Raw genomic sequence first — 72,089 nt, 5'->3', positions numbered from 1 at the left:
TTTAACACACAAAATTGCCTATACTGTATTCTGATAGTACCATTCTGGTGTACAGTTCTATGGCTAATTTGTTGGTGGTAATGCCTTAATAAATAAATAATAATAAAAATTTTATTTATATACCGCTTTTCTAAAAAATTAAAGCGGTTAACAACAAGTGCAATTCACAACAATAAAGCAACATCAAACATTAAAAACATCTACATCATCTCATAAGCAACAATAACATCAATAGCAATAAAAACCAAAACACATGACAGCTCAACAATGCTGTCTGGAGAAGAAGGGGAGCATCACAGGAGTCAGGAGTCAGGGTATGCCTGCTCAAAAAGGTGTGTTTTCAACCCCTTCTTGAAGCGGTCTAAGGAGGTGGCCGAGCGGAGCGCGTCGGGAAGCGAGTTCCAGAGTTTTGGGGCCGAGCTGGAGAAGGCCCTCTGGGTGGTGGTAGCCAATCTGACCTTAAAGTCAATTCCAGCAAATGGCCACCATGATATGGATAGATTTATTCAGAAGAGGTTCTTCTTAAGCTGAGAGAGTATGATTTGCTCAAGATCACCCAGTGGGCTTCCATGGCTCAGCAGGGATTTGAATTACCACACTCCTAGTTCAACTTGAACCACTACATCAACTTCTGTACAAAGAACTTATGGCAACTCTATCAAAGGTTTTTCTTGGCAGTATTTATTCAGAGGAGATTTGCCACTGCCTTCCTCTAAGGCTGAGAGAGTGTGACTTACCCAAGGGCAACCAGTGGATAACTGGCTGAGCATGAATTAAAATATTAGCAGCTGGAGTTCACTGACTTGGATGTAAGTCTCCGTGTGTTCAATGGGGCTTATTCCTGAGTATTTGTACAAAAGGATTGCTCTGTAATAGAGACGACCCCACTACTTGTATGTGCATTAAAGAGCTTTAAATGAGTATAATTTGTCCCTAAAAGAAATTGTATGAGTTTTTTGTATTTCATGGGTAAGGCTTAGTTTTGAAAGAGCATGAGGTTGAGTCCTATAAAACAATGACATGCCACCTCAGGGTGCAGAGTGTAGTATTCCACCCTAAATTATAAACAGAAGAGTGAATGGCAGCAGACCAACCAATTGCACTGAATTTATATATGTATTTAGGTTTAAATTTCATCAGTACGTGAAGAAGAGACTCGGACAATCTTTACTTGAATTTATCTTCTGTTAATTTAAAGGAATCCTTTCAAAATAAATGACTTTTCATAGTTGACACTTTGCCTAGTTGATAGTATTGCAGCACATTAAGCCAGTCCAGGCTGTGGTTTTGCTTATCTGATTGTCTCAAGTTCTACTGAGTAACACTTACTTTTTAAAAAAACCCAACAACACTTGTCTGTACTCATATGAGCACAACCTGTGATAGCATCTAATTCTTCCAGTTGTGTAAAGATGGGCTGGGTCTTTTTATGGCAGAAGTGTTTATTATTACTGTACTGTATAAAGCTTGCTGAATGTGCCAGTACCTATTCTGAATCTAGGGGAAGTATTGTCATCAAAGTTCATTGTATTGTTTTCTGTACTGACCCCTTCCCTAAAAAAAAAATGATCACACTTCTTTTGTATTCTTTAAACCTGTTAAAGTGCTATGGATAGTACAGAAGATGATGCTATCTTCGAAAACAAAGATGAATCAGCACTGCATAATGATTAAATAGATGGTGATAGTATAGACAATGTTTATGCGAATGATGTCATGAAATAACGGTTCCACCATCTATTTGAATATTCTGGCAACGAGGAATCAGTCTTTCAAGGTTTGGAATAAGACATCTGTGTATGTGAAGTTGAAGGCTTTCATGGCCGGCATCCATAGTTTTTTGTGGGTTTTTCGGGCTATGTGGTCATGTTCTAGAAGAGTTTCTTCCTGATGTTTCACCAGCATCTGTGGCTGGCATCTTCAGAGAATGCTTGCCTGGAAAAGAGTTGGGTATATATTTTGTGTGATCTGGAAAGGCAGGAATGATTTGCAGTGTCTCTCATGTTCCTTGATTCTTGTTTGCACACAGACTGGGCCAGCCAGAAATATCAGTAGTAGCAGAACATGCCACAAACCATCCTGGGCACAAAATACTGTTTGAAAACACTGAAATTCTGGACCAAGCCAACCACTACCATATCAGGTTGCACAGGGAAGTCATTGAAATCCACAAACACCTGGACAATTTCAACAGGAAAGAGTAAACCCTTAAAGTAAACAAGGTTTGGCTACTGGTCCTGAAAATAGCAAGAGGAAGACTCCACAAATGCAAATGAGAAATCTCTCAGCAGACAATGAGCACTATCAAGCAGACACTAATCCTCTTTTGCAGACCCTCCCACCCTGAGGCCAGAACAATCCACATGCAAATCATTCCTGCCTTTCCAGGTCACACAATATATATACCCAATTCCTTTCCAGGCAAGCATTCTCTGAAGATGTCAATCACAGATGGAACTAGAAGAAACCCTTCTAGAACATGGCCACATAGCCCAAAAAACCCACAAAAAACTATACATTTGTGTATGTTTGTCAGTTTTTTTTCAGGATCTAGGCAAATTTATCAAATAAAATTTGTAAAAGTTGGAATCACTGCTAACGTGGTTGCCATTTTCTTTGCTTTATGCTGTACATCGTTTGTTATATACACGCACAACATGTCCCATCCTGCATCCATGTGTTCTCAGCCCTGTGCCTGGTCACATACCACACACAGTGCACATCTGCAATTTAGTACTCTCTCCATCCATCCATCCATCCATCCTTTAGGGTAAACATGAATAGTTACACCACCCAGAATCTTGTAAGTTATTTGGTATTTTTTCCATTTGCTTTGTTCTTTACATCCTTTGTTACATGCTCCTAGATTTTTCCGCTGACTTAGCCACAGGTCATAGCAGGTGCCATAATTCTAGGCTCCAAACCTGCCCTCAACTTATCCATGATATTGACATATAGAAGCTTATAGCACACATCCCCCCCCCCCATTATGAGTACTGGAAGGGGATGCTCAGGGCTGTGCGCAACCGAGAAAAAACGGATTTTACCGCACAGCAAATCATCATCAAAATGGCCCTGTTCCATCCCATGGTGCCAAGCTGTCCCATTTCAGTGCTGAGGCGCATCATTTTGCTTGGCTGGAAGTCTTCCAACCCGAAAATTTGACGCACCTCAGCACTGAATGGGGACGGCTTGGCGCTGGGGGACGGAATGGGGCCATTTTGAAGATGATTTGCTGTGCTATACAATCTGGGGTTTTTTTGGTCACGCACAGCCCCAAACATCCCCTTCCAGTGCCCATAACAAGGGGAAAAATGTGTGCGATAAGCCTCATAGTCAAGTATATATGGTTGATCTGACCTAATGAATCCTGAAATTTTAAGTTTAGGGAGAGATCCACAATTATTTCTAATGAGCAATTCTTTCAAAATACTGCCAAAACTTCCCTTTTGTGCTAGCAAAAAGCAACAGCCATTTAATTATTTTTCAAATCACTATAGGTAGCTGATTTTAAGCCTAGCAACTGAAAGAAAAGGACAATCTTGTCTGACAAAGGCCAACTGATCAGGAAAAAAAAATTCTTGGTGTTAGACTATGCTTGGAGACCAGGATTTGAATCCCAGCTCAGCCATGTAAACCCACCTTGGGCAAGGAATGCTCTCTCAGGCTCAGAGGATAGCAATAGCAAATCCCCTGTGAAGAAACATACAAAGTGCACCCCATGTTAGGTTCACCATATATATGGTCACCATAAGTCAGAAACAACAACAATAGAAATCACCTAATTTCTAAATACCTTTAAAACAATACAAAGGGTAAAATGGGGCCTAAATACCCTATAGGCACCAGATCCCATCTTATTTTGAAAGCAAAGTAAGGTTAGCCCAGGTTAGTACTTTGATGGGAGACAGGCAAGGAATACCAGCTACTGTAGGCTATATTTCAAAGGAAGGAACTAGCAAATCTACCTCTGAGTATTCCTTGCCTAAGGAAACTCTGTGAAAAATTAATGGGGTTGCCATAAATAAACAGGCAGCTTGAAGGCACAAACACAGAGAGAAATCACCATAAAGAAATTTCTGGTAATATGAAAAAAGCACTGTGTTGGATCCACTCTTAGGTCCAATTGATTCTAATGGGTCTCTTCTAAATATAACTAAACCAGTTGCAGTCCATTATCACCTGCTTAAATCTGCAGATCAAATAAATTTTAATACAGTAATAGTAATCTACAAGCCAAAAAATTAGAAACCTAGTTCAAACTTTTCTGTCCAAGTTATAAAACAGATCAATTATAAAGCAGATATGTGAGGCTCTGGATGGAGAAATTAAACTACTTATATTGAAAACAATTTGCATAATTGCACCTGGAGAACACCTCTGTATTTTCTAGGATGTATTTCTGAAGCTTCATTTAAACACTGAGAGGAGGTTAGAAAGATGTTCAAGTGACTTGCAGAGAGACTTAGAAGCAAGCCCTACAAAGTATAATGTGATTTATTTTCAAGTGTGCATAGAATTGCATCTTTGCTTTATTAACTTTAGGCAGGTTCTTGAAGAATACATTTCAGTCTCTGATGAGCACAAAGTATTTAGCACAACTATCACCAACAGAACAGCCCCATACCACTTACATTATATTACACTAACTGGTGGAAGATAATTGCCAATGATTGATATCCCTGCAGCTGAACTACTCTCAGGCTGGCTCTTATATGTTACTGTCTCCAGTACTGAGTGTGTTTCCTACACAGAACTGAATACCCAGAGCTATGCATGTAAAATATGATGTAATGTGTTGAAGAACCACAAGAGTATCTGCTTTCAGGACACAAAACAGAGCTGATTAGGAGCAAGATAATACATCAGTGTGGTCATCTTCACATTTCATCATTAACATGCTTGTTCTCTTGTTCTGACAAGATATTAAAACTTCTGCCAGAAAAATTTCTGTCAGTATTGGGTTGTCAGGTTGCTACCCAGAAATATACCCAGTGCCTTTAAATCCCCTTATGCACTAGGAGATAAGACTAACCTAAGATATTTTGTTACTTGAGGCAAAGGATAAGATAGTGTCCTCACTATTCCATACACAGAAGCTAATTGGACTGGCAACCAGGCCAGCACTACTGATGGGACAGCATCCTCTGCTAGACCACAAGATTCCTTTTTAAAAGTTGTTACTGGGTGTCAGTTTTTCCTACTCAACAACTTAATACATGGAAATCTATACATACTATCCTAACATTTAAATTGTGTTGCAAGTGGGTTTTTAATGGAGGAAGTTAATACAGAACTTCAAATAAATTTGTACACATCAGTATCCTAGCAATTTTTATTTTCCTGCCCACCACCAGAAAATACCTGAATTAAAAAGAAGAAAAATTCCTAAAGCCTCATCAGCTCTTGAAAAATGGTTAAAAACTACAACTGATCTCAGATTGTGAAAGTTATATAGTTGGGAATAATGTTTATTCTTGGTATGCAGTAATTTGTAGAATTCATTGAATCAGGGATGGGAATAACTGATTAGATTAAATGAAATTAAATCATGATTCACTGACTAAATTGTATGAATCCATTTGTCTCCATTAGCTGTCCAAAAGCCAGGCCTGAATATTGATTTGAGCATACACTATTCATTTAAAAATACCCTAAAAGAGACTAGTTTATGGGGTGCAAGGCAGGTCACCCAGAACAAAAAACCCAGTCCTCACCGCTGTCTTTGTTCCAGTATCTGCTGCCTGAGGAAATCATCATACTGTGCCTAATGGGCCAGCCCTACAGTCATGACTTCTCCAGCTTGTTCATCCCCTCCAATTCTGTTCCTATCAGCTGTGGCTAGCTCAGTTCCAGGTGATGGAGAAATAGGAGTTAACTAGTGGAGGTTCAGGGAGAAGTATTTTTAATGGTTCAAGAAGGACTTGTAACTCAGCAGCAGAGCACATGCTTTGCACTAGGCATAGGTTCAGTCCCTATCATCTTCAGAAGAGCTAGGAGAGACGTACTATCTGAAATGCAGATGAAACCTCTGTTTTTGTAGTGTCTACTATTGGTGGGGAATGAATGTGTGGCCCTTCAAATGCTGCTGGACAGCAACTCCCACAATCCCTCACCAATGCCTGTAGTGGCTGTGGCTGATGTCAGCTGCAGTCCAACATCATGTGAAGGGCAGAGCAATACTGACCTAAAATGGGCAACTGTGATGGGCGTGAGGACCAATTTTCACCTTACTGTGGGTCACCACAGTAAGTGTCCAGATGTCTACTCCTGGCTGCAGTTTTGGCAAAGTTTGGCTTGGGGATTGCAAAGTGGCTGAGAATGTTTATTGCTCAATTGCTGTTCCTAGAGACTCCAGGAGGCAACTGACAGTTTTCAGCAGGTTTGTTTGTTTTTGCTTTGGCCAGGGGTTTGAAGTGAGCCAAGTAGCCACAAAAAGCCAAAGGGAACTGCATATGGCCCATAGGTTGCACCTTGTCCAGCCCTGATTGAGGTGGAACATTGATCTGAGTTGGTATAAGGCAATTGCTTATATTCTAAATTGCAGCTTGGTAGTCTGAATGTGACGTTATAAAAGCACTCATTATTTTGTTTGTGGTATTTATTGCATTCTCTCTGTAGATTGTACTCTTACGACTGTTAGTAATCTTTTCTTGTTATTGCCCACTCTGCTGAAAACCAGTGTTTGATTTATGTTAAGCATTACAACAAGCATTTTCAAGTCCCTTGTTACCATCAACTTCATGCTGAAGTGGCTCCCAGCCTTCATATTCCACAAGGCACAATTTAACTTTGCTCTGTCTACCGGAATGGGTGATTAATACCGTACCCAGGGTGTGTTGGAACACAACTATTCCTGCAAATTGATTATGCGCTCTTTTGTACTAAGTACTCATTAACGTGAATCGATACAAGTTTGCAGTTTCATGGGAACGGTGGCTCAGTCTAGCTAAGGCATTATTGTCATGCCAAAAGAGGGCAGTCCAAGAGGAGGAAAACAACGATAGTAGCCAATCTGAAGAAAATGGAGTTGGGAGAGGGCCTTCTGCAGGGGCACTGGGTTTCCCTACCTAGTCCATTATTCCAGTTGACAAACAAAGGCTTGCAAGGAGCAGAAAAACTGATATAGGAGAAAAGACTGAGTCAAGGGCACACGTCCAAAACCGAGAGCTCCAGCCTTCAGAAACACTGACAAAAACATGCTGCTTAAGTTGGCAGAGCAATATAGGCAGATGTGGTGCAATTGAAAAATAAAAAGGCAGCAGAATATAAGGGGAAAAAATCCACCCCAAAGAAAAACTGTAGCAGAGGATCTGTAGTCACAGAAGTTACAAAACAGCATTGGTAAGACAGAGGATGGTGGCACTCTGTGGAAAGTGGCCACATCCCCAGGGGGCCATTCTTTATATCTGAAAGCCAGTCCTCTCCTCCCCCTCTACCTTGGCCCAACTGTTAGCAGCCTGAGAGCTACTTCAGGCTGTACAGTTTTGTTATGATTGCCATCTCAGTTTCCAAGAACTGCAGCAAAAGCACTACCGCTGGTTTTAATGCATCTGAGGGACGTTTGGTTTTTAAAAGGGACCAACAAAGAAAGAACAGAGAAAGCATGTGAGAGAGAACAAAATGAAATGAAAAATCTGTTTAAGAAATTCTCTTCTCTGTGCCAGTGACTCTGGCAAATATGCTGATGAAAGAATTATGCTGTTGTCTCCCCCAACCAGCTATTCTTTGGATCTGGTTGACTACATTTTATCCTCAGCTGGCATGGCCACTGGACATGGTGACTTGGGATGATGGGAGTTGTTACTCACTATATCCATAGGGCAACAGAGTAGAGGACACTGGAATACAAAATGGAATGCTCTGAAGTTTTTTCTCATTTGTCATTTCATCCTAAAACTTGCTCAGGGTAGGGAGGAGATTGTTATTGGGTGCCTTCAAGTATTCCCAACTCAAGGTAACCCTATCAAGGTGTTTTCTGGAGCTGAGAGTATGTGGCTCCCCCATGCCTAAGTGGGGAATCAAACCCTGGTCTCCAGAGTCATTGTCCAATGCTCAAACCACTACACCACAAGATTGTTGTTGTTGTGTGCCTTCAAGTCATTTCCAACTTACAGCAACCCTAAGGCAACCCAAAGGGTTTTCTTGGCAAGTTTCTTCAGAGAGGGGTTGCCATTGCCATCCTCTGAGGCTGAGAGAGTTTGACTTGCCCAAGGTGAGTTTACATGGTAAAGTTGAGATTTGACACTTGGTCTGCAGAGTCATAGTCCAACATCCAAGCCACTACACTATGAGATACAAGTATATTAAAACAGCCATGGGTTTAAAAACTAAGAAAATAAGTAACCTATCATCTAAAGATATAAAGGAGGATAAGCCAGAGTCCTTTTTCCAAACAACCTAAAGGACATATTCCTCTGAAGCTACTCTCAGGGTCCTTTCACACTACACAATTAAAGGTTTGTTGTTTGTTGTTGTTAGCTGCCCTTGAGTGGGCCACACTCATGGTGGCCCTGCTAGTGAAATACTGTAGTGTTCCTAGGCATTATTTATTTATTTTAAAAAATTGGCACCAGTGTGGAAAAAATAGGGATAGGTTCCTACACCACAAAAAAGAACAGTCAACATGTTTCAGCAAACAATTTCTTAATATTGACAACATGCACTTGTGAAATGAACTATCCAGGTCAGGTAAGTCTTGCATAAGTAAATAAAAACATTTTGAACTTTCCAGGGATCATATGAAGGCTTCTTCCAAAATGCATTCAGGAATGACTTTTTTTCAACCCCCTGACCTTTTGGAAAGGATTTTCTTTTTGATGAATATTATTATAGGTCTAGAATTTTTTTAAACATACGGGGAACAGCTGGTGAGGCAGTCTTTATCTGTCCTTCCCTTTTCTTTCTATGTTACTCTTCATGCACAGACATTAAGGAATTCTGGAGGTAGCTGCAGTTTACTTAACTTGCCTGTTGTAGAAAGACAGACAAGGGTCCTGTACAGACCGACCTGAAAGGCTGGCCTGGGAACGGAGTTGGAGCATCACGTCCACATGACACATGCCCAACTCTGCCTGCAGGGCATCATGATGCCACATGCCGCTCCACATGGCACACGGTGTCACGGCGCTCCTCCAACGCTTTGTCCGTACGACACAGTGCTGAAGGAGTACCATATAGCCGTGCCATCGCGGCTATGGCACCCTCAAAAGGCTGGATCAGGGCTGTGGCATGTGGTTGCCGTGGCCCTGATCCAGCGCAAAAAAGGGTGGTTGCAGGCCGCCCCTTAGGGGCAGTCTGTAGAGCCCCACAGACAGCAACAGTAACTCAACTAGAGTAGAATCCCATTCTTTCCCAGATCAAGCTTTATTATATTTACTGCAAATACACTGCCACTGTCTGAAACAAAAACCTTGTGTTTTTCCAGCCCTCCTTCTCATCTTACCAATACTGATGCTGCTAAAAAAATTCAGCTAGCTAGAGAATGAGAAGGAAAAGAGGGGCGCTAAGTGTGGGTAAAAAGAAGCTTCATTATCAGAGGCTTTGTTAACTGAGCTATACCTATACACCACTGTGCTTCCACTAACTGCTTTGGCTGCACTCCTGGGAAATCTGGAGATTGTATTTCAGTGGGGCACAGGACTTCTCTGGTTGAGAACTCTACATAAATTTCCATAAAGTGCAAGTCTTAGGATTCCATGGAATGAAACTATGGCAATTAAAAGTGAAATCATAGTACTATAACAGTGTAGTGTGAAAGGGTCCTCCAATCTCTAGCAGATCTACTTTTTTTAAGAGTGTGAATGACTTCTTTCAGTGAAAGATCAAGAGTCCTAAAACACACTGACAGAGCACTGATATTTCCCAGATAAAAAGAAAAGTGTGTGTTATTGTTCTCTCAGCCCCAGAAAACAGCTCCAGAAAAGAACACTTTTCTGTGAGAGATCTGAATCTCCAAGATACCTTGGTGGCAGCAGTGAACATACCTAGAGGTTATGCACTGCCTGATGCCTTTGTTAATATGACGGTGGGGAGATGCTGGCCCTCCAGGTCTTGTTGGATTCCAATCCCCATCAGTCCCAGACAGCATGGGCAATTGTGGGCACAGTATAAGGTGTTGGTCATTACCTATAAAGCCCTACATGGCTTGGGTCCAGCTTACCTGAAGGAACGCCTCCTCCCATACAATCATTCCTGTACTTTCAGGTCCTCTGGGAAGAATCTCTTGCAGTCTAAGAAAACCAGACTGGTAACGACTTCCCAGAGGACATTTTCTGTTGCCGCTCCAAAAATCTGGAATGATCTGCCGGAGGAGATCCGCCATATAACATCTTTGGAGGCCTTTAAGAAGGCAATAAAAACGGATCTCTTCCGGCAGGCCTCCCCAAACTGACCTCCTTGGAATGTTCACTCTCCAGTTGCATAGTCATTCCCACCGGACTGTGATCATGATTGATTTTATTGACTATTTTATTGGGAGCATTTTACTGGGAATTGTTGTTTTAATGCTATTCTAGGGTGGGAGGGAGATAGGGAATTATGATTTGATATGTTCTGCCATGTTTTTACTTGTGGCTTGCTGTGTAGTAGTTTTATTGTTCCTTTGTTTGTTGTTACCCGTCTCGATCCAATACAAGGAGAGGCAGGATACAAATAAATATTATAATTATTATTATTTGTGGATAATGGATACTGTAATTTGACAAGACCCAGAAGATTCACCTCTCATGTACATACATAAAATTCAAAGATATAGCCATGTTAGTCTGTCAGCATGTAGAGAGATCTTGTAGCACCTTTGAGACTAACTGAAAGAAAGAAGTTGGCAGCATGAGCTTTCATATTCAGTCTACTTCTTCAGAAGCATTTGGATTGAAGTAATCTGAAGTCTATGAAAGCTCATGCTGCCAACTTCTTTTTTTCAGTTAGTCTCAAAGGTGCTGCAAGATATCTCTAAGTATGCATACATAGATACATAGATTCTTTCCGGACGCCCCTAACTCTAGTACGCGCTCTGCGCATAGAAAATGGTGACGGCCGTTCCACATGGCTGTTGCCATCACTACGTCACAACCACGCCGCCTCCAAACGTATTGGGGCCACTGCGCCACCAGGGCTCCAGATGTTGGAGCATGCAATCCAACAACCAGAGGTCCACAAGTTCCCCACCTGTTTTAAATAGATTTTTGCTCCTCTTTTCAAGGCAATGAAAAGCCAACATTTCTTGTAGGCTTCCTACACCTTCTTGCCCATACTTTTGAGGTAGGATGGAGCTATTTTGCCATACATTCTGTTCCCTTGCATAACCCCTCTGAAGGTTCTGTGCCATGAATTGCCTTACATTTACATTCATATGTATTTATGATTTTAAAATTTCAGTGTTCAGAGGCAGTGTTGGTAAATAATAATTTAAAACATCATTGGCTATTCAACAGTAATGAATATGTAACCATGGCCCAGGACAGATGGCCAGGAAACACCATCTTTGGGCCAATTCCAGGGTTCTGGAACGTGCGGCAACCACATGCTTCGGAACCCTAGAACATGCCGCTGCTGCCATCATGCCAGCCTCCCGTCCACATGGGGGATGCCATCTTGACGTAAGCGACGCACAGCACATAGACGTAGCTGTGCGTCGCTTATGTCACGAGTGTGCCAATGGCACACTTGTGAAGTGCGCGCGGCGTCTGAAAAAGAACTTGGTTTTTCCAGGTTCTATTTGGGCGGAGGGACGCCAGGCAGTTTGGCTGCTGCAGTGTCCCTCCACAGGAAAACCAGCCACCCCCAGCCCGCCCTTTTGGGGCAATCTGTTTCGCACCCATATTAGCCATGCTTTGAGTATTGTACTAGGATTCTGGGAGATCAGAATTTGAATCTCTACTACACCATGGAAACCCACTGGTGAGCTTGATCAGGTCCTGCTTGCTCTGTCTTAAAGGAAGGCAGTGGAAAACTTCCTTTGAATAAATTTTGCCACAAGTCAGCGTCAACTTGGAATCACATGACAACAGTTAACCCAAGGCATGCATCTCCTCCCTACTGCTCCAGCTATTTTATTTTTCCAGCTCATCCCAATATTTTGAACTATATGGATTCCAAACTGAAACATAGACCTGTAAAATATTTTCATTTTCCCTCCTGTCTGTGTTGCAGCTGTTTCCTGGATATATCACCTGCAGACCATCCAATCACAGGGAATTAAATCACACAAAGAGCCTACATGTCTAAAACAAATCCCAGGTTTCAGACCAGAGGAAGAACTCTAATGTGTGGGGCCTATAAGACCACAACAGAAAGGACAAAGCCAGCCAACATATCCTTCATCTCCTGTTACCACATGAGGGCTAAAATCTGTGAACAGGACAAACCAACAGATATTGACAAACTGGAGTGTGTCCAGAGAAAGGTGACCAAAAGGATAAAAAGGTCTAGAAGCCATGCCCTATGAGGAGTAGCTTAGGGGGCTGGGAATGTTTAGCCTGGGGAAGAGAAGGTTATGAGGTGACATGATAATCATATTTAAATATTTTAAGGGATGTCATATTGAGGATGGAGAATGCTTGTTTTCTACTGTTCCAGGTACCAGAACACAGAACAATGGATTCAAACTACAGGAAAAGAGATTCCACCTAAATATTAGGAAGACTTTCCTGAGGTGTTTGACAGTGAAAAACACTCCTTCAGAGAGTGGTGGAGTCTCCTTCTTTGGAGGTTTTTAAACAGAAGCTGGATAGCCATCTGTCAGGGTCCTTTCATTGTGTATTCCAGCATGGCAGGGGGTTGGACTGGATGGCCTTTGTGGTCTCTTCCAACACTATCATTCTATGGCATCTGTTAATCCAGGGGTAGGCAACCTTTTTGACCCGGGGGCCAGGTTGCTGTCCCTCAGACAACTGGGGGGCCGAAGCCAAAAAATAAATAATTAAATAATTACATATATATATATATATATAAACCGGGACAAATGTAGGGCAGAATTTTCAAATGGAGGACACTTCTTTTTAAAAAATGGAGGACACGTGAAAAAATTTGCTGATTTTTAAAAAATGTTAATATAAATGCATGTTTCTGAGGCTTCTATAGACAATTGCCCCCCGCTTGCTCCCCCTTGCCCACCGCTTGCCCCCCCTTGCCCCCCCTTGCCCGCCGCTTGCCCACTTCCTCCTGATAGGCCAAAGGCCCCGGTGGCAATCGGCGGCAGGACTGGGCTGGGGCCAGTCCCAAGGCCTCGCCGGGCCAGATCCGGCCCACGGGCCGTAGGTTGCCTACCCCTGTGTTAATCTATTAAGTCAAAGTTCATCCACACTGAGCACTAATATCGCTAACCAATGGAGACATAATGACTGGACTTAAATATCAATTACTTTTCTTCAACCCTTAGGTAAGGATTGCTTTTACTGATCTGAAACAGCAGCCGAAAATGAAAGTGATAAACAATTCTCTAAAAAAAACCCTCATAAAAATACTTAGGGTAACCCCCACCCACCCCCCAACATAGGTCAAGACAGATGTTGTATAATCTGCCCCAAGAACTAGTTTAGCCAGAGACACACTCTGAGAAAGGAGTGGTGTAAGTCACATTCTGTCGGCCTCAGTGGAAGGCATAACCAAACCCTCTCTAAACAAATCTTGCCAAGAAAGCCCCATAATAGGCTCAACTTGGGGTTGCCATAAGTCGGAAATGACTTGAAGGTAAACAACAACGAATGAATTGACATGGCTGAGGTACGAACGTGACCTTCCAAAGTTGGCTGGCCAATCTATCACTGCCAGGAGTTGTCCATTTTTTACTTCTGGATTGACAATTATAAACTCTCAGGTGTCTGGGTTTGGTGCAGGCATGGTTCTTTTCAAAAGGAAGTAAAAAGAGGCATGGATCCAGGATTTGTTTCTGCCAGTGAAAGCTCTCCATGAGCAGATTTCCACAATCTGGCAGGTAGAATCAGAGAGCAAAGCATTTTTGCCAATTATCCTCTTTCCTGGCAGCCTCCAGCATCACTTCCCACATTATTATATATAAAATGTATATCCCCAGAGCAGGTTTTCTAGTGGCATGGTGGGGCTGCATGGGGAGGAAGTAACTGGCACTGGGTCAGAAGCTTTCCATGGATGAAAGGAGCCCTTCCATTAATTGGATACAAATTCTGGAGTCAGCCCAGGGTTTAGAGCACTAAGCTCCCAACTCATCATGGAAAATGTGGAAAAATAATCTCATATCAAAAATTCTACCAAGTGCAGTTTCACAGGAGGAACAGGAAACTCTAGAGGAAAGACGTGAAGATTTTCAAGTGGAGATTGCAAAAGTAAAAGGAGAAACACACACACATACATTGTCCATCACCTTTCTGTCTTTTCAAACAAGATTGTTGAACATACAAATTTGGGAGGAAATGACTGTTCTGAAACATTTTGTGTTTCACAATTATGAATTAAAAGCAATGTTTAAAAAATAATACTTGCACAGTCACTTGATTGTGTTTTTATTTATTTTCTTAGATCCAAGATATAAAAGATAATAATTTAGTGCTGATATCATTGTTATTACTCTGGATTGGATTATCAAACAAAGGTCACTCCTAGGTGTTGGGGAAATTCTGTTAAATGTTGGAGAATAGGGAAAGTATTCAGGAGTTTGGTCAAGGAGTGTTGGTCCTGTAGCACCACGTCAAAGAATTTCCACAACACAGACCCTCTGACTCCCTTTGTTTGCTTCAAGGTTGGGAATTCAATAAACCCCAAATCCAAAGGATGCAGGGCTAGTTTCATATTTCTTTGGACTGAGGCCATTCTATCTAACACCAGATAATAACACTTTCTTCTTTAATACAACAGTTTCCATTGTCCACCATCAAAACTTTTTACCCTGCTCCCATTTTCTCTCACTGTCAAGACCTAAGATAGGTGCCTTGAGGAGCAGGAGCTTGCAGCTCCATCTCTTATGCTGAACATAGTTGTAAAGTGGTGTTTTGATTATACTTTACAATTCTACCACAATAGTACAATTGTATCTGCCAGGTTACACACAGTACAGTTCATGTTTGAGCACAGTAATTTTATGAAGGAAGAAGAGGGGGAAGATGGAGAAATGACTTTTCCAATGCCTTCGTTCTCTTAGGTGGAGTAGGAAGTTGGTGTGTGCACAGCTTTTCCCTTTGTATTTGGCCATTTTGTCTCTCTTTCTCTGAGAATCTTCACACTAGACACTTATAGAATTATGTTCCTCTTTAATTGCCACAGTAACATTTTATGGAGTTCTGGGGTTTGTAGTTTGGTGAGCACTTGAGCTATTTGGCTGAGAATTCCAAACGTCTCTCCCTAAAGTGATAATCCCAGGATTCTACAAGATGCTACCATGGCAATTTAAGTGGAATATAGTTCTCTAATTGTGTAGTGTGATAGGGCCCTCTAACTTTTTCTTTCTTTTCTTTTCTTTTCTTTTCTACTTCTATTTTATTTTATTTTCCAACTGTTACTGGCTCCAATGGGAGGGTAAAGAATGACCAAGTCCAGGGATGGCACACTTTGGTTGTTGATCCAGGGCCACATGGGAGATATGGAAGGGCTCTAAGGAACTTCCATACAATGCATGTACAACACCTCCTTTTTGTGATTTCCAATATTAAAGTTTTCACCAGAGAGAACTGGCTGTGAATCTTTCTGCAGCCACATGCAGAAGACGTGTGCATCTGGGTCTGTGTGTCCAACGGTGGATGTCTCATTCCATCCTCAGTAGCAGAGATATGAACACTCCTGTGGCCTATTATATTAAGTTTATGTATAACAATGAAGCATTATGTGGATTTCCATTTTCCACAAAATTCCTCTTTTTGTCCCCATTTTTGAAGATGGTGTCGGGGGAAAGGATATGTGTGAATGTGACCTAATTCCCCCCCCCCTCCCTTTCATGGCTCCATAAATTCCAGAGATTTTACTTAACTACTCAGGCCTTGCTCCCTTTTTACACCAGTGTCTGCAGTAATTAAAATGCAAAGATTCAATTACTGGCTGTCCAGCTGCAAATACATACTATATTTCATAATAGCTTCTGAACAGATTTTCCTCCAAGTTTTTCCTGTCAGGAAATTAATATGTCTCATTTGGGAGTCAGCCAAAATGCATTTCAACTTATCAGTCGTTGGATATAACCAGCAGCTAACATTACAAAATACAGCAAGGCCATTACGAGAGAAAACCAAAGCTCCCTATATGAGCTCTCCACTTGTTCAGATGAATCTTGTTTGTGTTGGAGAATTCTTCTTCCACAGTGTTGGACCCAAGCTCCCTATCTCAGAAGACAGCAAGCCATGAGGAGATACAGAGCAAGTCCTTCTAAAACAAGTCTTTGTACAACAAGAAGCATCCTTAGTATCATGGGAACCTCATGTTTCATCCAGCAGCATGCACATCTCTGCCCTGGACTGATCCAGTGTTCCCAATGGGCTGGAAGGGACCATGAAGAGGCAGGACAGGTCTCACCTCCGGCCTGCACGATGTCTGTTTGCCTCCATGTTCAAGGCCATGTTATGGAGGAAGAGGAGAATCTGCCACCAGACCTGATTTCTGTTCTGCTGGTGCTGTAGAAATGAAAAATGGTCTAAACAAGATTACTCATATAAAATTTTTTAAAACCACAACCCAAGAGCTTATCTTATCCCAATAAAAACTATGTTACATTTTCAAGAACAGACACTTTAATCCCTGCAGTACAACACGTTTAAAGGAGGGGGGAGAGAGGGAGGAAAATAGAGAGAGGTAGTTTCTCGAGGAATAATTCTGGCTCCAACATTATAAAAGAAAAAAGCAGACCCTTTATGTATTGTGCACAAAAGGATTAAGGTTCCCCTCCTTTTTTTTCCTTTTTTCTTTTTTTGCAGGATTCTGCAAAGTTTAGCCAAGTGCTGTTTTTAATCAGATTGGCTTCTGAGCCACTCAAAGCCCCAGCTGCAAGAACAAACAACTCCTTCCTCCCCTTTTTTTCTTAAGGAGATTGCCCCCCTCTACCCCAAAACATAGGAGAGAAGGAGGAGGGGGAAGAGAAGTGTAGCTGGTGATCCATCTGTAAGTGATTTGACACTGTGAAGGTCAAAGGGTTAATCTTCAATTTAAACCACACTGCTGAGACAGCAAAACTGATTTTATCCAGTACAAGAAAACACACTCCTATGCACACACACTCACCCCTCCCTCCCCACACTTTGCTTCCCAGCATCTCCGAGATAATACAGCCCTTTTTTATAGCTCCTTTTGACAGTAAGCCATAAATAATCAGTCCTGGAGCCCTTTTCTACTGACTGGAGCCAATTAAACCTTAAGCAAGAACACACTTGAAAACAAAAGCAACAAAAACCTAGGGGTTATTTCAGGTCCTATTATCAAGCAGCAAATTTAGAAACATTTGAGGGGGGGGGGGAGGGAACATAAAAACCTATTTGCTGCCTTTGGATAGGAGTACCGTCCACTAACGTCTTGTCAAATGTAACAATCTTTCTTTTGAAAGTTACTTGACTTTGGATATCAAATCACAGTTTCAAAAACTGGAGGGAGGTTGCATTTTAAAGACCTAGGGTAAATCTCCATGATGATTTATGGTCGCATAACCCTTTTAGGTCAGTACTTTGAGAAGATATATTTAAAGAGGTATCCAGTACCTCCTTATGCAAGACTTTTTTCCCTGGCTGTATATAGCAGCTGACAGTCACTGGCAGAAGTCCTATGGCCAATCAGTGGCTGTGTGTTTATGTAGGAATGGCCTTTGCCCTCACAGATCATCAGTGTAACTGCCCTGTCAGAGCCTTCAGCTCCGTCAGCATCAATAGTATTTTGTACATAACGCTGGACCCAGAGAACTTGTGCACAGAGTTTTGGCAGAGATGGTTTTCAATTATTCCTCTTTCTTCTTACCCCCCCCCCATGTTTTTATTTAATTTTTATTCATTTTATTTCTATTCCATCTTTCTTCTTCTCTGTTCCTCTCTTCTTTAGCCCCACAACAGTTCAATAGCAAGTACATTTCTACACCGCTTATCAGTGCACTTAAGCACTCCCTAAATGGTTTACAATGTGTAAGCTAATTGCTTCCAACAAGCTAAATACTCATTTTAGCGACCTCGGAAGGATGCAAGCCTGAATCTAGCATGAGCCCTTTGCTGGTATTGAACTCACAACCTTATGGTTTGAGAGTGAGTGGCTGCAGTACAGGCATTTAACCACTGTGCCACAAGAGTGCAGGCTGGGACCTCATGACTTGCTCAAGATCATCCTTGGAATTTCACAGCTCAGTTGTCTAGAATGTGGATCTCCCAAGTCTCCTTCACACTAGTTCTCATCTGTTGCAGAGGGTTGGAAGATCCTCCAAAACAGCATTGTTCTCTAACCCTTTTGTGAACACATGCTTCTTCTGGATTGTAAAAGGGCACCTTTGGAACCAAGCCACTGTGATTGTTCTCCAAGGTCGTATTTCCTTGAAATGTGGCACCTGACTTGTGTTTAACAGTGTGTAATGATCTAGAGGGACAGCCCCTTAAAAATATAAGGTCTCTGGCAACTCCACATTTGTTTCCATTTCATACTACCCAGCTGATGATTCTGATGCTCTTCAATCACTAGCCCTTTGTTAGTGTGCTTATTTTCAGCCATAATGTCCTCTTTGGTAATAGGTGACCTATTGTTTCCTCTATAATATTTCCAGCTGGCCAAGAATGGAAGGTAGTTTTTGGTGATCAACTTCCCACAATATTCAATTATCTGTACTATATGACTTTTGAGTAGCGATGGGAAACTGTGGCATCCAGACCATTTTAGACTGTAACTCTCCTAATTCCTCTTGTTGTTGTGTCTCTTCAAGTTGTTTCTGACTTATGGGCATGTTACAGACCGCCTAAAAGCGGCGGTCTGCCAGAGGGTGCCTGTTGCTGCATCCGGGAACCAAAATGGCGCTTTTTTCTGTGCCCTGGAAGTGGCACTGCGAGGCGCTAATCACGCACTCATGGCATCACTTCCGCCACATGACGTCCAGATGCTACGGGTCCACGACGTCAAAATGGCGCCCCCCGTGTGGACGGGCACCGCCATTTTTGTACACGCTCTGCGCGTACTAGGGTTGGGGGCCGTTAGGAAGGGACGACCCTTCCTAACCCTAGCATGCCCCTTTCTAACCCTAGTACGTTTCTGCATAATATATAACCATCAATATGGATGAAATCACAATGGAGAAATATGCTGGTGGTAGGTATGCACATGACCTCCAGCAAAACCTACTGGGATGAAGACAGCATGATGACTCCCCTTCCCTGCATCCTCCCCATCTATGGGTAGTGGAATGTGATAAGAAAGCTATATGAATGGGGAATAAGCCCAGATTTTGAAAGAAAGAGGCACAGAGAAACAGGCACTTTGGGGTGCAATGTGCCTCCCTCTACAAAAGGGAATGTAAGATGGCAACCTGGCACTTGATAGAACAGAACTCCTCCTCACACAAGCAACCTGATAACTCCAGTGTCTGTCATATTTACCTAGAAATCCAAGATTAATTATTCCACCAAGTCTTTTGCATTCAACAATTTTCTAAAATACTTACAGATTTTTTTTGGGGGGGGGGAGGGAGGAGAGATAAGAACAGAGGGTTCAGAAGGGAATGATAATGTTGGCTGGCACATCCACAAAATGTTTTTACCTAGGGAGTAATTTTCTGAACTATAAATGCATTTAAAAAACAACAAATCTAATGAAGTGTGCGCTGGAAAGCCTATGCCAAATAAAACCTTAAGGTGCCACAAGGCTCTTTATTGTTATTCCTTCTGGAGCAGACTAACATAGCTACCCCACTGGAAATTTCTAAGATCTGAACCCTATAGGGCCAAAACAATCATGCTGGATAGGCACAGGTGATTTCCTAAGCCACCCCTCCTGAGGACCAAAAGAGTCAGGCATTAAAGTACCGTGTGGCTCTTGAGAAGAAAAACAGCTTCATTGACAGAGGTGTATGTCACAAAATCTGGTGCAATACTGCTGGAAGAATACTCCACTCCACTAAAACAAAATAGAATCTTGGCCTAAATATGTGAGATGTAAGACAGTCTAGTTCTACCACACAATTTTGTTTTTGCTGTGTGCCTTCAAGTTGTTTCTGAATTATGGTGACCCTAAGGCAAACCTATCATGGGATTTTCTTGGCAAGTTTCTTCAGAGGGGGTTTGGTATTGCCATCATCTGAAGCTGAGTGTGTATGACTTTCCCAAGGTCACAAAGTGGGTTTCTGTAGCCGAGTGGAGATTCAAATCCTACTCTTCAGTGTCACAGTCCAATGCTAAAACCACTACCCCATGCTGGCCCCCACCACACAATTACCAGTTGGGATATTTGGTGCAATAAATTAGACATTTCATCAGCCTCAACATTTTATGCAAAGATGAACTTTTATTCATGACACAAATGTTGCAAATCAGTTTGGCCCATTTGTGGCCTTTAAAAGTCATGCTATAGCCACTTCCAAATTGACAGTCAAATTTACAAAAGTCCAAATTGAATTGCAGGCACAGTGGCTATGTTAGGAGTGGCCTTCCTCTGAATGAACCCCGAACAGACACCATAATATTGGGTGGAAGAAAGGCCCAAACTTTATTGGTTGAAGTGTTAGTAGCATGGCCTTTCATGGGTCTGGATCCTGACACTGAGGCAACATGGCCGTCAAACAATGGTCCAACTTACCCAGCTCACACTGGCCAATCAGACTGTCTTCTGACTGGCCAGTTTTCATCTCTATAAAACACACAGCCTTCCCAGATGAAGCTGCTGGCACCCCAGATAATGGTCATCCAGCTGTATGGACTGCAACAGCTGCCCAGGTAAGTGTGAAAGTATTCTTTCTCAAGAGCGGAACAGGAAATCAAGAGGACTCCAATAACCAGAAAACAAAGTAATAAGTGTAACATATTTTTTAAAAAGTATGGAATGCACAGCTGCCAGAAGCTGAGTCACTTGAACAGTTGTTTTCCCAGCCAGGTGGACCCATACTGTGCTGTCACCAAACAGATTAGACATTAGGTAAAACAAGGAAATGGCTTGTGTTCCCCAGGGCAAAGGAGGTGAAGAACATGTTCCAGCTGGAGAAGGAAGTTGGTGGTCAATGAGTGGAATGAGAGGGAAGCAGTATATGTCACAAAAGTGACCTATCAAGATCTGGGCAACAAGCACAGCTAATATACAACCCGCCTTTTCTAGTTATAGAAAGACAGGGAACTAGAAAGAATATTGGTTTGATAGCTAGATGAAAACATTTTGCTATGCTAAAAGTTCTCTAATTTTTATTTTTCAAACCAAACTTAAAAGGGTTGGTGCTTCAGATATTGTGGAACCAAGTATCTCCCACAGAAAAAATAAAACTGAGGAAGTAAGGGGGACAATGCAACCACCACATCAGTAATTAGAATAGAGATTTCTGTTTCAGTGGCAACTTGATTTGGAAGTCAGAAAGAGCAGCTGCAGACCAATATTTCTGCAGCCCCATAAAGTCTTGTCCCTTCTCATCTTGTGCAATTGAAATTCTTTAGTTCCTTGTCCCATTTGCAAAAACAAAAAAAGGAAGTATTTTTGTGTGGCCCTGTTGCAGACTGTTATCTACATCTCTAAACTCTCTTGTTTTGGAAGCAGAATTCTTTGATGGTCTAGGGTTAGGTTTTGAAAAATAGTGTTACAAATTGAGAAAACCTTTGTGCAACCCACCCAAACTGTTTAGGCAGGCAAGCAGATTTTTTTAAAAAAATTGGCTAGCAGTTATTTCTTTCTCTGTGTGTGTGTGCTTTAAGAGACCAAAACAAAAACTTTTAGAAAAACATAAAAACCCTATGAAATTCATTGAAATGCCACTGCAATGGCTTCCTCCTGAGTAGGGAGCCTGATGGCAGCAAAACCAAGAGGGGCATACCTACTCCTTCTCCTTTGCCGCCATGAGGCTTACTTCTGAGGAAGGAACCCAGTGGAGGTGAAGCCAGGTGGGGCACACTCACCCCTTATCCTTTGCTGCTGCCAGGCTTATCCTGAGGAGGGAGCCTGGTTGGGGCAATACCAGGAGGAGCGCATTCGCCCCTTCTCCCACTTCTTCTCTCACTTATCCCCACCCCTGCCACTCACTCAGGCTCAGAAAAGAATGCCAGGCAACAGCGACCTATGCTGCCCTCCCTCCATCCTCTCCTTCTGCTTCCCTCCCGTGCCCAGTTGTTGCCCACCCGGGACTACCCTGGGGTAGTGCAGGCAAGTGAGGCAGCATGAGGGAGTTCGAGGGCCGTGCGCTACTCCTCTTCCACTGCCTTGGTTTCCTCCTCACAGAGAGAGCCAGGGCAGTGGAGAAGAAGAAGCAGGATTAGTAGCAGCACCCCCACAATGGGAAGAGGGTCTGACCAAGTGTCACCCCTATTCTGAGGTGTCCCCCACCATGGGATGCACCCCCCTAGTGATGCCATTGAGTACTAGCAGCCACCTCTCTCAAATACTCTGATCCTCAGTATTTTCCCTTCTCAGTTTCTGTTCTGTGAAATGAGGTCTTTTGTTGTTGTTTGTTTGTTTTTTGGTGCCATGGAAGGAAGAATATGTGGCTTGATATTTGGGGCTGAAACCTACTGCTTCCTTTACTGAGTTTCTTAAGTGTGTTACACATTCTTTCTGATAAGGCAGGATGCCATTTTTGCTTTTTTGTTTTTTTAAGAATATGTTTGAGAGATCATAAAGCTGTATTAAAATAAAAAGGAGAAAAGAAAAAGAAAGAAACAAAACAAGACATAAAAGTAAAGATTAGGAAGCAAAGGAAAAGAAGAAGACTTCCACTTTTCCTTTCAGTGGTTATATAACAATATAATTGTTTCAAGCATCTCTAAATAAATATCCAACAGGACCCTTCTTTATATACCCTGTTTCATAATTCCTCAAAACCAAAAATATCTCCCTTCTTCCCAAGAATAGAATGGCCAATTTTAAAACATCACTCATTATCTTTCTGTAATCATATCAAACAATTAAGCCATTACATCAATGTTAAGTATATAATACTGATCCTTCTAATTGAAATTATAAATCTATTTCATATAATAAAATAACACTCTGTCCTGACCATCTTCTTCTACAATTCTGTCGAATTTCCTCCTCCCACCATTTTAAAACTATATCCACATCCAAATCTCAATACCATTTTATCCTGTAGCCAGATTTCTTAACACATTTCACCCAAAGACTATTCTTTAAATTTAATCTTAAATCTAACACAGGTATTCATCCTCAACCATACAAATTGTGATCTCACCTATCTTCAAGCTGCCCACCTCCCTTCCACAAACCTTGTTGTTATAGCCATGTAGTTTTCATCCCCTTGATAATAGTTGTTCTGAGGATCATGCAATTTAATTCCTCAGACCCACTTTCAAGCTCCTCTTTCTCAGTTTTACCATCTAATACCACCTCAGTTTTGCAGGCTAAACTTTCCAGTGGATCCATTTTGATTTGTTCTTCCCCACATATATCTTTCACAGACATCACTTCCAGATTAGCTTCATCTTTCTCTCCCTCTTGATCTGTCATTTCCATACTCAAATCCACTGTTTCCATTTCACCCTTCTCTGTGTACCCAGTTCTGTCATCAAATGTTTAGCTTCCATACTCTGTTTCAAAACTTTTGTCATATCTTGCTCATGGATCTAGCTTTCTATCAGAAGGAAGCCAAGGAATCATGTGAAAACCAACCTGAAGATATCATCTCATCCCAAAATTCTACTACACTTGCCATTACATTGGACACAATGCTTTCTGCAAAATTCAGTTCTGAGAATTGGTTCACAATTGGCTCTTGACATCACAGAAACAAGTCACAAAAGGAGACTAACAAACAAATAAAAAACATAATTTTACATAGCCTGTCATGAATTATTTTGCAACATATGCAAAAATAAATAAAATAGCTTGAAAATAATCAGAAGATACACGAATTCCAAAAAGCAAACCTGGATTTTGCCATTTTATATAAAGGGACATCACTTTGGTATGCCATTATATATAATGGGAATTGAGTATTCATGGATTTTGGTATCCGGGTTGGGGTGCTGGTCCTCGAACCAAACCCCAGCGCATATCAAGGGCCCACTGTAGTAGTTTAACTCTATTCTGCTTTGCTGGAGTACTATGACTAGTTCTAGGCATCAGAGCTCAGCAATAACATTAACAAGCTGGAACATTTCCAAGGAATAATGATCAAAGGTCTGACAACCAAAGTCTTATGGAATTGGGTATATTTAGCTTGAAGAAGAGAAGACTAATAGGTGACATGATAGCCACTTTTAAATATGTGATGGGATCTAACATAGGTGATGGAGTGAGCTTGTTTTCTGCAGCTTCAACGACTAAGATACAAACCAATGGATTCAAATAGCAAGAAAAGAGATCCCATCTAAACATTAGGAAGGACTTCTTGATTGTAAAGACTGTTCAAGAGTGAAATAGACTGCCTCAAAAGGTAGTGGACTCTTCTTAAGAGATCTTTAAACTGGAGTGCTTTCACTGTGTATTTCTGCATGACAAGGTGTTGGACTAGCTGGACTAAAACACACATACACACTCAGTCACAAGAAACCAAGATGCCCCTGAAAGGAGGGATTGGCATCTGCCATGTTACATAAAACTTAAAGACAAGTGGGACATTCAGATCTGGTGGTGGAAGCTATTTTTAAAAAACTCACTTTAGACAGTACACACCCCCACTCTGCTGAAAACACACAAAGGCCAGCAGTCAGGTGCAGCACCAAAGTCCCACCTCAATTCTGCCTCTTGTCAGCAGTTGTGATGACTCAGGCACTAAATATAGAAAGCAATTTAAACAGTGCTATCCTCAGAGCAAATGTTCTTCTATGTCTCTCATGCAGAGTCTGTCACATACACACTGGGAACACTTTTTTGCTTGCTATGTCTGGCTTTTTTAAAAACAAAAACAAATCTTCCAGAGGGACAGTTCAGGACTCAGGAGGTTTTTCCAGTGTGCCATCAGTGAGAAAAAGCTCCTTGTCATTGTCAGGGTTACAATGCAACACACAAGTCAAGCAGTGTTAATAAAAGGAACTTTTGTGTACAAGGCAAGCTACATTCTGCAAGACATTGCAGAAGCAGAAGGTAAAGGAAACAACTGCTTTTCTGAAAGGGGGGTAGGTAATGAAATTTCTACCTTGTCCCGTTTAGTAGTATTGACAAGTCCACCTACAGTATGAATGGATATGACATGTTTGCCTCCCCAGTGTAGCTTCTGCAGAAGCAGGGAGGAATTTAACAGCTTGTGTTCCTGCCCTTCTTGCCTCACTGCCATAAACTTTTATTGGTCAATATATATAGCTCTCAATTACAGTTCATTTTCAACATAAGTATCCCTGAAGCCCTGAAGCATTATCTCAGCAAGATCTAGAGGCCAAAACAGGGGACTGGAGTCAGGTCTCCTGGATTTTATTGACAATTATGCAGTTCTTGTAATTGTGAGAATAAGCTGCCTCCATTTCTTATAGACTCCTTGTTCATTAAGTAAGGTGATAGTAGCCATAATATAGTCAAAATGATAGGGGGACTGTTCACTTTTATTGTGGTTGTTATCCTAAAAGATAGAAAAATGCAGTTAACTAGAAACATTTGTTAGAATCTTCCCCCAAAGGCTACAGTTCCTTTCTAGGAATTAAGTCCCACTGAATTCAGCTGGACTTGGTTCTGACTTAAAACAATACATTCAGCATGTTGACCATCTTTAGGTCTTGATGACTTCTGTATGCACAGGATGTAGAAACTGCTCCACAGTGCCACAGTGTGCCATAGTGGTGGCTGATGGCTTCCATAACTGAGGGGTGCTGAATCTGCTATGGGTTTTAATCCAGATTTTAAACAAGCTATTTAGGGTCCTGAACCTTATGCACACCAAAATGGGTTCAGTAACTTGGATAGTTCCTTTGAAATTCAGAGTAAAATCCAATGCAGTTTCACCACTCCACTGACATGGAAGCCATTGGCTGTTCCCAGGATGTCACTATAGAAAGCCCAAGCCCCTGGTGATCAAGATGTATCAAGATCAATGAACTTGCTGATTAAAAATAAAACTTCTAATATGCTTTGACATCCTATGTGTGTATATATGTGTCTTCAAGTCACCTGTGAACTTACATAGACCCCAAGAATTCATATGGTTTTCTTAGGCAAGGAACACTCAGAGATGCCAATTCCTTTCTTCCTTTGAAATATAGCCTACAGCACCTGGTATTATTGGCAGTCTCCTATCCAAGTACTAACCAGGGCTGACCCTGCATAGTTTCCAAAATCAGGTGCCTTTAAGGTACAGGTATTTAGGCCCCTCTGACATTCTAAAAAAGTAACACAGAATTTCACTTTAATATCATAGAGGACCATTTACCTAGCATCCTAGAAGAGAAGTAGTAGAGGTTCAATGTCTCCTTAAAGAGAAGGCTTGTCTTCCCTAACATGACACTCACTAGATTCTTTCTACTATTATCCCATCATCCCTGAACCTTGGCTGTGCTGGCTGGGACTGGTAGGAGGTGTACTCCAACTGTATTGCCCAATTCAACAATCAGCCCAACAACATTGCAAATGACAAGCACAATCTCATAAGCAGTGTTCTCCTTTTCACAGACATAGGAACAAGTGCTTCTCCTTGAGATGATCCACAGTGGTGTATTATGTTATCTAAAAACAACACAGAAGGCATCTCACTTCAAAAATTGTTTATACCCATAAAATTAGTTGATAGTATCAAAACCCATAGGACTGGTCAAAAAATGTTCCTTTAATCAGTCTCCAGTCCTTTGTAGAACAATTTGGACCTAGGGAACCTATCAGAGGCAACCCAAGGAGAAGTCAGAGTTTTCCTGGCCGCAGATGATCTCTCAAATAACTCTTGGACAGCCGCCTGTTATCTTTGCCAACAACCAGAGGAGAAAATTGGCCAGGAGTGAGGCAGGGAAGGAAAAGGAGGTATTAGCTTAAGCGTAGCAATAAATAAAACTTTCAGTGGTCTCAAATTTAACTCCACGGAAAGATGAAGTCCTCACATACAGTATATGCCTATTAGGAAAAGGATCCCCTAAGCTTAGTTGCCAACATCAGTTCATAGCGGAGACCCATCGGCCATTTCCCAGCACACCAGGGTTTGTTTCTGTTTTCCTCTTTAAGAAAAGGAAAGGAAAAAAGATACAATCAACCAGCACTCTCTCCCTCTTTGCAACACACTGTTATTTCAGCTGAAGGAAGGGAATGAAAGTAAGAGGGAGCTCCTCCTCTCTTGGCCACATGCCTTGTTCGTAGTAAAAGAGGGATGCTTTTGTTTACTAACTCTCCCACATGCTTGGCTGAGACAGGAGTCTCCTGCATTACTTTTGCTCTTACTCTGCTTCCTCACTGGCTCACTGGAGCCATGGCAACACACACTTCTGGCCCAAAGGAAAGGGAGGGGAGAGGCCTGAGTGCCTTTTTTTGGTTACAGCTTATTTTTTTCCCCTTCCCCTGGGGCATTCTCGGACACATTTCCCAGACAAAGACATTGGAGAGCTACACTCCCCAGATGGAAAGGGTCAGATTACAACCAGTTCTACAGCTTCCCTTCAGGACTCCAAAACAAACCCCTGTTAACCTTTGCTACACTGGGCAAAGTAAGCTGTACCAGAAATGACCTAAGGGACAGATATATTGAAAGGAATCAAGAAGAAAAAGTTGAAGGCTTTCATGGCTGGCATCCATAGGTTTTTGTGGGTCTTTCAGGCTATGAGGCTGTGTTCTAGAAGACTTTATTCCTGATGTTTCACCAGAAGCTGTGGCATCTTCTAGATGCCAGCCACAGCTGCTGGTGAAACAGCAGGAATAAACTCTTCTAGAACACGGCCTCTAGTCCAAAAAACTCACAAAAACTACAATGTACAATGTCCAAAGGAGAAGGGGAGGAGGGCAAGAGATTTTTAAAATCCTCACCCATCAAACAGGTGAACATTTCACATTTGTGAAAAGCAACAAAGTGGAATGCCTGGAGACAAGTCTGATAAGCGAGCTTCAAATGCTCCAGTTAACTCTTTGCTCACATTGCCTTTGGCAAATCTGCTTCATGAGACCCCTTCCTCAACTCTGCTTAAGGGCAGCTCAAAATGGTAGTATCTCCCCCTCACAATGCCAAAAGGAAGTCTTGGAGGGATAAATATGATAAGGAACAAGCAATAATACATTGTGGTTTATTAGTTATATTTATATCCCACCTTTTCTTCAAGGAGCTCAAGGGAACTGTACATATTTCTCCTTTGCTGTTGCTGATAACAGCCTTCACATCAATCCCAACTCATGGCGGGATGAGACAGCTCCAAGACTCCCTATCCTCCACTGCTCTGCTTGTTGTTGTTGTTGTTAACCACCTTTGAGTCAATTCCAACTCATGGCAACCCTATGAATGAAACATCTCCAAGACCCCCTACCTCCCACTGCTCTGCTTAGGTCCTGTAAATTCATACCTGTGAGCTCCTTCATAGTGTCCATGCATCTAGCATGTGCCCTTCCTCTCTTTCCACATCCCTCCACCTTTCCTAGCATTATTGTCTTTTCCAGTGAATCGTGCCTTCTCATGATGTGGCCAAATTACGACAGCCTCAACTTAATCATCTTGGGAAATTTAAGGTTTGATCTGTTCAAGGACCCATTTTTTGTTGTTGTTGTTTTGTCTCTGCACTCTTCTCCAGCACCACATCTCAAAATAATTTATTTTCTTCTTATCCACTTTCTTCACTGTCCATTTCTCCTCCTCCTCATTTTATCCTCCCCAGAATAAACCTATGAAGTAAGTCATGCTCAGAGAGTGTGAACAGTCCTAGGCTACCCACTGAACTTCACAATTCAGTGGGGAATCAGACCTGAGAGAACCAGCATGGTGTAGTGGTTTGAGTGTTGGACTACAACTCCAGAGAGTAGGGTTTGATTCCCTGCTCAGCCTTGAAACCTGCTGGGTAATCTTGGGCAAGTCATGTGCTTCCAGCATCAGAGGATGGCAATGGCAAACCTCCTTTGAACAACTCTTGCAAACAAAACCCCATGATAGGGTTTCCATAAGTCGGAAATGATTTGAAAGCACACAACACCCACACACCCATTCACAGAATTATAGCAAATCTTGCTATGATTGGTTCATCATTCTTAAGAGTCACCATAAGTTAGAAATGACTCGAAGGCACACAACAGCAACTCCAGTTGAACTGCCATAGTCTTAGGAAACCTGGGATTTGTAGTTTGGTGGGGCACTAGCGCTCTCAGGGCTGAGAATTCTAAATGCCCCTCCCTAAACTGCCAATCCCAGGATTCTGTAAGATGGGATCGTGGCAGTTAAAGTGGCCCTTCTTATACACAGATTTTTTATACATTGATTCAAGCATCCACAGTTTGAAAATGTTCAAAAAAAGTATAAATTTCAAATATCAAACCTTGATTTTTCCATTTTTTTAATAAGGGACACCATTTTGTTATGTCATTATATTTAATGGGACTTGAGCATCCACGGATTTTGTTATACACAAGGGATCTTGGAAGCAAACCCCACCATATAACAAGGGTTCACTGTAATTCTGTAGTGTGAATGGCTCCCTAATTCTCCTAATTCCCAGTCCAACATTCTAACCACTATACTATACTGGTTCTCATTTTTATATCACTGATAGGCAATGGGACCACTGAAATCTGGACACTGGGTACCACATGGGATGACAACCACAGTCTTACTCTATGTTAATCCTACACAGAATCCTACACAGAATTAATACAGGAATCCCCAACAGCTGCAGAAAATCAAGTTCTATCACCCTGCAGCCACTGCCCAGTCACATTCCCCACATGACTCAAACCAGCAAGAGCTTCCTGAAAGAGCCATGTACTGTCACTACTGTTCAGTTGGAAATATTCACAGTGAGGCAATAGAACTTTTGTGGCTTGGTTTACTTCTATTAGAAGGGATCAAATGAATTTTTTATCTTGCAGAAATACATTCTTAGTCAGAAAAGCAATGGTTCCCTTTTGAGAAAGTCTGCTATGCTTGGTTACAGAACTCTCTAGCCCCTGACCAAACATTGGCCTTGGGACACACTATGTACACATCTTTCAAAGAGAGGCAAAAGCCACAGCAGTGATAAGCACTAGTGAGTAATTCTTCTTAGATGAAGTAGAAATGTTCTCAAAGCCTAGATAGGATCATTCTGAGTATATTAAAACTGGTTTTAATAGCGCTCCCCTAAGAACTGTTGGGAATTTTAAAACTTTGTTTGCAGCATCAAGATATGTGTTTCGGGATGTTCCACAAGGACAGAAGAAAACCTCACCAAAGCAGCAGTGAGAACACCCTGCACAAACAGTAATGGGACGGGTAAAAAAAGACACATCATACTATTCCAGAGATTACCTCACGCTGTACTATAAAGAAGAGACCTTCAGGAGTTTACAGTTTAGTCCTTAGAGAAACTGAAACAACTTTAGTTCTAACTAAAATCTGCCAACAAATATGGAAAACAAAACCATGGACCACAGACTGGAAATGATCAATACACATTGCTATCTCCAAAGAAGGAGGAACAAAAGACTGCAAGAGCTACAGGACCACTGCATTAATTTCCCATGCAAGCAAAGTCATGCTCAAAATTCTACAGCCAAGACTCTTGCCTTTGACCCCATACAGCGAGGCCAAAATAAAGCTCCTTTGGGTCACTTTGGAGGTCTGCTGTTTAAATGATGCATGCATCCTAAGAGTCTGGAAGCTTCTCTAAAGCTGCGCTCCAGTCCTCAGGACTAAATCGTGGCTGTGGTGCAGCTTCTGGACTCTTAGGACACATGCATCATTTAAACAGCATACCTCCAAAGTGACCCGAAGCAGCTTTATTTTGGCCTGTCTGTATGGAGCCATAATCATCTTCTGATTTCATCTGAGGTTGTCATAAATTAGGAATCACTTTAAGACACACAACAGGTGAAATGGAGGTGTGGGGGCAGTTTTATCTCTTCCCTTGGATAGCAAAATTTCTTGGGGTGACCCCAATCACCCTTCTACATTAGCCAATCTAAGAAATCTGTCCTTTACTCAAATGTTTTGCTTATTTTTTTGTTCCACACAAATTAGGGTGGAGCGATTGGGATTTACATGTAAGACCTCTCCTTTAGGCATCTCCAAACCAGTTTGCTTTGTCAATCGGGCTGCAATGAGACTAAATGAACACATGGGAATGGGAATAAAGGAAACTGGTCTTATATGTAAAGAACTAAATAATACAATTATCAACTCTGGGTTAGGGTGGGCTAAAGAATTAGCTTCCATGTCTGAAAATTCTTTACACTTGAAACCACATTTGGTTCATCAAAAAAACAATGTTTTGGGTATACTGAACACCATTATGCCTCTATAGGGGGAAAAATCCCTGTCTACCTCAACTAAATGTTGGTGATGTAATACAGGCACTGCTTCCCTGTGACATGCATGCTCAGTGGTCTTTCCTTTTTGGTTAGATGTACTAAAGCATTCCTGTTTTGTAACAGGAAAGTCAGTGGTGGTTTGAGTGCTGGACTACAGCTCTAGAAACAGACTTTGAATCCCTGCTCAGCCATAAAAACATATTAGATGACCCTGGGCAAGTCACAATCTTTCAGTCTCAGACGAAGGCAAGAACAAACCCACTCTGAACAAATCTTGCCAAGAAAACTCCGTGATAGGTTTGCCATAGCCTTAAGTCAGAAAGGATCTGAATGCACACAATAGAAAAAGCATTAGCATTTGTAGGTACATTGCTCTTTTAAATTATTTTCCTACAAAGTGGAATTTAACTAATGGTGTAAATACTCTAAGGGCACCAGATCCTGTCTGATCTTGGAAGTGAAGCAGGGTCAGCCTTGATTAGTAATTGGATGGGACACCACCAATGAATATCAGGTATTGTAAGCTATATTTCAGAGGGAAGAACTAGCAAAACTACTTGCTTAAGTACTCTTCCTTGCCTAAGCAAGCCTCTGAAATTCATCGGGTCACCACTGGTTGAGTAACATGAAAGCATATATACACATGCACAATGTGGTTGGACCTTGTGTGTCTTTACTGTAGCAAAAAGGCTTGTAGAAGCATAGTTAACATACAAAGAAGCTCCTTTTTAAAATGAAGTCTTTTTACACTCTTTCTTCCTCCTTGCCCTCTGTCTAACTTAGGTTGTTGTTAGTTTTTTAAGCATTATTAGTACAGGGGAAGATGGTGAAGGAGGGTTGGAAAAACTTTTGGTGTTCGGTTGCAGCAGTATGGCTGCAGTAAACAATGCAATAAAGCTTAAGTTGGGAACTAGCAGGAGTCCCACACTAACATCTTATTGTGGGTATGTGTGCCTACTTACAACAGGAAAGGTAACAACAATTGCCTTCCAAATCCCTTACTGAGCATGCATGAACAGCAAAACAGAGAGAAAGAGTGAGGGCAATATATACTGTATATAGTGTGATGGCAAACATTTTAGAGACATTGGCGGGATACATACCGCCATTTAGTACGTCTTCTATACGTACTAGGGTTAGGAAGGGGCGGTGCTTCCGCACCCCCCTAACCCTAGTACGTATAGAATACGTACAAGATGGCGGCGCCCCTTCCACATGGGCGCCGCCATCTTTGCGTATCGGACGCTGAGCGTCCGTACGCGTCGCGCCGCTTGTGACGTAGCGAGCGCGCCCCTGGCGCCTCGCTACGTCGCAAACGCGACGAAAAAAGAAGCTCCATTTTGGAGCTTCTTTTTCGGTCCGCGCGGGAGTCGGGCCGTGTGAAGGCTCCGGCTCCCCCGCGGACCTACTGGCGGCGGCGGCAGAGCGCCGCAAAGTGGCGGTATGTACCCCGCCTGAGTGCCCAAACTGCAACCCAAAACCCACTTATTTATCACAAAGTGCCATGTCCCTCTGACTTTCTAGTAACAAACTCTGGCAAACTCTGTGTTGAGATGATGGCATGTGTGCCCACACAGAGGGCTCTGAGTGCCACTTCTGACACTCGTGCCATAGGTTCGCCATCACTGGTATATACTCATATATATGTCTAGAAATTTTAATTAAAAATTGACCTCCAGAAAACTGAAACCACTTATCCATGATTCAATGTAAGTACTGTATTTTAACTCTTTTCAAAAAAAGGAACCATCCCCCTTCTCTAAGTAGTGTGGAGAAAGGCGAGGGCTTAGTCTGTCCCAGGAGCATCTAAAAGAAGCACCAAACGCCTCTACTCTCTCTATCATGGAACCACTGCTGACCTTTTTGAATACCTGGGTGGGAAATTGGTGGCAATGGCAGCTCATTGGCACTTCCCTTCAAAGCAGGGCTAAGAGGAAGATTTTGAATAAGAGATTTCTGTATAGTTTTTTTGTGAGTTTTTCGGCCTATGAGGCCAAGTTCTAGAAGAATTTAGTCCTGTCCAGACTGGCCTGAAAGGCCAGCCTGGGGGCAGAGTTGGGGCATAGCATCCTGACGACACACACACCTGACTCTGCCCCCCCGGGTGCCCTGATGCCAAGCGCTACTCCAGACGGTGCACGCCATCATGGTGTGCCTTCGTCACTACATCCACAAAAACTTATGCCTGTCCAAATTTTTTAAGTTCTTTGGCATCATTTTCTTTTATTTGTCCTTCACATCCTTTTTTACATTCCCCTAAGTTTTACACTCAACTTACCCATGGATCATATCAAAATCCATAATTTGGGCCCCAAAACCTGCCCTCAACTTATACAGGAGGTTGACTTATACTTGAGTATATTCAGTAAGCCTGCATTGCCAGCTACCCCAAAACATGTTAAAGAAGAACAAATCTTTAAGTTTAGCCACCAAAATGAAAACCATAAAAATGTGGAAAATGTAATCTCTTGGGGCACTTTGAAAGAAGCTTCCAAAGTGGTCTCTAGAAGGTTCAAAACGTTTTTGTTTATTTATGGAAGGCTTGGCTAACCTGATTGTTTCATTCCACATGTGTGTGTTGTTAGTTTTGGATAAAAAAGTTTGCTGACACACGCTGAACAGCTCTTCTTTTTAGTGGTGCAGGAAGCTATCACTATCCTTTTCATGTTTCTTCTGCCTCTGGTACCATTTTGTTGTTGTTGTTGAACAAGTAATGCCCAGTAGATGTGTTCTTCTACTTTGTTAACTAAGGTATACCAGTACTCCTGAGCTGGAAAGATAAAACATTCACCATCTATTGTTCAATAGTCAGAAGATTGCTCTTCTTTAGCTATTCGTGTGTGTGTTTTATAGATGTCAACTTCAAGAAAATCTGCTTTTGAAAATATAGTTCATTTATATTAATGTATATACCTAGCCCACATTCATATATTATGCAATTCCCCCTTCCCTCACTTTAAAATCCTCCCCCCAGTACTATGTAATCATAAGATAAACAAGAAAAATTAAACAGAATAAATTTAAAAAGATATCAATTTGTATCCCAGTTTTGACCCAATTGTATATTATCTGAATTAACATACAAAACAACACTACATAGGGTTAAAGGAAAAGATAAAACAGCAGATAAGGCAGTGCATTCAAGCCAATGAACTAACGTCCATACTCCACCCTCTTACCCACCCACCCCATTTCCCTAAATAAGCCTACCCTCTGGAGGTGAAGCCTGTGGAATTGGTCTGCAATGCACTGCAACTTCCGTGCTATCTGAACTTCAGTACGCAATTCCTGTGGACTTTCCTGAGGTTCCTCCTGGAAGTGTGGATTCAATGAAAAACCAATAGGATTGACGTGTAAACGGTACCCAGCATTCCCTGTCAAATACCACAGAAGAATCAGGGTCTTACAACCTCTTAGCATGAAATACACAATTTTTCTTCCATAAAAAACACACATCATAAGATAGAATCATAGAATCATAGATACTATAGTTTGTGTCAAAGTATCACAACCAACATAACCAGCCGTTGGTTCTTATCAACTTTATACCTCTGGGTTGGGGAAATAGTTGAATTAAACACAACAATGGTTACAGCTGATTTGCAATTATCTTTAAAAAGGTGATGCTATTATTTTCTTTTGTAAGTACTGATGGGTGATAACACTTCCTGAGAAGAGTCATTTAGCTGGGGATTTGAAAGAGGTCTTACTGTAGCATCCCCTTTTTGCAGCACAGATAAAAATATCAAACAACCTCCTTAAACCAAGTTTGTAGAACACACACCTCATAGGTTTCATGCAGCCCCTATCCCTTTTTGTGTCCCAATTTCCAGATGAAATTTAGTGATGTGGTGGGGAGGGGGAGAAGCCACATTTTTTTTTAAAGAAGGGAGCATATACCTTGCTTTAAGGCAAATCAATACTTCTGGAAGACTTCTGGAGGTATGGATGTGTTTCAAAACAGGATGTGCTTGCTGCTGCATACTTTACTTTAAAACAGAAAGTACCCCCCACACACACACACACACCTTTCTGGCACACAAGCATACCCTCTAACACTTCAGTGATGAAAACAGGGCCATATTCTCCAACATTTCACAGATAAAAACTGGCACATGTGTGGCCAAGCAACTTCAGAAGATGGTTAAAATGGCAGAAGTTACTAATGAGGCAGAACACTCAAGCTAGAAGTAGCTGCAGCAGTATGCTTTTGCTGCAGTATAATGGGAAGAGCAAGGTTGTGCCCCCTCCCCCTGTCAAGTTACTTGACTGCAAACTACTTTTGCACTTTTAGTTTGCAAAAATGGAAGTGAGTTGAGGACAAAGTGGGAAACTGGGATAAGCAGAGAGAAACTGGGACATTTAAAAACAGTTGAAAAAGTGGAATAACAGAGGACTGATTAACTGGAACTGTTCCTGCCAATTCAGGACATTTGGAGGGCATACACCACTGTATCTCCCCATAATGAAAATGGCTCTTAGATCCATGGATGTTGAATGCTCTTATCTTAAACCAACAAAAATGTACACTCCACAACATCTACATCATGGTTCTATAAAGAATCAAGAAATCATAATGAAAAAAAGTGCAGAAACTGGACTTTAAATTACTTCAGTAATAAGATTAGAATTAAATGTGCAACTTGATACTTGCTAATTGGATTGACTATATATAAGAACAAAGTCCATTTTAAAAACTTAATCAGTCATATGATTTTTTTTTTTTTAATTGACTAAATGGGCATACAAATACATTAATTGTGCTCATGTGAAAAGCATTCTCTATTTGTTTTTCTATAGTGAATCTGAATAGAAGCAATCTCTCCTCATTTCTCTCCAGGGAAAATGTCTGTTCCAGTGCAGGACCTGTCTCCTGCCCCATGCCACTTGTTATATTAGCAAATATATTAAAACTATATAATTTTTTTGTTTTAAAAGAAGATGTGTCCAAACAAATAAAAATATTTTTATTTTATTTATTTCTTTTCTTTTCTTATATCCCGCCTTTTAGGTTGAAATTCCAAACACACATATTTGGACAGTACCATTGAACTCAGTGGGATACATTTCTGAGTGGGCATGCATGGAACTGTGCTCTTCAGAACACATTCCTATGCATGCACCTAGAAGGCAGATGGGCAACTATATGGGGTTGGAGGGCAATCTCCAATATCCTCATGGTCTCCACTCCCACTTAAATGTGCCAGAATTACACTCCTTTTCCCTCTGTTTCTCCTTCAAAATGCTGACAGTTCTGTCACTTCCTGTCACCATGTGAAAGGTGAAATGGTGGGGGAGAGGAAATGGTATTTGAGAGGGACTGGATCTGAGGGGATTTGGAAGAGTCAGTGAGGGGGATTGCATGTTTGTACGCATTGTGGGGCTTTGGATGCTATTCTGGGATGGATTTCCCCTGAAACCTGTGCTGATTTTTTTTAAATGAAGGAATCATGGTGTTTGGGGGAACTGGGGTTGGTTTCACTGCACACAAAAGTGGAGTCCGGGTCCTGCATATAGTCCACACAGTGCACTACCAATCCATAACAGGAGTAGGTGACTTCAACAGGGTTTGTTGCTGTTAACTGCCTTTGAGTCAGCCTCAACTCATGGCAACCCTGTGGATAAGACACCTTCCCTATTCTCAATCTCCTGCAGGTTCAGACCCATGACCTCCCTGATGGAGTCTAACCATCTGGCCTGGAGTCTTCCTCTCTTCTACTGCTTTCTACCTTCCCCAGCACTGTTGTCTTTTTCTAATGAGTCATGCCTTCTCATGATGTGGCCAAAATATGACAGCCTCAGTTTAGACATCTTGGCTTCCAGAGAGATTTCAGGCTTGATCTGTTCTAGGGCCCTTTTGTTTGTCTTTTTTTGGCTGTCTGCAGTACCAGCACTCTTCTGCAGCACCACATCTCGTATAAATTGTTTTTCTTTCTATTCCCTTTCTTTGCTGTCCAGTCCTTATATCTATACATGGTGATGGGAAATACCATGGTTTGGACAATACTTAGTTCAGTGTTCAGTGTTATATTTTCACACCTCACAATCTTGTCCGGTTCCTTCATGTCTGCCTTTCCCATTCCTAATCTTATTCTGATTCCTTGACTGTAGTCTTCATTCTGATTGATGTTTGATCCAAGGTATGGAGAAACTTTGACTATTTTGATTTCCTCATTGTCTACACTGAATCTATGTAAATCTTCTGTAGTCATTGCTTTTGTTTTCTAACGTTCAACAGTAAGCCTATCTCAGCACTTTCTTCTTTGACTTTTTTTATTAATTGTTCTAAGTCGTGGCTATTTTCTGCTAGTAGTATGATGCCATCTGAATATCTTACCTACTTGATGTTCCTTCCTCCAATCTCCAATATACCTTCCTCTGTGTCTATACCTGCTCTGCAGATGATGTTTTCTGTATACAATTTGAACAAACAGGGTGATAGAATGCAACCTTGCGTGACCTCCTTTCCAATTGGGAACCATTCTCTTTATTTATCATCTGTTCAAATAGTACCCTCTTGTCCTGAGAACAGACACCTCTTTCCTCGACCTGAAATTGTATCTGAAACTTAATTCAGCCCTCAAACTTAGAGGATTCCTGCTGTTGTCACAAAATAAGGGTGGACATCTATATGGATGCCAATTTCCACCCCAACAGCCCTTCGGTGAGCTGCAGTGATATACAGTGCGCCCACGTCATACACGGGCACATTATACGCTGCTTTCAACACACACTGAAAGCAGCACTGCTTCTTCCAGCACCATGAGCCATAAGAAAGAATGGTGCATGTGCTGCCACTGTGCACCACTGCGTGCCACCGCAAGCACAAGCTCCATTACTTGTAATGGGGCTCAAGCATACGTGCTTTTTGTTTTACGCGGGGGATCCCTACGTAAAACAAGGGAGCACTGTATTCCCAACCAAAGAGGAAGAGACATCTCTTCCCCTTTCATTTCTGTTTATTTTTCAGCCTTTTAAGGGTTCATGGGGGCCTGCAGGGGGAACAAAAATGTGTTTTTGAATGCTTTAGGGGTATTTGGGGAAGGTTGGGGGCTGAAGGTTGTATGGGCTCTAGGCTTTAAGACATTTTTGGGAGGTCTAGGTGTGACTTACAAACCAGCCAATCAGAAGCCAAAGACCCTAAGCCAATCAGGTGCTGGCTGAGGAGTTTGAAGATTCCGCTTGGCAGTTGGGTTGAGTCAGTTAGGGTTTGGAATCCTGAGGAATGAAGCTGGAGTGGGGGAGATAGTTAGTGTTAGGTCCAGAGAGGGACAGTATTAGTTCTGGAGAGTCTAGAGGAGAGACTCAGTGTAACCAGACTCAGAAAGAGGAGTTTGGGTTACACAATTTCTTGAATGATAGTATAGCCTGTGCAAAGAATCCGGAAGTTGCACCAAAGCTGCACTCCAGTGCTTAGAAATGGAGTGTGGCTTTGGCGCGACCTCCGGACTCTTAGGACCCATGCATCATTTAAATAGCATACCTCCAAAGAGACCCGAAAAGCAGCTTTATTTTGGCAGTCTGTAACAGGCCTATGTTTAACCGTCTATAATCTACACAAAACCTAATAGTATGGTCGGGTTTCTCCACCAAAACTACCAGAGATGCCCAAGGACTCTGTGATGGTCCAATAATCCCCATCGTTAACATTTTATCTATTTAATCACTTATGTTATCTGCTAAAGGTCCAGTAACACGGTACGGGGAAGTAGCAATAGGTGTTGCTTCTCCTGTGTGGATATGATGGACTATCCCATTTATTCTCCCTGGCATATCTGAAAAGATGCTCTTAAACTTCGTTAACACCTGCATTACTTCTTTTCGTTGTTGTGGAGTGAGAGAAGGGTCAAGAGTAATCGCTTCTATCTTTCCCCCCATTCTCCTGTCTCCAACTGGGAATGGCAATCTCATCATTCTCAGTCTCTTTAACTGCGTATAATACTAAATTTTGTCTCTTATGATAGGGCTTTAACATATTCATGTGTACAAACTTACACCCCATCTCCAAGTCCACTATATTGTTTATGTCATTGATTTTCTCTGTCACTTGAAATTGACCGGCCCAGGCATATTGTAGTTTGTTTCCTCTTGTTGTTCACAGAAGTAAAGCTTCATCTCCTGGCAGGAACTTTCTGACTCGAGCCATTTTATCATACCACAACTTCTGTTGACCTTGAGCCGTCTTTAAGTTTTCCCCGGCACTTTGTAATGCTTGATTTAGGGACGTCATCAAATTTTTGGATATAGGATACCACATCTTCTGGTTTTCTTTTGACAGAATTTTCCCACTTGTGTCTAAGAAGGTCTAAATGTCCTTTTACCGTTACGTCCAAACATTAGTTCGAATGGACTGAATGCTAAGCTTTCTTGTGTGACTTCACGATAGGCAAATAGTAAATGTTGTAACTTGAGGTCCCAGTCTCGTGGGTTTTCTGTGGTATATGCTTTAATCATGTTGACCAGTGTCCCATTAAATTTTCTCTACTAATCCATTCCCTTGTGGGTGGTAAGCTGATGTGGTCAAATGTTTAACCCCACAGACCTCCCATAGTTTTTGTATCAACTTGGAAGTAAAAGAACTTCCCAAATCTGAGATGATCTCAATCCTAGTCTACAAAAAATGTCTATTAAAGCATTGGCCACTGTTAGGGTCTCCATATTTCTCAGAGCCACTGCCTCTGGATATCTTGTAGCATAGTCTATCAGCGTCAGAATGTATCTCTTTCCTCTCTGGGTTGTCTGTGGTAATGGACCCACGATGTCTATGCCTATCCGGTGGAAAGGCTGTGAAATTATTGGTAATGGGCGAAGCTTTGCTTTGGTCTTATCATTGGCCTTGCCGATTCTTTGACAATTATCACAAGATTTAATATACTGGCTAATATCTTGTTCTATCCTTGGCCAGTAGAAATTTAAGGATATCCTCTGGGTAGTCTTTTTTATTCCTAAATGACCCCCAAATGAACTAGCATGGGCCATTTCTAATATCTGGTGTCTATACTTTCGAGGGACCACTAACTGCTTGTGGACTTCCCTCTTTGTATTATATTTGTACTTCAGGACTTTCCTATATAAGTTGTCTTTTATGACTCTAAATCTGTGAGGGTGTTCCTCACTCAAATCTATGTCTCTTTTGTCCTCGGCCAAAACAAACAAAGGTTTCAAACTTTCATCCCCTCGTTCTTGACTAAATTCGGGGTTAGCTTTGATTTGACTTTGCTCAGATCCCTCCTTGCTTGAGGTATTTGTCTCTTTAACTTCATCTGGAAGAACCACTGCTTGATCTTGGTTTTCTTCCGACTATATTGACTTCCTCTGAAGAATTTTCTTTTTCTTGTTGTCTAGTGACTGCCCCTGTAAACCTAAAATATCGATCTAGGTCATTTCCCATTAGGCAGGGAAATGGAATGTCATCCCATACTGCGAATTTCCACTGCATGTTATGTCCCCTGAACGAGATATTTACTTTGCTTACTGGTGCCTTAAAGGCAGGGCCCCCTAACCCCTTCAAGATCATTTCTTCTTCTGGGCACCAATCTTGAGGTTGTACTAAGTGTGACTTAGCTATACACACCTCAGCCCCTGAGTCACGAAAACCCCACACCCAGTTCTTATTTATTTGTATCAATTCTCTATGTTCCTCTGGTTCTAACTCTTGAGGTAAATTTGTTACAAATAAGCAGGGTTTTGGAGACATATTCCTATTAGCATCCATTACTGTTCCAACTGTCATTTCTATGGCAACTGCCGCCTCACGTTGATCTCTGTGGCAACATTCCTTTATGTCAGGTCCAACTGATTTTATACAATAAGCTGATTTTATTTTGGATCTGGAGTCTTCATTGAATATTGCTGGACAATTACATCTTAGGTGACCTAATTTTCCACATTCATAACATTTTTTTGGATTGAAGCTGGACGATTCCTTCGACCAACTGTCTTTTTTATAAGCCTCAGGGTCATTTATTCTCATTGCTCCCCTTTTCCTCTCAACTTCAAGGGTTTTCTTTTGTTGCCAGGGTTGAAAGTTTTTTCCCTGGCTATTTCTCTCTTTTGAGGCATGCCAGTTTTTGGGATTTCTTTGTTCATTTTCTGCCGGCTTTCCCTCTGTCATTGGCAATTTTCTATCATCCCCTTTGATTAAGGCCAATGTATCTATTATCTTGGCCACCTCAGATACGGTTTTAGGTTGTCGGTCCTGAACCAACCACCTATATTCTTGGGGAATAACATTGTAGAACTGTTCCAAGCCTATCAGACTTTGTAATTCATCTTTGGTCATTATTGTAGACCCCTCAATCCAACTTTTTAACAAATAATCCAATCTACATCCTAGCTGGGTATATGTTTCATCGCCTTTTTTCTTAATGGCCCGAAACTCTCTTCTGTGGTGTTCGGGAGTTAGTCCAAATCTCTGTTTTACCATATCTTTGAACAGATTGTAATTTTGGGCTTCATCTGGCCTCAGTTCAGCATAAATTTCTGTCAGGCCACCACTAATTTGTGACCTCACATAGCTCATCCTTTCTTCTGCTTTTATATTTAATTCTTCACAAGTTCTCTCAAAGTTAGTAAAGAAGGACTCAATATTGTCCCCTTTATAATATCATGGAAACAGTTTCAATACCAATTTGAGGTATTCGGTTTACCTCAGCCATCATCTGCATTTGAGGGACTCCCTGTTCTAAACTCCTCATCCGAAACCGACGATCCATTTCAGCTTGTCTTGCCCTAAGTCTTTCTAACTCAATCTCTTTTTCCCTTTCAGTTTTGGCCATTTCCTTTTCCTTTTCAAGTTCTTTTTCTCTACACAGTCTCTCACTTTCTATTTTAGCCATTTCTATTCTTTCTTTTATTTTCCAAATATCTCCACTCTCCTGAGGTTCAGAAATTATGGTGTCAACACTAGCCACCATTTCTTCTCCGACTTCCTCTTCCACCATTTCTGGCCCTGCTGGAGGTTTAACTTTTTTAGGAAGCATTGTTGATAGTATTTCCTTACAATTACCTCTAACTTTTACCTCAGGTAATACTCTTATTTTATTCTGCCTCAATTGAGTCAAAAGAATCCACCTGGATTTAAAGTCAGATTAGTGATTCCTTACGTTACCACAAATTTTTACCTCAAGAATCACATCTCTTTGACCGGGTCTCAACTATGTATAGAGGCTCCACTTGCCCCTCAACTCAAATTAGTGATTCCTTACATTTACCACTGACGTTTACCTCAGGAATCACAAAGTGTGCTTTTTCATTCCTACTAGTCTCCTACCGCTACCAGTACGTTTACCTCAGAGACTAGTCTTATCTAGGGTTGTCAGTTTTCAAGTGATCTCCTACAAATTACCCTTTTTGTTTTTACCTCAGAGATTACTCTTCTGAATCTAACACCTATATTTTAAACTGTAGGTTTCCCTTTCTTTCAGTTTAAACCTACTACTGCGTATCTGGTATTTCCACTCAGACCCCTTAACTTCAGCACACCTTCAGCTACCAGATTTTTTGGATCCCGGCACTGCACACCAAATTATGTAACGTTTTCCCCACCACCTCACAATTCTTTCCTTCTTTGTGACCCAACACACCTGTGGGTTTTTAAAGGTCAGTAGCATGAATGGATGTTAAATCACAGACCAAGTGGGTCTTGTTTATTTTAACACAGAATAGGCAAAGGTAACTTTGACAAGAAGTTATTACTATGTCTTCTTTTGTTACATATATACAAGTCTGGTTTTAACTTTCCAATAATAACTCAGCTGGAGTGCAGCTTTGGTGCAACTTCCGGATTCTTTGGGTGCATGCATCATTTAAACAGCATACCTCCAAAGAGACCCGAAGCAGCTTTATTTTGGCAGTCTGTAACAGGCCAAAGTCACCCAAACTGACACCTATCCTATGTCCAGATCCGAGGATCTAATCGAAAAGATGGGACGGGCTCAGTATATCACCACCCTGGATTTGACTAAGGGATATTGGCAAGTGCCTATGTGCCCTAAAGACCAGTTAAAAACTGCCTTTATTACACATAGGGGATTATATGAATTTACAGTGTTGCCATTTGGATTAAAGAATGCACCCTACACTTTCCAAAGATTGGTGGACAACATTTTAGCGGAGTTTAAACATTGTGTGGTAGCCTACATTGATGATATCGGTATCTTCAGTAACTCTTGGGGGGAACATATACAACATCTCGCTAAGGTACTGAAAAAACTGAAAGAGAGTGGAATGACTGTCAAAAGTTCAAAGTGTCACGTAGGGAAAAGAGAGCCGATATTTAGGCTATATTGTGGGTAGCAGGACCATCAAGGCAGAAACTTCTAAAGTAGAAGCCATAGTTAACTGGTCCGTCCCTACTTCAAAAAAGGTGTGTGGTCATTCCTGGGATTGGGAGGATACTATAGGAAGTTCATTCCAAATTTTAGCAGTATTGCCAGCCCATTATCCAATTTAACCAAAAAAGATAAGCCTGCTAAAGTTCTCTGGTCAGCAGAATGTGATAGTGTGTTCACGGAATTGAAACTTCTGATGACCACGGCTCCGGTTCTGATGGCTCCGGATTACACCAAGGCTTTCATAGTTACTACGGATGCCTCTAATGTTGGTCTGGGTGCCGTGTTAAGCCAAGAAGGGGAAGAGGGTCAGATCCATCTGATCTTATATATAAGTAAGAAACTCCTACCTGGAGAAAGACACTTAGCCACAATAGAAAAAGAATGTTTGGCTATAGTGTGGGCTGTAAATAAACTTAAGCCATACTTGTTCGATCACTCTCCCTTGTGTTGGTTGAATCAGACGCGGGGAAATAACAGCAAGTTATTACGATGGAGTCTTATGTTAGAGGACTTTGACTTGGCCATTCAATATGTCAAGGGTAAGGAAAATGTAGTGGCTGATGGTCTCTCTAGACAATTTGAAGAGGGGTAAAAGAAGAGAGACAAGGTTTGTAAACAGGTTGATATGACAATGTATATAAGTGACATATATGTGTATATAGTGACGATGTTTACCTGTTGTTTATATAATGTTATATATAATGGGTAAGTATAATGATAACTAAGAGTTCCTTGGCCCATATAACTGTTTGGTTATGTGTGTCAATGAACCTATTAAAGGGGGGAGGTGTGTGATGAACTGACTTACAAACCAGCCAATCAGAAGCCAGAGACCCTAAGCCAATCAGGTGCTGGCTGAGGAGTTTGAACATTCCACTTGGCAGTTGATTTGAGTCAGTTAGGGTTTGGAATCCTGAAGGATGAAGCTGGAGTTCAGTGGGGAAGATAGTTAGGATTAGAGACTGAGGGAACAGTATTTTGATAATAGACCAAGGACGGGTCTGTTAGGTCCAGAGAGGGACAGTATTAGTTCTGGAGAGTCTAGAGGAGAGACTCAGTGTAACCAGACTCAGAAAGAGGGGTTTGGGTTACATAATTTCTTGAGTGATAGTATAGCCTGTGCGGCTGAGTTATTATTGGAAAGTTAAAACCAGACTTGTATATATGTAACAAAAGAAGACATAGATGTTTATCACACTATACTCTTAAAGTGCTACTATTCCACTCTGACTCCTCTAGCTGCCTCCTGTTGCATTCTGGGATTTGCAGTTTTAAGAGGGGTATTTAGAATTCTCAGGCAGAGAAGTTCTCTGCCTGAGAATTCTAAATACTCCTCCTTAAAACTGCCAATCCCAGAATGCAACAGGAGGCAGCTAGAGGAGTCAAAGTGGAATAGTAGCACTTTAAGAGTATAGTGTGATAAACATCATAGTAACAACTTCTTGTCAAAGTTACCTTTGCCTATTCTGTGTTAAAATAAACTTTTATTCTTGGTTAACTATCCACTTGGTCTGTGATTTAACATCCATTCATTCTTCCGGCCCTTAAAAACCCACAGGTGTGTTGGGTTACAAAGAAGGAAAGAATTGTGAGGTGGTGGGGAAAACGTTACACTAGGGCAGCCACAAAATGGGGTTGGGAGCACATGAAACCTTTGGACTGCATTTTACCCAGTCTTTGCCATAGATACTTAAGTTATACCTTCGCTGAAAAACAAAGAAACATGTAAAATTCAAGCATTCTTACCATAGAAGAGCCTCTGGGGCTCTTCTGTGACTCCACAAGGTAACATCACATCCTGGCTGGAAGAGGATGGATTGAGGGTTTGTGTTGCCTTGTCTTGCTGCCTGGCCTGCCTGCTGCCAGGGCCACAACAATGTGTAAGTGGGAAGAGCTGGAATCTCCCCAGGAGACAGTTGTAAGATTTGCTCTGGGTAAAAATGCCAGGAAAGGTCATCTCACTGGGCTGACTGGCAAGGCCACAATCTTCAGCATGGAACACGTCATCCTCCAGCCCATCCAGAGTGGAGAAGTCATCATCCAAGTAGCCAGGCGGATCCATTTTACCTGCAAAAATAACAGACACACGTAGTATAAAGATGCAACTGAATGGATATGTTTGATAATGGAGAGCACCAGGAAATTCTTGAAGAAAATCTGTATGTGCTTTACTGACTACAGCAAAGGCTTTGACTGCATAGGTCACAAAAAGTTAAGGAGGGCTGACTGTACAGAAAAACAGAGTGGTTCTCAATCAGCAAAGAGATCAGGCAAGGCTGCATATTATCACCCTATTTATTCAGCACATATGCAGAAAATATTATATGAAGGGCAAGCTTAGACTCATAGGTAGAAGGAGTGAAGACAGGAGGAAGAAACATTAACAACCTAAGATATGCAGACGACACAATACTACTAGCAGAAACAAATAAAGACTTGGAACAATAACTGAAGAAGGTGACGGAGTGAAGTGCCAATGATGGATTAATACTGATAATTAAAAAACAAAAATAATGGGCATGGAAGATGTACAAGAATTTGTCCTAGACAATGAGATCCTTATTGGAAAAACATATATGAACAGCATCCAAATCTGCGGGACTGGTGCACCATGTTACTGTTGGACGTTTCATGTGCACTGAGGGGCTGTGGTATCATTGTGGCCATGTCTCCAGATTGGCTGAGATGGGTTGACTCCCTCCAGGTCTGAGCAATGTGGAGCACTCCACCATATCCTAGGATTAGACAATGCATGGAGAATGACTAGTATTCTTGCCACAATTTATTTCTTTATCATGTTTCCCACTTCTGACCACATACTATAACCTATGGTCTTCCAAATGTTATTGGAATTCCATTCTCATCAACCTCAGCCAGCTTGGATAATTGTGAGGGATGATAGGAGGAGTTTATCAGCATCTGAAAAGCCACACGTTGGTCCATCCTGGCATATGGGATATAGCTGTACTGGGTTGCCCCCCTCTCTGCTCTCTTTTTGCTGGCAGGCAAAGACTTTCCTATCTAAACAGACCCTTAGCCACTAACGGCTTGGGTTAAGAAAATGTGCAATGGGCGTGCTATTTTTTATATGAAATATGTGTTTTATGTGTTTCTTAATTTAAATTAATGTTTCAAAAGTAATTTTATTTGAACTGACTATTTTAAAACTATTATAGCACCTAGTGCTTTAGCTATTTGACTTTAACTTATATTGTAAGATGTTTTGTGTCCCCCCTTTTGGAGATAGATAAATAAATAAATGTGGTATATGCCTAGCGCCAGCACACCTGCAACACAGGACATCCCTTTAGCAAACTTACTGGTCAGATAGCAATATAAAAGTGAGACTCAAGAGGGGGGAAATCCTGCCTTTACTCATGTGCCAAAAGACCTGAAGTGAAATGACCCAAGGACTTATACAGAAGAGAAGCAGTTTTTAAAGACAAATGGGTAACTTATAGAGATCTCTTATTGTTGCAAGGAGAACACTGCAGAATGAAGACAATGATGAACTGAAGTTTGAGGGATATATATTTCAGTTGTACTTGTAAGGAAAGATGTTTGAGAGACCTAAGATGGATAAGAATTTATATGAGATGGAAGTAACAAAATTAGAATTTGAGACTGAATTGTATATGGATGATGATCATTTAATTGCTAAAATTAACAATATAAGCTACTGTTAACAATAGAAATGGAAGAAGAACAAGTTAAAGAATGCATGAAAAAATGGGCCCAGGATATATACGTAATAATATACAGCTGGATCAGTAGGGAAAAAATGTGGACAAAGAACTTAAAATTCACTTTAAGTTATGATTTAAAGGAGAATTTTTACAAAACAATATACTGGTATTTGACTGCAGAGAGATTGTCTAAGGTGTATAAGGCTTTCCAACATATATTGGAAATTAACCAAAAAGAGGGAACTTTTTACCATGTGTGGTAGACTTGTCTTAAGGTGAGAAAATATTGGACTCAGATGTATTCTATTATGAAAGACATTTCAAAGTTTAAATTTAAATTGAATCAGAACTCTTCCTACTGGGTTTGATGGATAAACAGATCAAGAAGAAATGTGGAAGAATTGCCAATATATTATTCCAGCCACTAGAATATTCTACATGCAGAAATAGAAGGTTGAAGAAATCCCAGCACAAGAATGGCTGATGAAATTCTATGACCTTGTTGAAATGGACAAACTGACAATCTTGTTTAGAGAGAAATCTGTTACATTTTTTCAAAAGTAGTGGGAACTGATAATTGACTTTATGAGAAAACACTGGGGGAAATAACAATTTTAGGATTTGTAGAATATTAGAATAGAATAGTATGTAGAAGTGTATTTTAAAAGAAAACTGGCATAATTTGATATATCAAATTATTTGATATATAGGACTAATTTGATATAAATCATCATCAGCTAGTAAGCTGGAAATCATATGTATTCCCTTTTCTTTTGTTATAGTGTTATTTTGTGTAGTGTGTTAGTTTGTGGAATTATTTGTGGAATTTCAATGTGTAATTTTTCCAATATGTGTTGCTTTATTATATTAAATGTTATGTGTTAATATTTTTTTAAAAAAAAATGACCAAAGACAAAAGACATTAATTCCACAGAAATATCTAGCGTTCCGAAGGAGACTAATCTGTAAAATCTCATTCTGTTGCTTGTGTGGAACAAAAGGCACAAAAATGCACAGACCTGAGCATTGCCCAAATAGAAGGTAAAAGATATGTTCAGTGAAATCTTGAATACAAAAATTCAGTTTCTTCCTTTTCTGTATAATGCACATAGGTGAAAATAGACGTTCTTGGTAACACTGACTGAGATTGTATTGACAAGCATAACTATGCCAGTGGAAGATGAAGAGGCACAGCAGCAGAGGAAAAGGGGCTATGGATGCTGTCATCTCTATCAGGAGATAAAGCCGCATGAGCAGCTTAGGGACCAGCAGGGCAACTTTATTCTCCAGTGGCCCTTCCACACTACACAGTTATAGCACAATATCACTTTAACTGCCATGGTTACACTCAATGGAATCCTGGGATTTGCAGTTTAGGGAGGCGCATTTAGGATTCTCAGCCAGAGATCATGAATCCCACATTGGGAGAAAGGCAGCATACAATCTGAATTAATACAACTAAATATATAAATACTGCCTCAGCAAACTTTAACTGTAGTCATGGCACTTAAAGTGGAATCATAGCTCTATAACTGTGTGATGTGAAAGAGCTCCTGATAAAAATGGCTTTTGCTGCTGTCTCCTTGCTATGCCTCCACTAAAAAAGGACTGATACTGATGATGTGAGATTGACATCATTGGATGTAAGTCATCAAGAAGACCATGAAGATGTGGAAGTCACCAACAGGATTTCAGCCCTTCCCTCCCTGTTGTTGTTGTTGTTGTTATTGTTGACTTATGGCAACAGTAAGATGAACCCATCATGGAATTTTTTTGGCAAGATTTGTTCAGAAGGAGTTTGCCATTGACTTCTTCTGAGGCGGAGAGAGTGTAACTTGCCCAAGGTCACCCAGTGGGTTTCATGGCAGAGCAAGGATTTGAATCCTGTTCTTGAGAATCATGGTCCAACACTCAAACCATTACACCACACTGCCCCTCCAAAAAAAATAGAGGAAAAAGCTTTATTTACTTCTAGTAATTGTGTCCATATATTCTCCCAGTATCTAGTAATTGGCTCATTATGCTTGAAGAGATAAACTACAATTGTCCACAGACATACTACATTACTGCTTGGTCATAGGTGATAAAAGCAGCCTTTGTACCATTTGTGGAGCTCCTTAAAGTTATCTCACTATTTTTTATAAAGCTAGTTTAAGCTGAGGTTAGAGGCATGCATATCCCCAGATCACAAACAAGGAAGTGAAATTCAGTCTTTGGGTCAGTTATTTTGCTAACTTGCCTAAGGCAGCATATGCAAAGTGAAAGAGAAATGCTAGAGGGCAGATCCCTGTATACCACCTTATCAGTCTTGCTGCTTTTCTATGTAATAGAAAACATGTCCTTTCACCACTACTGAAGTAAGATTTGGCTGGAAGTCTAGTCAACTGCACTATGAGGAAAGGGAGACAGTGGTGCTATCATACACTTTGCCTTAGACAACTAAAACTGTTAGAGTGGTATGCTCTTATTTCACATATTTAGAGCTCTACAAGAGGTCTGTATTTATGACTTATCCCATGAAGAGGATCTTTAAGTCCAAGTTACAATCAGGCAGCATAGACAGCACTGTTCTTGCTTTAATGAAGAAGTCCTGTTCTAATATGTTTTGGGAAAACAAAAGAGGAAAGCAGCCTAGTGCTATGCCTTCAAGCTGTGGTTCCCAACTGCTGTCCCTGATTTGAGGACCAAAGATCAACAAGATCTAAGGACAAGTTTGTGGACCATTACCTTAAAGACCATTGTTAACTGCCCTCCAGTCGAATTTGATTCATGGTGACCCTATGGATGAGACACCTTCAAGTCCCCCTGTCTTCCACTGTTCTGCTTAGGTCCAGCATCTCAGGGCTGTGGCCTCCTTGACTCAGTCCATCCACCGGGTATGCAGGCTTCCTCTCTTTCTATTGCCCTCCACCTTTCCTAACATTATTGTATTTTCTAGTGAGTCATGCCTTCTCATGATGTGGCTGATGTACAGCCTCAGTTTGATCATCTTGGCTTCCAGGGAGAGCTCAGGATTACTTATCTACATGTGTCTGTGTGTGCACGTATGCACATGCCTTAAAGCAGGGGTAGGCAACCTGCGGCCCATGGGCTGGATGTGGCCCGGCGAGGCCTTGGGACCGGCCCCAGCCTGGTCCTGCCGCCGATGGCCGCCGGGGCCTTTGGCCTCTCGCGCAAGGGGACATGGTGGGGCAATTGTCTATAGAAGCCTCAGAAACATGCATTTATCTTAACATTTTTTAATAAATCAGCAAATTTTTTCACGTGTCCTCCATTTTTAAAAAAGTGTCCTCCATTTGAAAATTTTGACCTACATTTGTCCTGGTATATTTATTTAATTAATTTTTTAAAAAAATTATTTATTTATTTATTTATTTTTGCTTCGGCCCCTCCAGTTGTCTGAGGGACAGCAACCCGGCCCCCAGCTCAAAAAGGTTGCCTAAAGTCACCTGTCAACTTATGGCAACCCCATGAATTTCCACACTGTTTTCCTAGGCAAGGAATGCACTTACTTGAGAGAAAGGTTTTATTGAACTCAATAGGGCTTCCTTCAGAATGACTGAAAATATGAACTATAAAGAGACTCTGAGAAAAAAGATGAATAAGGTATGAGTGCATGGGTTTAAACCTAAACACACTTACCAAGACGAATACCCCGCTGCCAGGAAAAATTGTAGGACTTATTTCCAATTATCCATGTGCAATACCATGCTATAAACTTTGAGGTTGGGTTGCTGGTGTTTTTTACAGTATCTAGAGAAGGGGAAGGATATGACAGTGACAGAAAGCTAGCACAACAAATGAGGAGTGAAGCTATCTCCATTGCCTGAAATATTCCAAGTCATACACAGACACATGTAGATATAATCTGCCCCGCACACTCAGAACAACCGGGAAGAACTTGCTGAAAATCTCACCTTCTGAATATGTTACTACATCCCATATAGCCTTCTCAGTAGCAGCCCCACAAATCTGGAACAGTCTTCCCGAGGAGTTCTGCCTTATCACCCCCCTGGAAACATTTAAAAAGAGGCTTAAAACCATCCTCTTCTGTCAACCCTTCCCCTCTGGAAAATGAGGTTGTGTATTTTGATCCCATCGACTCTCTGCCTCACCCTATTGAATGACTGTTTTAGATTTGTATAGTGCATATTGTGTTACTAGTTTTTATCTATTTTTATGATGTGTTTGTAACTGGTTTTAATTCTGTGTAAACTGCTTTGATCTTTTGGAAAAGCGGTATATAAATAAAATTTATTATTATTATCATCATCATCATCATCATCATCTTACTGGCCCAGGGTTAGAGGAACATCTCATGCCTTGCCTTGTCTCCTTAGTCACATTGAGAGAATACATGGACCCATAAACTGCTGAGAGTCCTTTTAAGAGCTCATTTTCTTTCCTTGTCCATGAGAAGTGGACTGGTTCACATGGTTTCACTCAGCCTTCAAGATGAAAGTTCTTTAGAGGAAACAGGCAAGTCTTGAACAATTTTGAAATGCAATAGGAAAAACAGGTAAGCATCTTCATTCCTGCTGCACACACGGATTTCAGAGCCCAGAGTTTGCTCTACAGACAGTACCTAACTACATTAGTGAAGGAGAGGCAGAACATCGATCTCCTAGAAGGCAAATGTTAAACATTCTTTATCTGTGACTGCACAGTACCACTACCATGCTCAGACCTGACCTATATGTGTGGTAGGATAAGGTGGTATGAACTCCTCTGCTTAAGGCTATAGGAAATCACAATTTTTTAAAAAAATGTTCTTTCATGTAGGAAAGCAATGCTGGGTCCATGTGCAGCTCCTCCATGTGGTGAACCACTGAACTTAAACAAAAGATCATCAGGCCCTGGAATGAACTATAATGGTTTTCCTATTCCAGTTTAGCCTTGTTTCAAGAACAAGATTTTCCTGTGCTTTGATGTCTTCCTGTATCCTTGGTTCTGGTTTGTTCTTTGGTCCTGATTACTGGCATATCTAATGGCCCTTGGCTCATTTAAAAATTTAAAATTGCTGTTTATGGCCACAGAGCTGGGAAATGTTTGGATGATGATAACGATAACTCTCACAATCCCTCTGCTCAGTGCTACTCAAAGTGTTAGCCCAAGTATCATTGTCTGCATGCTCTGTACTGGCTGCTGGTCCCCAATACATTCCTAGGAAAGTAAAAACTTTTAGCCAGTGGCTATAAATATGATGCCGGTCCCTGGCACACTGGGGGGGAAAGTGTGCTAGTTCCTCATAAGAGATGGCTTAAGAAGGATTGCCTCAGCCAGCAGTGCCGCTGGTCATACTGGCTTGGGGATTCTGGGAACTGACATCCAAAAAAGTAACTCTGCTCTGCCCTGACAATATTTTAGCTTCCAAAACAAACAAATAAATACTTGCATACTGAAGGGCCATACTAGTTTCCCATAATTTTAGGATTTTTAAAAAACTTTTTTTCTGGTGCAGGAGCACTCAAAAATTCGATACAAACCCCTGCTGTCTCCAGCGGTAGTCTAGGATACCCATTCTGCTACATGAACAGATAAACCCATGTTACAACTGGCAGTAGACGATGAGAACAAACAGCTGGTGAAATGCTGAACTACCAGAGAAATAAAAAGAAAGCTGCTCTCATCATCCAGTACCCCGAACACTTAGGCCCAGTTTTACCGCCTTCCCCCCACCCCCAATCCAGTACCTCACTTAGGCCCAGTCTTACCACCTGCCCCCGCCCCCCCACCCCCAATCTAGTAATATGGACCCCAAACACTCACATTGTAGCTGTGTCACTGGGACTTACTCCTGAGTATGCTTGCATCAAACTGAGCTGTGGCCTGTTACAGACTGCCAAAATGAAGCTGCTTCGGGTCTCTTTGGAGGTATGCTGTTTAAATGATGCATGGGTCCTAAGAATCCGGAAGCTGCACCAAAGCTTCACTCCAGTGCTTAGGAATGGTGTGTGGCTTTGGCGCGACCTCAGGACTCTTAGGACCCATGCATCATTTAAACAGCATATCTCCAAAGAGACCCGAAGCAGCATTATTTTGGCAGTCTGTAACAGGCCTGTGTTTGGTATGCATCATGAGAAAATATCTGGCCCAATCCACTTTGCTTTCAAACAGACCCACATCTTGTCCATAGTCACAACTACTACAGAATAATCCCCCTCCAACACTTCTTTGATTCCCTGGTCAGAAAGATTTCCCTACCTGTGGTCTACAGGCACCCACTATCAATTTAATCACTGTCACAGCTTTTAATAATAATAATATTTATTTGTATTCTGCTTAATCTCGAGGAATCCAAGCAGATTACAGCAGTAAAACAAGGTACAGTTAAAAGAGAAATGCATTAAAAAATCCAAGATCCCCATCCCTTCCCCCTATCATAAAAACATAAACAAACACTAAAATGAGATTAAACCAAGAAGTTAAAAAAACATTAGTGTACAACAAAAATTAAAATGAAATAAAAAAATTTCAAGCAGAGTCCAGGTAAAGTAAAAGATAAAGATGGAGGATAATGGGAGAAAAAAAAGAGGGGGGGAGGCAGGTGAACAAGAATGTTCTAGTCTGGAAAGGCCCACTGGAAAAGAGAGCTTTTGATGTACTCTCTCAATTTATTTCATTCCAGCTGTATCTACAGCTGCATCCACATTGCAGAAATAATCCAGGTTGACCCCACTTTAACTACCATGGCTCAATGCTATGGAATTCTGGGAATTGTAATTTGGTGAGCCATCTAGCTTTCCTTGTCAGCAAGCTCTAGTGTCACAACAAACTACAGGTCCCAGAATTCCATAGCATTGATCCATAGTAGTTAAAGTGGTGTCAACCTGGATTATTTCTGCAGTGCAGATGCAGCCTATGTAACAGTTATAGCAGTCTGGTGCTACTTTAACAGGCATGGCTTCCTATTTAAGAATCTTGGAATCTGAAGTTTAAGTACCTCAGCAAACTATACATCCCAGAATTCTGTGGGCTGGAGCCATGACCACTATCAACCTGCTATAATGGCATTGGATAGTATAAAAAGGCATTAAGGAATCCAGATGCACCTTGGAGACTAACTGGTAAGAAGAAATTTCTAGCATAAGCTTTTCTGGATAACTATCTGTTGCAGATGAGGCTATGAAAGCTTATGCTAGAAATGTCTTCTTCCCAGTCTCATTTGGATTCTTTTATGCCTTTTTATGCCAAAACAGATGAACACAACTATCTGTTTGAATAAGCTACACTGGTGTAACGGTACACTGGTGTAATGGTAGTTAGTTCAAATACACTCATAGTGACTGTATACAACAAACTAGTAGAGGTCAATAGAAACACATTCAGTATGAACCTAGATGACACACATTGCAAAATATTCACCCATGACATGATCCTTTACGTGCTTACTCTCCCATTGTGTTCATAGCTCACCGTGGCTCCCTCCCAGAGAGGACTGTGTGGTTTTGTGCATTGGGTTCAGTTGCTGGAAAAGGCAGTTTGAAGTCCCTCCTCAGCAATGAATCTTGGGGAACTCTTCAAAGAACAAAGCTGTGAGGTCTGCCGTCCCTGGAAGTCTGAGATTCCTTGACAGGATGTGAACATGTTTTTTCAAGAGGAAGGCATTTTTAAATCAAGGGAAATCCTACCAGTGAGCGTTTTCAAGAGAATGTGTTTATAGTCCAGACAAAGTCTCCTTAGGAATCCCCTTTGAGAATAGTCTTAAGGGCATGATATTTTTAAGACTGTAGATAACATTTAGCAAATCTCATCCCTGGGCAGCATCTGGATAAGAGACTGCTTGAAATCCCATGCAAGTCGCTCTGTGTGTCCTGAAACAACCATCATATCTTTTTGAAAGAAGGGAACCACTTTTGCAGGCACCTTCCAACATAAGTATGACAATAACAATAAATCACAAAAAGTGAAAATAGTTCGCTCCATTCTGCTGACTTGGAAACACCTGTTGGGAGCCACACAATGCCTGCATTCTTCCATCTGCTTCCAGCCTTCTCTAACACACACACACACACACACACACACACACATATATATATATATGTGTGTTGCTTGCTCAAGAATGGAAAAAAAGGAAGGACAAAGGGAGGTCTATAGGAGACACAGGCAAAGCTGCAAGCTGGACTAGGCTATGGACTATTTTGATTTTGGGGCTCTCTCCTTCTTCCTTCTGCCCTGCATTTAAGTACTGCAAAATCAGTGGCATCTCTATGCCTTAAATGCATTATTTCGGCTTGGGATGAGGTCAAAACAAATCCATAAACCCATCCGCACAGACAAAAAGAAGTGGCACGCCAAAGTTATCCAGCTGATTTGACCTTACAGCATAGATGGGTATATGAAGTCATTTGATCCTTTAAGTACTCGTCTGGCAGCACATTAGTGGCCAAACCTCCCAAGCAAATTACTCCTTTCTGATCAGGAATGCTAATTCAAATCAGCAGGTTACAACCATCCTTTTTGGCAAGCCCCTAATCTATTGCTTTGTGGGAAGAGCATCAGATCTGTTTACTACTGACTGTGTCTCAAGGGACTGAACCATGTTCTTTGGATAATGAATGAGGTATTGAAATCTATTCTTTGGAGCACGCCAGGAAGCCACCGTGAAGGAAACAATTATGAACCATTCAGACAACTGCCAATGGCTGCAAATGCCGCTAGTAATCCATCCAAGAGAGAAGGTCTGCCCAGAAAACCAGAATGACTACATGTCATACAGAAACGAGTTGAATTTCTGATTCAAGAAATGAGTTGACATTCCCCTTGAGTTTCTGTCTGTCAAACAGCTGTTCAAAGCAACTTTCCTCTAAAACCTCTGCCACAGTGATAATTTATATTCACACTTTTCTTTCAACTCAACGAAGTCCTAAATCTAATAAAGATGTTATTTCCTGGAAAGCTTGGAGAAAAGCAATGGTGAAACAGTAAAATTTACCAAATGAATGCAGAAGTGCAGGTGATGATGGCCTAGTGTCCAAGTCCAGCAATGCAAGCAGCTGGATTGAGCTGTGCAATGAGCCAATTCTAATGAGAGCCAGCTTGGTGTAGTTGTTTGAGCATTAGACTATGACACTGGGAGACCAGGGTTCAAACCCTGCCTCAGTTATGTCAACCTACTGGGTGACCTTGGGCAAATCACACTCTCTCAGCCTCAGAGGATGGCAATGGCAAACTCCCTCTGAAGAAATCTGCCAAGAAAACGCCATGATAGCTTCTCCTTAGGGTTGACCTAAGTCGGAAATGACTTGAAGGCACACAACAACAAAAACAACATGGTTCCTCTCCACCAGAAGAAGGCTTTTTGTAAACTCTATGGCTCTCCATTGCCTAGTCAAGACCAAACCCTGACCCCCAAAGGCATAGGACAGGAGCACGTTGTTGCTAGGAAAATCCCTCCTTTCCCTCGCAGCTATTCTGAGGATTGCAAATAAGCAACAGGTTGGCCGAAGATTTCATTTTTCCTGCTAATAAAAAAGTCCCGGTGCTTGGACTTGGCTTCATTACACCACTAGTAAGAAGTGTGTGAGAGAATGGACAAGATCCCTAACTTTGAGTGTAGATACATTTAAAGGTTATTGCAGTGATACATTTGCCACTTTCTTAATGCTAGACAATGCATTAAATCTGCCACCTGACCCAGGCTGCATCCACACTGCAGAAACAATCCAATGTGACACCACTATAACTGCCATGGCTTAGCTCTGGTGCCACAACTACCATTCCCAGAATTCCATACCATTAAGCCATGGAAATTATAGTGGTGTCAATCTGAATTGTTGTTTCTGCAGTGTGGATGTATCTTGGGTCAGGTGGCAGATTATTTCTGCAGTGTGTTTCAGTCCTAGGTTTCTGATAGGGGCACATCTTCCGAAACCAGGCAAGGGATTCATTCGCTCCTCTGTTTAACAGTATATAGCCCACCTTATCCTGAGGTCTGGAGGGGAGTAGCAAGTATTTGGAGGAAACCTAAAATCAGGTTCAGAAAGTGAAAATGCCAACTGGGGTGTAGTGATTTGAGCGTTGGACTAGGACTCTGGAGACCAGGGGTTCGAATCCCGGCTCGGCCATGGAAACCCAGTGGGTGACCTGGGCAAGTCACGCTCTCTCAGCCTCAGAGAATGGCAATGGCAAACCTCTTCTGAGCAAATTTTTCCCAAAAAGCCCTGTGACATGTTTTGAAGGCACACCACAACAATAGCCCTCCTTATCCTGAGGTCTCAGGGCGAGTAACAAGTACTCAGGGAAACCCAAAAAGCTATTCGGAGTGCGGAAAAAAGGCGAGTCCTGAGTGCGAGGCTACTCCCATCCAGAGTGACCAGAGGTCCCCTTCACTGCAAAGGAAGGCAAGGCACTACAAAATGTAGGATCTTCAGGGGGAAATGGAGGACGTTACCAACTAAAAGCCCTGCTCCAAATGGAGGACGTTTCTGAATTCCTCCTGAACATTAAGGCTGAAATGCAGGGCACGTCCTGGAAAATGAGGGCATTTGGCCCCCAGAAATGGAGGACATTTGGGCATCCTTCCTGGAAGAGAAGGTTGAAAATGAAGGACACGTCCTGCAGCATGCCTAGTCACCTAGCAATGGAGGACATGAGGGAACTCCCTCCTGGACAGAAGGCTGAAAGTGGAGGACACGTCCTGGAAAAGGAGGACGACCTGGTCACCCAGGGGTGGAGGATATTTGGGCATTCCTCCTGGAGGGAAGGTTTAAAATGGAGGACACGTCCTAGAAAAAGAGGACAACCTAGTCGCCCAGGAATAGAGGACATTTGGGAATTTCTCCTGGACAGAAGGCTGAAAGTGGAAGACACGTCCCGGAAAAGGAGGACGCCTGGTCCCCGAGCAATCCAGGAAGGGCTTTTGGGAATTCCCTCCTGGGCAGAAGGCTGAAACATAAGACGTGTCCTGGAAAAGGAGGACAACCTGGTCACTCTGGGGATGGGGAGCATTTAGAAATTCCCTCCTGGACATAGGACGGAAAAGGAGGACGACCGGGTCACCCAGGAATGGAGCACATTTGGGAATCCCCTTCGTCCTGGACATGGGGCTGAAAATGTCGGACGCGTCCCCATCCCACCTCCTCCACCCGGGGATGCGGAGCCCACCACCGACCTGCTGCCCCAGTTCCGATGGAGCGGATCCTGCGGGGGGCGAGGAGTCTCCTGGTCCAGAAGCAGCAGCAGCAGCAGCTGCAGCAGAAAGCGCGGGAGCCTTCTCAGGCTCCTCTGCGGCCGCAGCCACACGGCATTGTTTGCAAACTACTGCCCTCGCTTCCTGGCATGACCCAAACAGCTGATGGGAGCCACGCCTCCCATGGTGACGCGCTGGGGGCAGCTAGCCAATAGGGAGCGAGCGGGAGGCGCTGGCCACGCCCACCCAGGCTGAGCCCAACGTGGCTCCTGCGCCTGCTTTCCCTATGGCTTTCCTTATGGCTTCATCTCAGAGTATCCTTCCTGGGATCTCCCATATTAACACCCAGCCCATGATACCTTTATGGGGCCAACCAAAATGCACAATTACACATTGCAAGTTTTCCAAGTCACACTGGCTTCTTCTCCTCCATAGCAATAGCAAATACATTTCTATACCACTTATCATTAATAGTAATAATAATGATAATGATAATTATAATAATAATATAATTTATTTATATTCCGCCTTTTCCCGCCCAAAGGAATCAAGCTGGATCACAATACAAATATAACAATAAAATATCGTAGCAATAAACATTCACAGTTACAAACAGTCCCATATCCCAACCCTCCCCAATCTTATAAACAGCAATAAAATAGAGATTAAACAGCAGGATCAATTAAAAATTTCAAATAGAGATATTCTAAAATGAGAGGTAGATTTGAGGCGAGACAAGTATCTTCTTCTAGGGAGGAAGGGGGCTATCGATGTCGGTGAGGGGGAGGCTAATCTGGAAGGAGTTGTTACTATTATTATTATTATTATTATTAAGCTTCCTGCCCATCTGTTCCACCGCAAAGTTACTTTTTTTGGACTCCAAGTGGCCACACTGAGGAAGCAGAGTGGTGCAAATGGTTTGAATCTTGGACTGCGACTCTGGAGATCAGGGTTCAGTTCTCCTCTCGGCCATGAAATCAGCAGGGATGACCTTGGGAAAGAGGTCACATTCTCTCAGCCTCAGGGGAAGGCAATGGCAAGCCTCCTCCGAACAAATCTTGCTGAACTGCATTATTAGCAGGGCATTATTAGCAGACATGCTGAAGCTTTCCAAGAGAGAACCGGGATAGGATTATGCTCTATGTCCCAGAGCACCACCCTACCATGGTTCAGTTGCGGGAACATTTAGTCCACTGCTATATACATAGTAATAAAAAGTAACTTTTCCCAGCCCTCCTCATGACAGTCTCCACAGGGTGAGTAAAAGTGCATGTAGCTGTACTGATCTATATCAAAAGGATTTTCCTCCCCATTAGGAGAGGTCTTCCATAAAACTCTTGGATCTTAACTATCCATCCATGACCAGACGCTACAAAATACCTTATGTTACAATAGGAGCATTACCACCTTAAACAGCTTTAAAAAGCTGTTAAGATGGATCTCTTCTGGCAGGCCTTTCCTGAATAGATGCCCAGCCACTAAAAAAAAAGAACTGAATTTGTTGACCCTGGATTTTGTTACAATTATTGTTTACTTGTTTATTGTTGTTACTATTTTAAATTAAGTTTTAAATCGCATATGGTTTTAATTGTATTTAGGGGGAGGGGGAGTGGGATTGGGGGGGGGGTTATGTACGGAATGTATATTTTAATGTTGTAAGTCACCCTGGTTGCGTTGTACAGAGGGTCGGGATAAAAATACATTTTATTATTATGATGATGATTATTTATTAGGAGTACACTAGTTCACAATAATATGTCCTAGTTGTTTGGAAACATCACCTCCCTCAGCCTACTCTGAGGATGGTTACTTAGCTCAGAGGAAAAGGAGTGTGTGTGAAATCATCCCTGCTAACCAAAAAGCCAGCCCTAGTTCTCAGAGGCCACAGAGTTTGTCCGAAGCTTGCATTGCGCACTCAGATATATATACAATACATACAGACACAAGTGGAAAATAGAAAGGAGACGAGCTCCACATGCTGCTAGATGGCCAATGATCTATTCTTTAAAAAGCCCTATACGTTTTGGCCTGTTGTTGTGTTGTCACTGACTATAGTGATTTTTGTTGAATGTCCCTGAAGAAGGCCTGCTCCTATCTAGGCTGAAACACATTACGCTTTTAAAAATAAAGAACAGGTGATCAACTAGCAGCTCATGGAATCTGTCTCCTTTCTATACACACACACTTTTTAGTACTCTAAAGATACACACACACACACACAATAAAGAAAGTAAGGAAAATAAGATATGCTGCTCCTGAACTGAAGGTTCCATTTAGCTCTTATGTTTTAGCTCTGGTTTAAACATTTGTTCTCAATTTTTTACTCTTATCATTGTTTTATTGTGCTTAAACTTTGTTTTATGCCTCCTTGGGAGAGTTTTCTGTAAAAGGCCTCTTGCAACACTTTCAAATAAATGTACTGATTAGGCCTTCATAGACATACTCTTCCTTGATTTGTCTAATTTTTCTCAAGCGTTTTGGACCCCTTCCTCCTATTGGACCAAGGCAGCTGCTTGTATTTATATATGTCTTGGAGAATTCCCAGCAGAGATCATTTGGGGACTCTGCTGCTTATTTCCCTCCATTGTGAAAACTGTCCTTTTATTCATACTCTTGCTTCCTGTTTTTAAAGCAGTTGTAGTTCCATAAAATAACCTGATTTATCTTGCAACTCCTGACAGCCAAGGAGTATAGACATAAACATAACTATGCAATCTTTGCCACAATACAGACAAAGAAGTACTCTCCATGTTTCTATTTACTTCTGTTTTCTTCTTCTAACTAGGGACCTGGGTATTTTGCTTGAAGCTGGAATCAGATCTGAATAAAATTCTTCAAAACTGAAAAACAGCTGTTATTTTATTTTGTTCTTTGTCTTAGCCACCTTCAGTGCAGCCTGAAACTTGCATAGCACCTAGGAGTCCTCTAATGGGATTAGGTTCTATTATCTCCCCCTATCTTTCATTTTAAGAGTGTGACTAAACACAGACGTAGTGATTTCTTCATCAAACTAACCTCTCTCCCTGCTTCCCTTTAGTGGAACATCTAGCTTGATAAAGAATTCTGGAGAGTTCAAATACTTACTTCTGTGGCAATTTGGTTGTATCCCAATGGTGGGTTTGAGAATTACAGTAATTCCTTTCCCTGTTGTTCGCTGGTTTTACCCCGTCTCCGTTTAACATGTTATTTACCCTATTGCCAGCAGAGAGTTTGTATGCTTCTTGGGATCAGGTATCTCTGCTTTTGCTCTTTAGGAGACTAGATATATTTTTTACAATGCATTCAAAAGTAATAGTCTCTTATCCTGGAGGATGTCTATCACTGGACATACAGCTGCAGCAACACAACTGGATGCTTCTCTGCTGCTCCTTGCTCTCCATCAGCCAGTTAGTAGTGTATGGTTTTTGTTTTTTTTGGGGGGGGGGGAGATTGCAGCAGTTAAAAGGTGTCTATAAATTTCCTTGCTTGTATGGGAATTTATGATATGCCTCCCAATGCAGGATCGTGGCCTGGCTTTTAGTCCAAGTATATAAAGGGAGAGATAGCATGCCATACTGGTTTGAATGATGGACGATGACTCTGGATACAACGGTTCGATTTCTCACTCAGCCATGAAAACCCAGTGGATGACCTTGGGCAAGTCACATGCTCTCAGCCTCAGGGGAAGGCAATGGCAAACCTCCTCTGAACAAATATTGTCAAGAATATCCCATGATAGGTTTGCCTTAGGGTTGCCGTAAGTCAGAAATAACTTGAAGATGCACAGCAACAACATACACTCCACCCTTCTTATCTGTGGGAGATCCATTCTGGACCCCACAAGAATAAAAAAAATGAGACCTCGAGTCCCATTGTGCTTAATGGCAATTGCATGATGTATGTGTCTGGTAATGCAGCTGCGTGCACATGCGCCCATTGAATTAAATGGGTCTTGCCATCCATGGATGTTTAAATATGCAGATGGAAAACTTGTCTACATGTGGAAAGGATACCTTGGGATTATTATTGACCATAAATTGAACATGAAGCAACAGTGTGATGCTGCTGCTAAAAAGGCAAATGCTATCTTAACCTGCATTAATAGAACTATAGTTCCCAAGTCATGAGAAGTAATAGTCCCACTGTATTCTGCACTGGTCAGGCCTCATCTGGAATATTATTATTATTATTATTTATTTTATTTTTATCCTGCCTTTCTCCTATAGTGGGACCCAAGGCAGCTAACATATATAAAACAGAACAATTAAATTGTACAATTAAAATCATAAAAATATAAAAATTACAAATATAAAATTTGAAATCAAGCCTGCCAGATCTTAAAAAGCCTGTTTAAATAAAAATGTCTTTGCCTGTCTGCAAAAGGCCAGCAGTGAAGAGGCCAACCTAGTCTCCCGCAGAAGAGAGTTTCACAGGGTGGGAAAAGCCACTGAGAGGGCTCTCTCTCGTGTCTTCACTAGGTGAGCCTGAGATGGTGGTGGGACCGAGAGAAGGCCTTCTCCTGAGGATCTTAAGGCTCTCGGTGGTTCGTATGGGGAGATACAGTCTCTCAAATAGTCTGGACATAAGCCATGTAGGGCTTGATAGGTCAAGACCAGCACTTTGAATCATGGTCGGAAACGAACCAGTAACCCTTGAAGCTGTTTCAATTCAGGAGTTATACGTTCAGTTCCGACAACCTGCATTCAGTTCCAGGCACCTCATTTTAAGAAGGATATAAATAAGTTGGAGTGGGCTTAGAGAAGGGCCATGAGGATGGCAAATGAAAGATTGAAAGAGCTGTTCAACTTGGTGAAGAAAAGACTGAGACATGAAATGATTGCACTTTTTCAATACCTTAAGGGCTGCCACAAAGAGGAGGGTGCAGGCTTGTTCTCTGCTGCCTCAGAGGGTAGAAAAAGGTCTAATGGTTTTAACTTACAGCAGGGTAGACTTTGATTGAGGACTAGAAGCAACTTCTTGACAGTGGAAGCAGTTTGGCAAGGAATCCAATTAACTGGAATGATGGTGAAGTCTCCATCTCTGGATGTCTTCAAAAAGAGGTTGGACAGCTACATGTTGGGAATGCTCTACCTGGAGATTCTGGATTGAGCAGGGGATTGATTGGACCCTTCCAACTCTATGATTCTATGTAGAAACTAAGACTGCCTATTACAAGATCATTCTAGGTGGATGTAGGGAGAATGCCAGCACCTATCACACTGCAGCCTGAAGGAAGGGCACAGGTAACTATGTGCTTTCTTTGGCGATGTGATGTTCAGGAATAATTTCAGTTCTTGTTGTGAAAGTAGGTACCCTGCCTTGCAGGCCAGCCAAGGGCAGAGTACTAAGCAAAGCCTGATAGAGATGAGACAGTAACAGATGCATTTCTGTACAGAAGCTTACCAGCTAGTCACAGTTCTCAAGACATCAAGCATTCCAAGTCAGTAAGGTACAGCAAGAAACCCAAGGCATCAGTCCAAGGAAGCGTTACGTAATGTAGTCAATTTATGACCCAAAGTCCAAGGTTCTTCAGAAACAGAAGCCAGGAATCAAGAGATGAGAGTGTGGTTTCATCCTTAAAGTCAGCAATTACTTCCTGAGGGAGTTGCTGGAATATTTATGGCCTAGCAGCCTCTCAGCAGCTGTTGCCCAATTAATGAGCATTTCCCTCCCTCTCTTGTCTGTGTTCCATTAAGATCGGTATTACTGAGTCCATGTCTGTGACTGCTGGGGAATCTATCTGTCTTAACCACTGGCATGTCCCCTTATCCTTCTATTTCTCCGACTGTGTCAAGAGCCTGAACCTGGGTCCTGGGTCCAAGGCATGACAGAAGGAAGCAAGTAAGCAGAGGAAGAAACTTGCAGTCCTCTCTTGCTAGTGTCATAGGACCCAGTTTTGCTCACCATGCTTCCCAGAGAGAGAGAGAAAGCACAGCTCAGCTCAGCTCAGCTCAGCTCAGAATCCTGTTGGTGGCTTATGCAGTTAGAATCCCTGGTTATACTGGTATTAGTTCTTTTAAAGACAGTTGTGGAAGGAGCTGTTGTGTACCTCCCTGTGCAATGCCTTTATTTCCAGATGTGGAAGAACAGCCAGAACCTACTAAGTGCAGCTCTGAAGCCCCCCCGCCCCCACCCCAGCCACTGACTGACCATGGGAGTGTGCCCAGAAGCTGTGCCGCTGCCATTGTAAATTCAGAAACAAAAAAGTAACTTCTACCTTTGTTGAGAGGGGCGGATTACTGCTTTTTCTCTTCACTGAAGGCAAAAAGGCAAGTGGATAGCTCCCAGGCCCACCCCATGGCTGGGGATGGTGGTGTAAAGAATGATTTACATATTTTTCAGACTTCTGTAAATCAGTCTCAAGGATTGATATGTTCTTAACAATGAAAAAACTATTACCCACAATAAAAAAATGGATATTGCTCCAAGAGAATCGTCAGATCATAACATGATAGAGATGGAATTAGAATTAGATGGAAGGAAGACAGAATGGATGTGGAGATTGAATGAGGATTTACTTAATGAGGAGAGATTAGTGAATGAATTGAAAAAAAGAAATTAAATTATTTCTAAAAGAAAATTACACTCAAGAAGTAAAAGATAGAACAAAATGGGACACGTGTAAGGCAGTGATCAGGGGGATATTGATAGAAAAGGCAACGGAGGCGAATAAACAAAGACAAGAAAAATAAGAAAAAATAAGAGCAGAATTAAAAAGAACAGAAGAAAAATTAGATAAGAATCCAAATAATAAAAAATTAAAAAATAAATATGAAACGCTAAAAAATAAAATACAAGACAAAAATACAGAAGACATAGCAAAAAAGATTAAAGAGGCCAAACAAAAGTATTTTCAACACGCAAATAAAATAGGCCCTTGGCTGGCTTATAAACTTAAGAAAGAAAAAGATTTAAAAAATGATTACGGAAATAAACTTTAGAGGGGAAAAAATAATATCTATTTAAATAAAAAGAAGACAGATAAACAACTGAAAGTGAAAGAATATTTAGATAAAAAGAACAGAAATATAAGTAAACTTAATGAAAATCAGAGAGATATATTAGACAAATCCTTCACAGAAGAAGAATTTTCAGAAGCAATTATTTCATTAAAAAATGGAAAATCTCCAGGCCCAGATGGCTACACAGCAAGATTTTATAAAGTATTCAAAATAGAAATTATTGAAATAATGTGTAACACCTTTAATAAAGTGGCAGTAGAAGGGAAATCGGATACTTGGAACTATGCAGATGTGGCTCTAATACCTAAAGAAGGGAAGGATATAACTGATGTGACAAACTATAGACCAATAGCCCTACTCAATCAAGATTATAAAATTTACACATGGATATTAGGAAGTAGATTTTAAAAAGTGTTAGCAGAAATCATTCATAAGGATCAGAAAGGCTTCTTGCCAGAAAGACAAATCAGATACAATATAAGATCACTATTGAATATTATCAAACACTACAATACACATAATGAGAAAAAATTAGCACTAATATTCCTCGATGCCAAGAAGGCGTTCTATAATATAAACTGGAAATTTATTTTAGAAGTCTTAAGACGAATGGATTTTGGTAATTACTTTTTAGCAAACATTGAACAAATATACAAACAACAGAAAATACAAATTATAGTAAATGGAGAAAAAACAGCTAGTGTTATCGTGGATAAAGGCACTAGACAGAGGTGCTCGCTATCACTGCTTTTGTTCATAATGGTATTGGAAATTCTGAATAATTCAGTAAGATCTAATAATAAGATTAGAGGGACAAGAATTAAGGGACATGGACATAAACTGAGAACATATGCGGATGACGTGGTTATCATCCTAGAGGATCCAAAAAGAAACATAAACAATTATATACTCAGGAAAGCATTGTTGGAAGATTGTGAAGAATAAGTTTTATTTTGGTTTACCCGAATGGGTCTCGATCCAGGAGGCCTTTTTTGGACATTGGGAGGAGGGAAAAGACTGGATCAGATATAAAGACCTTGTGAAAATAAAGCCTGATGGTAAAGTGGAAATGTTTACAACGGAAGACTTATTGGAAAAAGGTGTAAAAATAAATTGATTTGGTTATATGCAAATTGAACAAAAAATTAAGGAGGATATAAAAATATGGAATTTGAAAAGGAATCAAATGAGTTGGATAAATTGCTCTGGGAAAGGGATAAAGGTAAGATTTCAAAACTATACAAACTACTTTTAAGTAGGGAACTTGAACAGGAAATAGTTACAACAAGTATGATCAAATGGTCCCAGGAAATAGGACATACTATAGCTTTAGAAGACTGGGAAAATGCTTGGAAGAAAACTAATAAGTTCTCTTCATCACACGACCTCAGGGAAAACTATTTAAAAGTTTCCAATGGATGGTATTACACTCCATATAAGATTGCAAAAATATACAAATTAAGCAATAACATATGTTGGAAATGTCAAAAAGATACCCACTTCGATCCATTGGGAGAGAAAGGAAGATAGAAATAATAATAATAATAATAATAATAATAATACAGGAGTTTACTTTCATATGTGGTGGTCCTGTTCAAAAATTAAGAGATTTTGGTGTAAAATACATAATAAAATACAAGAAATACTGAAAATAACTTATCCTTTTGTCCCAGAGCTATATCTTTTGAATATGACATCTTTTTTGGGGGCATCAATAGAAAAGAAATTTTGGAGAATTATTTTGTATTTAATTACGGCTGCTAGAGTACTTTTGGCCAGAAATTGGAAAAGAAAAATCATACCTACAATAGATGATTGCTTTCAGAAAGTTATGGAAGTAAAAGAGCTAGACAAATTAACAATACTGATCAACAACAAGCCTAAGGAAAAGCGATTAAAAGATTGGGAGCCAATAGAAAAGTATTGGTTTAAGAAATGTATTATAAAAGAAGAACTGATATAAGAAGTGACACCATTAGGAATTACCAAATGATAAGAGATATAAAGGATTTTGATATGACAAGATACCCACCAAAGAAGACAAAGATATGAAAATAAATGGATTGATAGTAACATATAGACATACAAATTATCAAGGTTATTAATGGATTTGCAGATATTCAATAGAATATTAAAATCTTTATTTTAGATATTTGAAAACTGGGCAAGGAATTGATTGCAACAAGAGGGAACCAAGTAGCAAAAGAATTATGTATTATTGATTATGCAAGAAATTAGCTGATGTTTTGTAAATTTTCAACACCATGATTATTCTATGTACAGATGGAAATAAATTTCAATAAAATAAAGAATAACTGTAAAAAAGAAAGAAAGAAAGAAAGCTATCCTGCCAATGGCATTCACAAAACCTAGACCAAATCTGAGTATACAAGAGCTTAGAAAAGGAAAAGAATGAGGTGTACAATACTTTCAGAGAAATAAATAAAATTATGGATAGGTTGCCATTGCATCAGGAGGTCAGAGAAGTGATCTTGATGATATTTGCCCTTTGTCACTGGTGGGAGAAGGTAGCTTGGTTTGTGTTAGATAGCTGGCATTGTTGAGAAGGAAGGCAAGAAGATCCTACTGACATTTGTCGCTCTAAAACTCTAGACCAGCATGTTTGCACTAGAAAGTTATAGCAAGTGAGTGTCTGTCTTTTAAAGCATTAAATTATTAGAGCCAGTCCTTTCCCAAAAGTCACAAAAATAGCCTGAGCCAAGGGGTGTGTAGGCAAGGGTAGGAGATGTATCATTTGTCCCTATGTGGTAATCCTCTTGCAGTTGTCTTGCCGGTCTTTATTGCATTTGACCAAAAGCATTATAATTTGATTGATATTGTAACAGAAACAATCCACAATACTATTAAATAAATAAAGTCTATTTTAAAGTACTTTAGAACGGTAACAAACTGTCAGTACTACAGATATACTAACAATCCTTTGAAATTAGCAGTGAAAACATTTAAAATCACTAGTAAAATAAGTGTATTGTTCCCTTGTAGGTACAGCAGCAAAAAATACAATGAAGTTCATCATATAAGTGTGATTAATTCCTGAAATTGTACTGCTATAACCTCTGGAACATTATTGGGTTAGCACTGGAGAATACATAATAATAATGTTGTTGTTGTTGGGCCTGCATACATGACACAGAAGAATAGAACTTATCCCGACCAAATAAACTTTTCTCTTTTGTCAAAGAGGTATGCAAATGAGCAGAAATCAATACCCAAAATTTACGTTCTGTAAAACAAGGATAAAAATAATATTTGCAATTAGTAATTCCCAGTCCCCCCCTTAAAAAAACCCCAAAAAACCATTGGGCATTCCTGACAGCCAGGTAAACCTGTTGGGACTAGTGAGAATTTTGTGCAATTTTCTCTTGGGACCCTACTACACATTTATAGCACTACAATTCCATTTAAGGTCGAAAACACACTGCAGAAACAATCCAGCAAGGTCAGTTCTGGTTAGTATATTGGATGGGAGTTTGCCAACAAATACCAGGTGCTGTAGAATATGGAAACTATCGATTGCCCTTTTCCATCCTTCCCTCCCAACCTTGGTGCGGGATAAAACTTTTAAGCATGGATTTTATCACACACCTCCATGCCCAGGATGGAGGCATCCTGTACCCGATCCGGACTTCTCCCGTACTTTGCAAAGAATGGGAAAATCCTGTTCTTTCAAAAAGTGCCAGAAAAGTCTGCACTGGGTACAAGATGCCATGATTGGGTACAGATGCCTCCAGCCTGGGCACAGAGGTGTGTGATAAAATCTGTGCTTAAAAGTTTTCTTTCTGCTCTAAAGTCGAGAGGGGAGGATGGAAAGGAGAAGTGCAATAATCTCCTACATTTCGGAGGAAGAATCTGGCAAAACCACCTCTGAGTATACCTTGCCTAAGAAAACTAAGAAAAAAATCAAATTTCATGGGGTCACCATAAGTTGACAGAAACTTGAAGGAGCATATACACACATACACCTTTAAAACTGCTACCACACTCATACAATTATTTATGCAGAACTAAAATCCAGGGGCAGGAACAGAGATAGAGAGCAATTGCATGTTCCCAAATGAAAGATAGGACACAGCCAGTAAGAAGGGAAGATGTGATATCTCTGCAACTGTTACCACTGTAACACAGAGAGCAGATATCTGGACTGCATGCAACAAATAGATAACAACAACACATTCATTGTACAGAAATATGGGGGAAAGGCTGTTTGAAATGTACTGTTATGCTCTGGCTGATCAACAGAGGGCAACATCCTCAACAAAAAGCAGCAATTGAATGAGCGAGGAGGGAAAACTGTACACATAGCATTTAGTACACTGAGACACACAGATTGTCTCTAAATATATTCACTTACCATAAAGATTTTAAATCCTGATTACTAAAAGCAAGACTGCTGCCTAGAGGATGCTGTTTTTGTTTCCAGGATCACCAATGTATTTCCATCTAACTGAACAAGCATTTAAATCTATTTTAGTCCCCTTTTTATAATGTGTTTTAATGGCATTGGCTTCATAAATTGAATTTCTGCTTCATCAGCATATTTTTAGTTTGAGTTGCTGCTTTTACAATTGTCTCCCCCGAGAAGAGAATGTAAGTGCTACAACAGCATGTGGAGAGGCACAGAGAAAGCTGCTATTCTCTCACTCCATTTTGATTAGTGCCTAATGCTCTTGTTACTTGGGTTTTAAAAAGACTGTATGACACACCATTGTACTGTGTGTCACCAGGACAATGGGGAGGCCACTAGTCTTAACCTCTTTAGAGAGAGTTACAGAACTTGGGACCAGCCACCAAGAAGGCTTTTTTATGTCTTCCTACCAGATGTGTCTGTGAAGGTGGTGGGCCAGAGAAAAGAGCCTCCTCAGAAAATCTCAACTGAACAGGCTCATATGGGAGAATACGATCCTTCTGATAACTTGGGCCCAAGCATTACAGGACTTCGTAGCTAGGGTTGCCATAAGTGAGGACCTCCAAACCGGGACAAATGTAGGACAAATGTAGGACAAATGCAGGACAACGTTTTCAAATGTAGGACACATTTTATAAAAATGGAGGACACTAAAAAAATTGAGGCTTTTTTTAGAAATGTTAATATAAATCCATGTTTCTTAGGCATGATCAAAATGGAGGACGTTTTGACATTATTCGTAGACAGATCACGGAAATGTACTTCCCTTTCTGGCCAACCCCCTCTCCCCATTCCAAACAGCACATTTGAGCATTGAACATGGCTTTATTTTAACATTGCCTCTTGCATATTTCAGAGGCTTATTCCACAACCAAACCCTTTGGTCAAGGGACTTTGGTTTTTCTTCATTTTGACTTGTTTTGTCTGTATTCCTCCCCACTAAATAAAGGAGACATGAAATGGAGTTAATGGGTACAAGTTGTTAAACAAAAAAGTCTTGTGAGACTCTGTAGGCAAGAGGTGCACCATGTTAAGAACTGCATTAAGCACACTTAGGCTGCTGCCACACTGCTTTCACTCTCATCACTCCATCCTATGGAATCCTGGGATTTGTAGTTTGTTGTGGTGCCAAGGCTGGGCTTTGAAATCTCAGGCATAAGAGAGGCAAAAGGCTTGGGCTGCATCTACACTGGAGAAATAATCTGGTTTGAGACCACTTTAACTGTCTTGCCTGAATGCTATGGAATTCTGGGAATGGTGGTTTGTTCCAGCACCACAGCAGAATGGCAGTTAACCCTTGGACCAAGGTGACCAATGCCCTCACCCCAAAATGTAGGGCACCCAAGCAAAAATATGTAGGACATGGCCAAAAATAAAAGCTAAAAACACCCATGTAATTATAAATCCATGCTTCTTAGCCATGATCCAAATGGAGGACATGTCCTGGAAAAGGAGGAGGATGCCTGGTCACCTTGTCTCTGGTCCAAAATACACTGTAGAAATAAAACAATGCTGGGCTGAAATGCCCAGAGTTCCTCACCAAAGCTGCATCCACACTGAGGAAATAATCCAGTTTGAGAGTGACTTAACTGTCCTGGGTTAGTGCTGGGGAATGCTGGGAACTATAGTACATTGTGGGCCCAGAGCTATCTCTGACAGGGAGTCCCATAACCCTCCAAACGTAGTTGAACTGCAGTGCCCAGAATTCCTCCCCAGGTGCATCCACACTGAGGAAATGGTCCAGTTTGAGACTGCTCAGTGCTGGGGAATCCTGGGAATTGTAGTCTATTGTGGCCTCAGAGCCATCACTGACAGAGAAGTCTCAATGTCTCCCAAACACTAGCATTCCCAGGATTCCCTAGCACTGAGTTAATGCAGTCTCAAAGCAGGTTATTATTCCTGCAGTGTGTGAGAGAGAGATAAAAGTTAGGGACTGGATTCATTTGGAGGATCTCTGTGTCCAAAACACACTGCTTGGACTGCCAGGGCTCAGTGCTATGGAATCCTGGGAATTGTAGTTTATTGTGGCATTGAGCTTTGGCAGTTAAAGGGGTCTCAAAGTGCAGAGAGGGGGGGGAGAGAAAAGCCAGGGAGTGTGAATGAGCTCTGAGAGGAGGAGGAGAAGGA

At 41.3% G+C, this 72,089-nt stretch overlaps 1 protein-coding gene across 1 annotated transcript; it reads right to left on the bottom strand.

The window, feature by feature from the left end:
• Positions 1–14,473: 14,473 nt before the first annotated feature.
• BMF (Bcl2 modifying factor) lies at positions 14,474–58,731 on the bottom strand. The gene is made up of 4 exons (XM_089521969.1): positions 58,578–58,731; positions 45,525–45,845; positions 34,654–34,817; positions 14,474–16,574 (listed from the first exon to the last, which is right to left on the bottom strand). The coding sequence occupies exons 2-4, from the start codon at positions 45,838–45,840 to the stop codon at positions 16,473–16,475; spliced, it is 582 nt and encodes a 193-aa protein (XP_089378095.1). The 5' UTR covers positions 45,841–45,845; positions 58,578–58,731; the 3' UTR covers positions 14,474–16,472.
• Between the last annotated feature and the right edge of the window lie 13,358 nt (positions 58,732–72,089).

Source organism: Sceloporus occidentalis, unplaced genomic scaffold, assembly GCF_023333645.1.
Source record: "Sceloporus occidentalis isolate IW3139 unplaced genomic scaffold, rSceOcc1.0.p SCAF_4, whole genome shotgun sequence".
NCBI lineage: Eukaryota > Metazoa > Chordata > Lepidosauria > Squamata > Phrynosomatidae > Sceloporus > Sceloporus occidentalis.
Note: the sequence above shows the minus strand (reverse complement) of the source record. Positions and strands in the feature narration are given on the sequence as shown.

What these genes read in the sequence shown, in the direction of transcription:
- BMF (XM_089521969.1), bottom strand. Translation starts at nt 45,840, where the DNA reads ATGGATCCGCCTGGCTACTTGGATGATGACTTCTCCACTCTGGATGGG. An exon ending in GCCCCAGAGGCTCTTCTATG is followed by an intron (nt 34,818 to 45,524) that starts GTAAGAATGCTT and finishes GGTATTTGACAG; the next exon opens with GGAATGCTGGGTACCGTTTA. An exon ending in ACAGGCTTCACCTCCAGAGG is followed by an intron (nt 16,575 to 34,653) that starts GTAGGCTTATTT and finishes TCATTTCTACAG; the next exon opens with CACCAGCAGAACAGAAATCA.